The 72,089-nt window shown below is 40.9% G+C and overlaps 2 protein-coding genes across 4 annotated transcripts in view; both read right to left on the bottom strand.

Moving 5' to 3' along the window:
- Positions 1–13,119: 13,119 nt before the first annotated feature.
- VGLL1 (vestigial-like family member 1) lies at positions 13,120–45,316 on the bottom strand. 3 transcript variants are annotated; one of them, XM_011994412.1, is made up of 6 exons: positions 44,507–44,651; positions 40,625–40,863; positions 27,686–28,105; positions 25,882–25,935; positions 14,801–14,928; positions 13,120–13,228 (listed from the first exon to the last, which is right to left on the bottom strand). In XM_011994412.1, the coding sequence occupies exons 2-5, from the start codon at positions 40,836–40,838 to the stop codon at positions 14,813–14,815; spliced, it is 804 nt and encodes a 267-aa protein (XP_011849802.1). In that variant the 5' UTR covers positions 40,839–40,863; positions 44,507–44,651; the 3' UTR covers positions 13,120–13,228; positions 14,801–14,812. The 3 variants fall into 3 exon arrangements, with proteins under 3 accessions (XP_011849802.1, XP_011849804.1, XP_011849803.1); XM_011994414.1 differs by lacking the exons at positions 13,120–13,228; positions 14,801–14,928 and adding exons at positions 23,277–23,633; positions 45,306–45,316 and having other exon boundaries at positions 44,507–44,533; XM_011994413.1 differs by lacking the exons at positions 13,120–13,228; positions 14,801–14,928 and adding an exon at positions 23,277–23,633 and having other exon boundaries at positions 44,507–44,657.
- An 18,176-nt stretch (positions 45,317–63,492) lies between these two features.
- The window catches only part of HTATSF1 (HIV-1 Tat specific factor 1), a 15,157-nt gene continuing 6,560 nt past the window's right edge, over positions 63,493–72,089 (bottom strand). The window contains exons 6-9 of the mRNA XM_011994411.1: positions 71,718–71,817; positions 66,658–66,747; positions 65,615–65,752; positions 63,493–65,028 (exon numbers count right to left, since the gene is read on the bottom strand). Coding sequence (XP_011849801.1) covers positions 63,826–65,028; positions 65,615–65,752; positions 66,658–66,747; positions 71,718–71,817 — 1,531 coding nt within the window. The 3' untranslated portion in view covers positions 63,493–63,825. The remainder of the gene's footprint in view (positions 65,029–65,614; positions 65,753–66,657; positions 66,748–71,717; positions 71,818–72,089) is intronic.

Here is a 72,089-nt window from a genome sequence, read left to right as displayed (position 1 = left end):
AACATTTAGTCTATAGCAGTGTTGGGAAGTCGTTTTAGTACTGAGATATATGTAAGGAGAATACCTAATCAAGGGGCCAAGTCTGGGGCCAGACATTGGGCAGGCAGTTGGCTGGCAAAGCTGATGCCTTTCTCAGAGATGGGTTCCTGAGAGCTTGTAGGCTTGACACTTGGTGTAATTGGAAAATCCGTTGCTACCAGGTGATCAAAGTGCAGCTAAGGTGTGAGAGTCAGGTAGGCAGGCAGGTAGGTAGAGGGTTGTCAGAAAAGGTAGAGTGTACCTGGGATTCAAGGTTAAGATAGGGTGGAGAGGTGTACAACATGAAAGCCCCAGAGATCAGATGCAGCACTGGAATGGGCTCAGGGAAGGAAGGTGCTTCGATTTGCCTATACTAGAGTCCTTTATTCAAGTGCAGGCAGTGGTCTCTCTTCCCTTCGGCAGGAGTTTTCGAATTTTACAGGAAGGGTCTGCTAAGCTATCCACTTCATGTTAGGTCCTAATTTATTTCATCTTCAGTGTTTTCTAGTCAAGAGGCAACTTCTCTGGTTGAGGTCAAATTTCTGTGGCACCTGAGATTCCCCTGGCTAGGGAAGCTGTGTGCTGGTATGGTGGGGTTGGGTACACCAGGCCATTTCTTCATGATTGAGGTCCTTTTCTACTGTGGCCCAGATGCCTTCAGGGTCTGATTGTTAAGATGGTACACAACAAAATGTTGTGTTGCAACTCTTTCAAGGACATTAATTAATTCATTCACTTACCCAAAAGCTCTTACTTAGAGGGCATGATAAATTTCAGGTGCTTAACTGTGGGTGGGGGAAGGGGCAGGTCCCAGTCTTCTGGGGAAGACAAACAATTCCAATAGTGCTGAAGGAGTACACAGGACAAAAAGGATGTGAAAAAGGAAGAGTTTCTAGAGGTATTGATTCCTAAGGAATGAGTAGGAGGGAGCTCCCGAGGCAAAGAGAGCTGAGAAGGACATTCCAGGCAGAGAAGACAGGGAAGAAAAATATGTTTCTGCTGGAGGCCATGTGCAGATCAGTACAGATGGGGTATTACGTGTGATGCAGGGAGGGGTACAAGATGCAGATAAATAAGTAGGCAGGAGTCAGATGATGAAGGACCCGTGGGCTATGCTAGGGAGCTTGAACTTCATCTTATGGGCAATAGGCAGTCACTAAAGCAATGTTTCGGTTTTTGGCTACATATTGGAATCTCTTTGGGAGCTTTAACAATACTGATGCCTGGATGCCAAATCTGGATATTCTGATTTAATCAGCCTGGGGTGCAGCCCAGGCATCAGGATATTTGAAATCTGTCCAGATGATTCTACTGTGCAGGCAGGGTTGAGAGTCACTGCATTAAAGGGTTTCAAACAAGGAATTGACATTCTTTGGGGCCTGTTTTTAGAAAGCTCATGCTGGTACAGGTGGACGAGTAGCCAGAGGCAAGAACCAGCTTGAAGGCTATTACAATAGTCCAGGTGAAAGATGATGTAGAACTGACCAAGAGCAACAGTTGCAGTACTGAGAGAGGTTTAGGTTGTTAAATTGGCAAGACTTGGGTGATTGACTATCTGTGCGAACTGAGAGAGAGGGAGGAATCAAGAACGACTCCTACAGAAATTTGAAGCATCATACATTGCCGGTAGGGTTGTAAAATGGTGTGCTCACCTTGAAAAATAGTTTGGTGGTTCCTTAAAAGCTTAAACATACAGTTGCCAAATGATCCAGCAATTCTAATCTTGGGTATATACTCAGCAACTCTAAAACTAAGTAAAACATATGTCCACACAAAAACCTGTATGTGGATGTTCATAGCAGCATTATTCATAGTAGCCCAAAAGTGGAAACAACCCAAATGTCAGTTGCCTGATAAAGAAAGATAATGTGATAAATCTATGCAAAGGAATATTTTTCAGCCATATAAAGGAATGAAGCACTGATGCATGCTACAACATAGATGAACCATGAAAACCTTATGCTAAGTGAAAGAAGTCATCACAAAATAGCATATATTGTACAATAGCATTCATATGAAATATACAGAATAGGCAAATCCAAGGAGACAGAACACAGATTCGTTGTTTTCAGAGACTGGGAGAGGGGAGGATGGGGAGTGACTGTTAATGGACAAGTGGAACTTTTTCAGGTGTAATGAAATGTCCTAAAACTAGATTGTGGGGACTGGTTGAGAAACTTTGTGAATTTACTAAAAAGCACTGAACTGTACACTTTAAAAAAGCAAATACTATGGTATGTGATATCTCAATAAAAAAGAATGACTTCCAAGTGCCCACCTTGACTGGCTAGGTTAATGCTGATGTCAGAAAATAATGTAGAGAACACAAGTGAAGAAACACATTTGGCAGGGACTGGTGCCTGTGGGGCCTCTAGGTGCTGATATCTAGCATACAGGTAGATGATGAGGTTGGAGTTTGGACAGATGTCTTGGCAGGAGACAGAAATTTTGGAGTTATCAACTTGGAAATAGATGGTCATTGATGTTGTGGGAAATGATGCAGTTACTTAGAAAAAAAGTGTAGTGTGTGAGGACTGGAGGCCAAGCAAAGATCCCTGGGGAACACTAGCATTTAAGGGGTGGTAGAAGAGCTCATGGAGGAGTCAAAAGAGGAGCTGTCAGAGCGATTTGAGGAAAAGCAGCCAAGTGGGAGAAGGGGATTGTCATGGCATCCCAGAGTATTGAGATAGAAGGAAGATCCAATTTAAATGTCATTATATAATTAAGTCTCTGCTCGTATTTCTAGTACTAACCCATACTGGCCCTGTTTTAAAGATATGGATAAGATGACTTGTTCAATTATAAATCCTCTACCATAGACGCTTTTACAAATCCTGGTCCTTCTGACAGTTTTATTCTGCCCCCAACCCTACAAAGGCAGAGGTCACCTATCCAGGGAAGAATTAGTTCTTCCACTTTCTGTAGCCCCATTACTTGCGCGGGTACTCTTGGAGACAAGGAGAAGAGGGGCTGTCCCTGGAGGACTGAAAAAATGAGCTATCAGAGTGGACTCTGTATAGAGAGCTGGACAGGTTTTTCCTGTTAATCAAGCAAGAGTAACCAATCGGATGTAACTTTAGCAGCACTTAGCACCTTCCTTGAATCTACATCTCTTCTTCCCACGTCCCCCAAGTTGTTCTGCCTCACATGTTGACAGTAATATTAAGAGCTGACTGCTGGGTGCAGTGGCTAATGCCTGTAATCCCAGCACTTTGGGAGGCTGAGGTGGGAGGGTGGTTTGAGCCCAGTAGTTCAAGGCCAGCCTGGGCAGCATAGTGAGACCCCTATCTTTATAAGAATAATAATAATAAAGGAGCTGACGTTTATTGTTTATTATATGACCGACATAAGCATTTACTTATTTGGTCCTCAAAATAATCTCACAAGTTAAGTACTGTTATTCTTCTCATTTAAGAGATGGAGAAAATGAGGCACAGAGAAGCTAAGTAATTTGCCTGATGCAAGAGAGTGGTAGAGTCAGGGTGGACCCAGGCAGCCTGACTCCAGGAGCACTTAGTCTTAACCATCACCCTACTAACCTCTCAGTAAGCAGCACCAAGCAGTGTGGTGCAGCAGTAAAGAGAGTGAATTTGAAGTCCATCGAGTCCAAGCCTCTATAACCTAGCAGCTAGCTGTGTTACATTTGGCAACTCATGCAACCTCTCTGAGTCTCAGCTTTCTAATCTATATAATAGGGCTATTACTCTCTGCCCTGTAAACCTCACGGATTTGTTGTGATGATGAAATGAGATGAGACATGTACTGAGTGGAAAGCTGCAACTATAAAGCTCTGTGCTTTTTTTTCACAGAACCTCACTAGGCAGTTGACACAGAGTAGGAACTCAGTACTGCTGATTGAGGGAATGCAAGGATCTTTTCTCAAACTCTCGACACTTGCTGCATTTTATTGTAATTCTCTGAGAATCTATCTTCCCCACTAAACTGAGCTTGCCAAGGATGAGGACCAATACTTGTCATCTCTGTCTCCGTGGCACCTAACTCAGAACCTGGAACCGATAGGGCACTCAATAAATGGTACTACTTAGTGATAGTGGCAATAGTAGGAGAAACCCCAGCCGCAGCACTTTGAAGGAATCACTTGCTCGGCGACTACAGCAACAGCCTGTGGCCAGCAGAGAGCAGCAGAGCCCCCAAAGCATAGACGTGTGCATAGATAATGTAAGCCCCTGTGCCTGTGGCCTGTCTCCTTTCTTCTCTAACCTGGCACAGTAATTGGCTTGTCTCTAACAGGATGGAAATTGCGCTTGGTTTGACTAGAATGTGCTTCCCCTGACACCTAAGCAGTTTGCAAATTTTGTCCTGAAACTAGGGCAATAGGACCAGTTTTAGTCACCAAAGTCATTCCCAATGTTACACAGAGTCCATGAGGTCTGAAACTCTCTGCGGAAGGACAGTGTAAAGGGCGCTTAGTATTTCCTTCATACAGAGCTAAATGCATTTGACAAAAGATCTTATAGAATTTTGAAAGAATTCCTGGCTTTAGAAGACTGATAACTGATGACTTCTGCTTTTTTAAAAAAAAAGAAAAAAAATAATGTTTACAAAGTTCTTTCAGAGAGAACTTTTTAGCTACATAATATTTTGATGTCTTACAGGTAAAAAGAGAGCCAAATTAAAGCTCTGAGTCAGGAGTCATTAAAGTGGTTGAGTGGATGGTAATCATTTTAGCTAGTAATAGGGAGAAAGGACCAACATACTGGAAAAGTGGTCTGTTTGCTTCTGCTAACTGATGGACCAACCTTATTATTTTTTCCATTTGACATCAGAATGGGCCTGGAACTAATGGCCTTTCAACAGAAAGCAAAAGCTTTTCTATTTATTTACTTTGTACTTTGGTTTTTACATGTTTCCGTTTTAATATCTTTTAATTACAGCAGTTAGTGTACCAGTTAAGAGGATGAGCTTTTGGAGTCAGACAAAATCAGGCTTGCATCCCTGCTCTTCGACTTACCCAGCTGCATGGGCTGGGCCACTTACTAAACCACTCCAAAAATTAATTTCTTTATCTGTCAAATAGCACACTAATTCTTGCCTCCAAGGGTTATTTTGCTGACATAATGAGATGATGCATCATAAGGCACTTAGCCCAGAACCCACTACACGTTGAGTGCTCAGTAAATGGTAGCTTTTATTATTCAAACACTATTTTAAAATTCCAAATACGCATCCACACAAAATTATGAATTCACCTTGAGGATACACAATGGTAAGGATAAGATGCCAAAATGAGCTGTGATAAAGAAATGAAGCTCAGAGGGATGGAGAAACTGTCCAAAGTTAGTCACAAGTGCTGGAGATATACCTTAAGCCTTCGTCTATCTGAAGCCAAAGGCTCTATACCTTATCACCAGAAAACCAAGCCTCCCTCTGTCAACTTTGTTCAGGAGGAGCAATCTACCCTTGCCTCCAGCCTTAGGTCCCCCCTCAGAGCCCCAGTATCAGGGAATGCCCTGCACCCCCTTGAAGGTCCATCCCTGAGCCCACTACTCTAACTGAGGCTGGCTCCCAGGAAGCTGAGCTGTTTACCCAAGGTCACACAGTTGGATGAGCAAGGGCACCTGGAGAAAGAGTGGTAAATTGATTATTCCTTAGCCTCAAGCTAGTTGCTTCTGGAACATAGAGTAGAATTAGTATTTCACGCAACCAGTCATTCACAAACATAGCATTGGGGATGCAGTGATGCTCACGGCACACCTAGCTCACAGTCTAGCAAGGAAGACAGACAAAGAAACAGTCATCTGGGATAAACACAGTGTGACCTGTGCTGTGACTTGGTGTCAAGGAGATAGGTGAAGCCCAGGGAGCCATGGGAGATCAGAGGAGGTTAGCTATTCTAGTCTTGAGAAGGTCCAAAAAGAATCTGTAAAGTTTATTTGTTTTAGTTTTTGGCCAAGAGTAATATCAACTGGTCAGTGACACAATGTTATTTTCATTCATTTATTTTTGGGGAAAAAATTTACTGAACTAGGTTGCTGTGCTAGGCATGATAAAATACAGAGATGGCTCAGACATGGGCATTGTCCTTCTGAAAGCTAGTACTTTCCTTTAGGAAGTGGGTGACAATGATGCTCTTCAGTTTATTCAGAATTACCAACTCCATCAGCTTCAGGTAACAGATAATAATAACCAAGGCTGAATAATCCACTGGATGGATTTCTGCCTGGTTAAAATATCTGTTGATTATTTGTTATTATTTGTGTCACAAAGTGTGTTGGCTTATAAGCAGGAAAGCACACATGAATTTCTGAAACGTTCTGCATGATTATATGTTATGGGATTAGCTAACAGAATCTTGAAGACAGGTCGTCCTTTGGCTTTTGAGGATGAAATGAAACTTAATGTCAGTGATATGAACAGGCATGTTAATAGTGAAGTCTGCTCCACCTGCCAGGGGGCAGAGCACTTAGGTAGGACGTGCTAAATTGCATTAATGGAGAGTTGAGACATTCCCAGCTGTGCTTCTGGGAAACTAATGAGGTTCAAATGATGTGCTTATTGCACACTTCAGAATATCCCACCAGGGCACCTCTTGAATGTAATTTTCTATGCTCTTTCACTGGTTTGGGAAGGCATTGCTGCTTCTGTGCCCTCTGTTTAGTTTATCATGTTCATCTTTCGCTATTTCTGTCCAGGTGCTTCCTGAAAGTTCCATCCTGGAGCGTCCAACCCTGCATTTCCTCCTGAATCTTTGAATCTATAATAGGAGCCTGGACTTAATGAACTTGAAAGATCAGAAAACGGTCTTTGTGGGTCATTTCGGAAAAATCGACATCAATTAGCTCAAACCATAACTGTGATTCTGAATTTCCACTCTGGGTGGAGTTGACCACCCTGCTTGGTAAGTTATCTAGAAACTGTACTCGGAGGAGCTGCTCCAAGTCCTCGGGGAATTTAGCTCTTTGCTAATGAATTTAATAGGTCATTGGGATTTGCTTCTCTACCTAGGGAGAACTCTGCAAAATTTGTTCATATTTGAAGGTTTTAATCAACCCGTTGTCCAGAATGACTGCACTAAACCACAGCTTTTGGCTCTGGGCCAAGGGAGCTATCCCAATTTGAACTTCTCCCAACTGGTCTTGAATTCTCTCTGTCATTCTCTGGACAAGTTGAAGAATGTCCTTTCCAATAGGAGAACTTCAGTAATTCAGTCCCCACTGACTGAGGTCGCCTGTTTTGGCTCTCTGCAGCTACAGGACAGTGGAAAGAATGTTGACTTTGGATTCAGTTCAACAAGGGCTAAAGTCGAGACTCCACTACTTTCTAGCTGCGTGACCTTACACAGATGACTTCACCCCTCTGACCCTCCAGTCTCTCATCAGTAAAATAAAAATAATAAAATCCCTCCCTGATAAGGTTATTGTGAATGCTAATGAGATCATGAACGTAAAGTGATATAATGTGACCAACTGTCCTGGTTTGCCTGGGAATGAGGAATTTCCTGGGACATGGGACTTTTAATGCTAAAAACAGGGTAGTCCCATGCAAACCAGAATGGGTGGTCAACCTAGATGAGTATAAGTACGTTGTTACCCTACTTTGTCGTTATTACCCTACTTTGTCGTTATTACCAGAATAGCCACCATTTCCAGGTCAGGAGACCTCCACATGTACATCTGATCCACGTAATTAACGGATATAGGCAACCTGTTCCACTTACATGAAAATCAGGGATTCAGAGCTCTGAATTATAAAGTGCTGTAGGTGTTTAAACCATTACTATTACTCTCATTATCTATGGCCTCCCATTCCAATAATATCAGGTTCAATGGTGAAATATACATAGCCATTAAAGGCAATTCCACATTTATTGAGTGACTGCTCTGTGAAAGATACTATGCTAAGCCTAGTATGAAGCACTTCTGACCTAAAATTGGAGATGTTTCTATGATAGTTTTAATGATTCTAGAAGTTACTGAGATTAAGCCAGACAGAGTAGACATATCACCATCAAAACTAGATCTGAGACACAAAATCCCAGTCAAAGGGTTGGGAAATTTAAAAGACATGTATAAACTATCTTCCTGGATGTGCCTTTTCTGTCATTAGCAAGCTGGAAGCAACCTAACAGAAAATGAGAGTGTAATGCTATTTTTTCCAGGTGTTACTCCAACGTGTTATACTTTCCAATATCACAAAGAACATATTCAGAGTATTTCAAATTAAATACTCTGCCATTGCCTTCACAACGTGAGCAAATCATTACCAGAAAACTAGGTTTTTGTACCATCTAGTGGTACGGCAAAATATAGCTGACATGTAAATATTTTTTAAGTTAATAATTCTTTAAGAGAATCCTTGAGGGCTCAGGTCATTGTGGATTGTTTCACATATAGATTATAGGTGCAAAGAAATAGTCAGCTCCCTTACTCTTCGCTATAACCATGAGCTCTGTGTCTTGATTCCTCACCTTGACATAGATTTAGGTCTGAAATTTGAAGATTCTAGATCTTCATTTATTACAAGGGTAAGGGCAAGCAATAAACTTAGACTGTTAAAGTGAAGAAAATAACATGCTTATCACCTCTCTTTCTCGTTTTTCTTTTTCTTGGACATTGTTTAAAAGTTCCCAGAAATCTCTAATAGATTTTGTTTTTAATTTTAAATTGAGGTAACAAACACATAACATTTTGGCTCGTCCGAAGGTAGCAGGTTATCTCAATTGATTGTTCACAGTTACAGATCAAACTTGTTCTACTTCCTCCCACCCCTTCTCACTACTGCACTTGACTAGTCTTTAAAAAAAAAAAAAATCATGCCTGTAATTCCATCGCTATGGGAAACCAAGGTGGAGGTTCACTTGAGTCCAGGAATTTGAGACCAGTCTGGGCAACATAGTGAGACCCCATCTTTACAGAAAAATAAAAAATTAGCCAGATGTGGTAACACATGCCTGTAGTCTCAGCAACTCAGGAGGCTGAGGCAGGAAGATGGCTTGAGCCCAGGAGTTCAAGGCTGTAGTAAGCCATGATCACATCACTGCACTCTAGCCTGGGTGACAGAAAAGACCCTGTTTCTAAAAAAAAAAAAAAAAAAAATTAAAAAAATACATTTTACAATCTTAACTATTTTTAAGTGTCAAGTTGAGTAGTGTTAAGGATATTCACATGATTATGCAACAGATCTCCAGAACGTTTTCATCTTGCAAAATCGAAACTCTATATTTACTAAACAGCAGCTCCTCATTTTCCTTTCCCTACTCTGATGGTTATATCAAGGGATCACTCACAGGCATTCCTATACGGGTCAGTATTTTTACCCAAAGCAGTAATTACTACAAATATAAACAGCTTTTTCCTTTTCCCTGCCCACCACCTCAGGGACAAAAAATGATTTTGAAATAGTAATGCTCTTATCTTTTGTTAACTAAATCTCAGAGTTGAGTTTATTTTTGTAACCATCATTTTGAGATCCTCAAATGCAGGATTCTGTAATCTGTGAAATTTAAAAACTGATTTTTTTTTTTTTAAGATTGCAGGATTATATCAAGGGGATTCAAGACCCATCAGGGGAAAGTTGCAGAGATATCCCAGCAAGCTAATGGGGAGAACACTTTTCTCAGAAGAGGAAAAGCTGGGCCAGGCGCAGTGGCTCACGTCTGTAATCCCAACATTTTAGGAGGCAGAGGTAGGAGGATTGCTTGAGTCCAGGAGTTCTAGACGAGCCTGTGCAATATAGTGAGACCTTGTCTCTACAGAATTTTTTTTTTTTTTAAATAGCCGGGCATAGTAGCGTGCACCTATTGGAACCAGCTACTCGGAGGCTGAGGCAGGAGGATCACTTGAGCCCAGGAGATTGAGGCTGCAGTGAGCCGTGATTGCACCACTGCACTCCAACCTGGGGTGACAGAGCAAGAACCTGTCTTAAAAACAAACAAACAAACAAAAAAAAAACGGGGTAGGGAGTGTAGGAAAGAGCTGGCTTGGAATTCTGGCTCTGCCAAGTTTCAAGCTGTGTGACCTTGGGGGAAATTACTGAACCTCTCACAACTTCGGTTTCCTCATCAGCAAGATGGGAGCAATAACTTCTATATGCTATTAAGAGAAAATGAAGTAAGTTTTATACTTTAACTAGTATATAGTAGGTCCTAAATAAATGTTGGTTCCATCTTCTCTCCCCAGTTTAGCAGTATATACACATCTCCTTGAGGCCTGGCCCTCAGTTTCCTCATCAGCCAATTGCACAGGGTCACTGTGAGGTTTAAATTGTGACAATGTATGTGAAAAAAACTTCATAATGGACACTCAATAAATTTTTTAAATTCAAGTTTATTTCTACAAAAGTTATAACTAATCAAGAAAGAAAATAATCACTGAATACAGGTAATTAGTATTTGATTAGTATTTCCTAAAGAAAGTTATTGACATTTTCCTGATAGGCAATGACTTTTCCTGGATCATTTAAATAATTTATCTGTAGGAAGGAAGCAGCTTGGCCTAGGTAATCTCTTGAGGGTGTAGCTGCCCCCAGGAGCGTATGATTCTCTTCCAGTCTTACAAAAGGAACAGGACAGGACAAATGAAGTGGTCTGGGTTATCAGAGAAACTTGGAGAGAGCAGAGCATATTTTACTGCCTCACAATTATTACAACTACTTAGAGATGGCCACTGCTCATTTTTCTAAAAATTTTCTGAATAAGATACATATTTAAATGATTTTCTCTTCTGGGAGCAGTGGCTCCCACCTGTTAATCCTAACACTTGGGGAGGCTGAGGCGGGTAGATTGCCTGAGCTCAGGAGTTTGAGACCAGCCTGAGCAACATGACGAAAGAAACCCCGTCTCTACTAAAACTACACAAAATTAGCTGGGCGTGGTGGTGGGCGCCTGTAATCCCAACTACTGCAGAGGCTGAGATGAGAATCTCTTGAACCCAGGAGATGGAGGTTGCAGTAAGCTGAGATCGTGCCACTTCACTCCAGCCTGGGTGACAGAGCAAGACTCTGTCTCAAAAAATATCTATATCTATATCTATATATATATCTATATCTATCTATCTATATATTTTTTTTTATTTTTTCATAAAAGTGACATAGGCTTGTAAAAAAATTTAAACAGCACAGAAGGATATAATGTGAAAGTAAAATTTTCCTGACCAATACCACCACACAAACACACACATACATACACACACACAGTCTCCCCAATCACATTCCCCGAAGGAAACCACTGTGAACAGACTTTTTGGAATTAGCTATGAGTTTCCTATACACACATACTGTATACACATATGGTGTGTATGTATACACACATAAACATATGTACATGCATGCATATGCATACATACACCCTGTGTTTCATAAAGTCTTTATCACACAGACTATCATGTGATAGAATGTGAATGGTCTCCCTTGGAATTGTGCAGCATTGCACAAAACAACAACTCCACACACACACAAACACACACACATTAACATCTCCCTTTAAAAAAACACAAATGCGGTAATACTATATAGACTTTCGTAACTTGCTTTTCTCAATTAATGATATATCTTAGATGTTTTTCCATATCAGTGTATACAAATCTACCTGACTTTTTTACCTGCTCCATAGTGTTCAGTTGTATAGATGTATCATAATTTATTTAGACAATTTGTTTTTGATAAAAATTGGGGTCATTTACAGTGTTTTTTGCTACTACTAACAATGCTGTAATAAATAATTATACCTATTCAAATTATATATGTATATTTTACAATGAGCTTAAAGTGCATGTGTGTGTGCAGTATATGTGTATATAACTTTTTATACTTAATCTGCATTTTAATGAATACATATAGATCTATAGCATCATTTTTAATGGCTGCATATTATATCGAAGGGATGAAACGTAGTTTGTTTAATGAATGCCCTCCCGTTAGACATTCACGTTGTTCTTGATTTTTCACTATTATAAACACTGCAGTGTTCAGCATCTGTGTATTTAAATCTTTGTGCATTTGTCAAATTTATTTTCTTTAGATACATCCGTAGAGGTGAAGTTGTCAGCTCAAAGGGCATGTGTACTTTTAAGAGTAGTCACTTCATTTAAAGGAAAAGGTTGTCAATACATTTATGCAGATTGGCTGAACAAAGGTCTTCAGATATGATAGCCTTGGGGAGAAACATTTATATCACATAGATTGCTGGTTTCCAAACCTGATATGGTAGACAGAATAGCCCAAATGATTTCTATATCCTAATCCCCCCAAAACCTGTGAATATGTTTATGTTACATAGCAAGAGGAACCAAGAGTGCAAATGGAATTAAGGTTGCTGACTTTAAAACAGAAGGATCACCTGGGGCCCAATGTAATTACAAGGATTTTTAAAAAATGGACAAGGAAGGCAAAATAAGTGAGTCCTAGGAAGGTGTGATTATGGAAGAATGATCAAAGAGATGCACATATCTGGCTTTGAAGATGGAGGCCGGAGGCCATGAGACAAGGAATGTGGGCAGCCTCTAGAAGCTGGAAAAGGTAATGAAACAAATCCTCCCTAGAGGCTCCAGAAGAAATGCAGCCTTGAAGTCACCTTGATTTTAGCTCAGTGAGATTCATGTAGAAGGATTTCTGATCTCCAGAATTGTAAGATAATAAATATGTGTTGCTTTAAGCCACCAAGGTTGTGGTAATTTGTTACAGCAGGTTAGAAAACTGACATACCTGGTTGCACGTGTGACTAGTGGCAGGAGTAGGGGGTGGTCACAGAGATGCTGATTCAGTAGTCTAGGGAAGAACCAGGGGGCATGTATTTTCAACAAGCTCCCCAGGTGATACTGATGTGTCTAGTGGGGATTTGGGGAACCACTGATATAGACCACATAGGTCTGCAAAAGTAGCCATCTCTTGATATGGAGACAGTCACTTGCTGGCCTGGAAGATGATCTTGGTAGGTGATTAAAGATGTGTCTGGGGCTGGCCCAGGGCTCCAATCTGGCACCAGTCTTAACTCTACCTCCTAAGTGACACTGTCATTCAACCCATCAATCTGACCTTAATCTATCTTGCCAGCTTAATTTTCAACTGTTCATCAACCCAAATACTCCGCTTAAACCAGACTAATCTAATCACCATCTATTCAATAAGTCTTGGGAATTCTCCCTTTATATTTTCACTTAAAATGCTGCTATATCCTTGTATCAGTGGGTCCTCCAGAAAGCAGGAGCTGAGGAGTTAACGGTGTGAGGGATTTATGGGGCCTGGTAAGTAACACCTGCCAAAGAGAAAAGGAAGAAGAATTGAGCAGGGAGAGACTCAGACCAAGATGCAGATCTGACAAAAGTTCAGCCAACTTAGTAGGGGCTCTGGAACAAATATTGCCCCTTAGAGGAGTCTTACATTGGGGCAGAAATGGCCAGGCCCTAGTACCCGTATAATGCTCAACCATTGGCTGGGAACACCCACAAAGAGCATAGCTGAAACAGATCCTAAGGTGCTAATAGGTGGAAGTACTCAACTAACCACAATTCTTGCAACTGAATGGCAAATTCTTTCTTGAAGGGAGTTCCTGGCAGCACCCTCCATGGCTGCCACAGTTCTCTCTTCTGCTCTTCAGTTATCCAGACCCCGTCTTCTTCTTTGAGACACAATATGGCAACTGTTGATAGGTTTTGTCATAGCTACAACATTTATTTCAAAATACAGGCTCACATAGTTGAAAATGACCTTAGGGATCAACTTATTTTACACATACAGAAACTGAGACTTGGAGAAGCAGGGAAGAGGGGCTGTGACTGATTCAAGATGACACAGCTAGCTAGTGGAAGAGCCAGAGCCAGAACCCAGCTGTCCTAACTCTCAGTCCAGGTTCGCAGTAGCATTAGGAAAAGGCTTCTCATCTTTAAAGATTAGTGGAAGGTCACAGCTTTCAACTAAAAGGTAAATATAACTGCTGTAAATATAATAAATAGGCTCATTGACTTCTAAGCATACAGAATCATTAAAATGATGAATAATGTAACTAAATGTACCTGAGTAGATCTTTAAGACTTAATTTATAAATACATAAAGACATACACTGTTTGTGTATGTCTTTACCGTTTGTGGGAATGTAAATTAGGTCAGCCACTGTGGAGAGCAGTTTGGAGATTTCTCAAAGAACCAAGGGTTGAACTACCATTCGACCCAGCAATCCCAGTACTGGATACACACCCAAAGGAAAACAAATCGTTTTACCAAAAAGACACATGCACCCATATGTTCATCCAAACACTATTAACAATACCGAAGACATGAAATCAATCCAGGTACCCATCAGCAGTGGATTAGATAAAGAAAATGTGGTACATATAAACCATGGAATACTACACAGTCATAAAAAGTAATGAAATCATGTCTTATGCAGCAACATGAATGCAGCTGGAAACCATTATCCCAAGCAAATTAACTCAGGAACGGAAAACCAAATATGGCATGTTCTCACTTATAACTGGGAACTAAATATTGGCTACACACAGACACAAAGGTAGGAACAATAAAAACTGAGTATTCCAAAGAAGGGAAAGGAGGAAGAGGGACAAGGGTTGAAAAACTACCTATCAGGGGCTATGTTCACTACTTGAGCAAAATCATGCAATATACCCATGTAACAAACCTGGACATGTACCCACTGAATCTAAATAAAAACAGAAAAAAAAATAGTGATAGAGGGAGGAGGAAGATGGCTGAATAGAAGGCTCCACCAATCGTTCCTACCCCCTGCAAGGACACCAATTTAACAGCTATCTATATACACACACATGCAAATCTTCATAAGAACCGAAAATGAAGCGAGCACTCACCGTACCTGGTTTTAACTTTATATCACTGAAAAAGGCACTGGAAGACGGTAAGGAAGACAGTCTTGAATCGCTGATGCTACCCCTTCCCCATCCCCATGGAGCAGCTGTGTGGTGTGGAGAGAGAATCTGTGCACTTGAGAGAGGAAGAGCATGGGGATTGTGAGACATTGGATTGAACTCTGTGCTGCCCTGTCACAGCAGAAAGCAAAACCAGACTGAAGTCAACTGACAACTGCCCATGGAGGGTGTATTTAACCAGCCCTAGTTGGAGGACAATCACCTATCCCAGCAACTGGAACTTGAGTTCTGGCAAGCCTCGCCACCATAGGCTCAAGGGCTCTGGAACCCTAAATAAATTTGAAAGGCAGCCTAGGCCAAAAGGACTGCAACTCCTAGGCAAGTCCTAGTGCTGAACTGGGCTCAAATCCAGTGGATGTGAAGGACACATGATCTACTGAAACACCACCTGGGGTGGCTAAGGTAGTGCTGGCATTACTCCTCTCCTAACCCCAGGCTGCATAGCCCATGGCTCCATAAGAGACACGTTCCTTCCACTTGAGAGAAGAGGGAAGAGTAAAGAGAGCTTTGTCTTGCATTTTGGATACCAACTCAGCCACAGCAGGCTAGAGCACCACTCAGCGTCGTGAGGCTCTCTTTTCAGGCCCTAGCTCCCAGACAGCATTTCTAGATACACCCTGGGCCAGAAGAGAACCCACTGCCTTGAAGGGAAGGACCCAGTCCTGGCAGGACCAATCACCTGCTGACTAAAATGTCCTTGGGCCCTGAATAATCAGCAGCAATACCCAGGTAGGATGCTATGGCCTTGGGTGACACTCTGAAACTAGCTGGCCTCAGATGAGACTCAGCACATTCCAAGCTGTGGTGGCTATGTTGTAAGACTCCTTCTGCTTCAGAAAAGCAGAGGGAAAAGTATAGGAGACTTTGTCCTGAACCTTAGGTAACAGCTCAGCCACAAGGGCATAGAGCGCCAAGTGAGATCTTGGGGTCCCTAATTCTATGCCTTAGCTCTTGGGCGGCATTACAGGACCTGCCCTGGGCCAGAGGAGAGCCCATTGTCCTGAAGAATGAGTCCCAGGCCAGGAAGCATTTACCACAAGATGACTGAAGAGCCTTTGGGCCTTAAGAGGACATCGGTGGTAACCTGGCAGTATTCCCCATGGGCCTGTGCTGGTGGCAGCCATGGGGTGTGGGACCTTTGCATGTAGAAAGGGGAGGGAAGAGTGGGAAGGACTACATCTCATAGTGCAAGTACCAGCTTAGCCACAGTACAATAGAACACCAGGGAGACTTTTAAGGTTTGTGATTCAAGTTCCTGGTTCCCAGATGGCACCTCTGGACCTGCCAAGGGCCTAGGGAAACTTACTACCTTGAAGGGAAGGATACAAGCCTGGCTAGCTTCTCTACCTGCTGACTGTAGAGCCCCAGGGCTTTGAGTGAACATAGGCAGTAGCCAGGTAGTAGTTACAGCAGGCCTTGGGCAAGACCCAGTGCAGCACTGGCTACAGGTCTGAACTAGTGCCGTCCCAATGGCGGTGGCCACAGAGGTTCTTGTGTCATTCCACCTCCAGCCTCAGCCAGCTCAGAACCAGAGAGACTCCATTTGTTTGAGAGAAAGTAAGGAAAGAGAACAAGAGTCTCTGCCTGGTAATCCAGACAATTCTTCTGGATTTTATCCAAGATCATCAAGGTGATACCTCTATGAGTCTGCAAGAACCACAGTGTTACTGGTCTTGAGTTGTCCCCAATGCAGATATGGCCCAGATCACAACACCAAGATCATACATAACACAATACCAATTGTGGTATAATACCTGGAAAGCCTTCCCAAGACGGATGGATATAAACAAGTCCATACTGTTAAGACTACAATAAGTGCCTAACTCTTCAATGCCCAGACACAGATGAATATCTACAAGTACCAAGACCATCCACGAAAACATGACCTCACCAAATGAACTAAATAAGGTGCCAGGGATCAATCCTACAGAAACAGAGATATGTGACCTTTCAGACAGAGAATTCAAAATAGCTGTTTTGAGGAAGCTCGAAGAAATTAAAGATAACACAGAGAAGGAATTCAGAATTCTATCAGACAAATTAACAAAGAGATTAAAATAATTAAAAAGAATCAAGCAGAAATTTTGGAGTGGAAAAATGTAATTGGCATACTGAAGAATGCATCAGAATCTTTTAATAGCAGAACTGATCAATCAGAAGAAAGAATTAATGCACTTGAAGACAGGCTTTTTGAAAATACACAATCAGATAGAAAAAAGAATAAAAAACGATAAAGCATACTTACAAGTTCTAGGAAATTGCCCCAAAAGGGCGAATCTAAGAGTTATTGGCCTTAAAGAGGAGGTAGAAAGGGAGATGGGGTAGAAAGTTTATTTAAAGGAATAATAACAGAGAACTCCCCAAACCTCAAGAAAGGTAACAATATTCAAATACAAGAAGATTGTAGAGCACCAAGCAGATTTAACACAAAGAAGACTACCTCAAGGCATATAGTAATCAAACTCCCAAAGGTAAAGGATAAAGAGAGGATCCTAAAAGCAGCAAGAGAAAAGAAGAAAATAATATACAATGGAGCTCCAAAATATGTCTGGCAGCAGACTTTTCAGTGGAAACTTCACAGGCCTGGAGAGAGTAGTATGGCATATTTAAAGTGCTGAAGGCAAAAACCTTTACCCTAGAATAGGATATTCAGTGAAAATATCCTTCAAACACGAAGGAGAAATACTTTCCCAGGCAAACAAAACCTGAGGAATTTCATCAACACCAGACCTGTCCTACAAGAAATGCTAAAGGGAGTACTTCAACCAGAAAGTAAAAGACATTAATGAGCAATAAGAAATCTGAAGGTACAAAAGTCACTGGTAATAGTACACAGAAAAACATAGAGTATGGTAACACTGTAATTGTGGTGTGCAAACTACTCTTAGCTTAAGTAGAAAGACTAAAAAATGAACCAAACAAAAATAATAACTAAAACAATATTTCAAAACATAGACCATACAATAAGATATAAATAGAAACAACAAAATGTTTAAAGGTCGGGGGAACAGGGGGGACAAAGTTAAGGTGTAGAGTTTTTATTAGTTTTCATTTTGCTTGTTTGTGTGTTTATGCAAACAATGTTGTTATTAGCTTAAAATAAAGGGTTATAAGATACCATTTGCAAGCCTCATGGTAACCTCAAATCAAAAAACATACAAGAGATACACAAAAAATCAAAGCAAGAACTAAATCATAGCACCAGAGAAAATCACCTTTCATGGAAAGGAAGACAAGAAGGAAGGAAAGAAGGGAGAGAAAGCCACAAAACAGCCAGAAAACAAATAACAAAATGGCAAATGAGGAACTTAAGAAGGAAATTTTAAAATTCTTGAAACAAATGATGATGGAAACACAAAATAACAAAACCAATGAGATCCAGTAGAAGCACTACTAAGAGGAAAGCTTATAGCTGTAAGTGCCTACATCAAAAAAGAAGAAAAACTTCAAATAACCTAAAGGTGCATCTTAAAGAACTAGAAAAGCAAGAGCAAACCAAACCCAAATTAGTAGAAGAAAATAAACAATAAAGATCAGAGCAGAAATAAAGGAATTTGAAATGGAGAAAATAATACAAAAGACCAAAGAAACAAAAAGTCAACTTTTTGAGAAGATAAACAAAATTGATAAACCCTTAGCCAGACTAAGAAAACAAGAAGTAAGACCTAAATAAATAAAATCAGACATGAACAAGGAGACATTACAAATGATACTGCAGAAATTCAAAGGATCATTAGTGGCTACTATAAGCAACTATCTATTACTAAACAGGAAAATCTAGAAGAAATGTATAAATTCCCAGACACATACAATCTACTAAGATTGAACCAGGAAAAAATCCAAAACCTTAGCAGACCAATAGCAAGTACTGAGACTGAAGCCATAATAAAAAGTCTCCCAGCAAAGAAAAGCCTGGAACCTGATGGTTTCACTGCTAAATTTGACCAAACATTTAAAAAAGAGCTAATACCAATTATACGCAAACTATTCCAATAGAGGAGGACGGAATACTTACAAACTTATTCTGTGAGATCAGTGTTACCCTGATACCAAAACCAAACAAAGACACAACAAAAAAGAAAACTACAGGCCAATATCACTGATGAATACTGATGCAAAAATTCTAAACAAAATACTATCAAACCAAATTCAACAACACGTTAGAAAATCTTTCATCACGAGCAAGTGGGATTTATCCCAGGGATGCAAGAATGGTTCAATGCATACAAATCGATTAATGTAATATCTCATATCAACAGAATGAAGGACAAAAACCATACAATCTTTTCAAATGCTGAGAAAGCATTTGATGAAATTTAGCATCCCTTCATGGTAAAACCCTAAAAAGTTGGGTATAGAAGGAACATAACTTGACACAATAACGTCATATATGACAGATCCATAGATAGTATAATACCGAATGGGGAAAAACTGAAAGACTTTCCTTTAGGAAGGAACATGACAAGAGTGTCCACTTTCACCAGTGTTCTTCAACATGGTACTGTACGTCCTAGCTAGAGCAATCAAATAAGAGAAAGAAGTAAAGAACATCCAAATTGGAAAGAAAGAAGTCAAACTATCTTTGTTTGCAGATGGTATGATCTTATATTTGGAAAAACCTAAAGACTCCACCAAAAAACTATTAAAACTGATAAGCATATTCAGTAAAGTTGTAGGATATAATATCAACATACAAAAATCAGTAGCATTTCTATATGCCAACAGCAAACAATATGAAAAAGAAATCAAGAAAGTAATCCCATTTACAATAGGTACAAATAAAATAAAATACCTAGGAATTAACCAAAGAATTGAAAGATCTCTCCAATGAAAGCTATAAAACACTGATGCAAGAAGTTGAAGAAGACACACAAAAAATGGAAAGATATTCCATGTTTATGGATTGGAAGAATCAATATTGTTAAAATGTCCATACTACCCAAAGCAATCTACAGATTCAATGCAATCCCTATAAAAATACTAAGGACATTCTTCTCAGAAATAGAAAAGACAATCCCAAAATTTATATGGTACCACAAAAGATCCAGAATAGCCAAAGCTATCCTAAGCAAAAAGAACAAAACTGGAAAAATCACATTACCTGACTCTAAATTATACTACAGAGTTATAGTAACAAAAAAAATGGCATGATACTGAGATAAAAACAGACACATAGACCAACGGTACAGAACAGAGAACCCAGAGATCATCTCTACATCTACAGTGAACTTAGTTTTTACAAAGGTGCTAAGAACTTACACTGGGAAAAGGACAGTCTCTTCAATACATGGTGCTGGGAAAACTGGATATCCATATGCAAAAGAATGAAACTAGACCCCCCAACCCATATACAAAAATCAAATCAAAATAAAGACTTAAATCTAAGACCTCAAACTATGGAACTACTAAAGAAAACATTGGGGAAACTCTCTGAGATGTTTCTTAAGTAATACCCCATAAGCATAGCCAACCAAAGCAAAAATGGACAAATATGATCATATTAAATTTAAAAGCATCTGCATAACAAAGGAAACAATCAACAAAGTGAAGCGGCAACACACAGAATGGTAGAAAATGTTTCCAAACCACCATCTGATAAGGGATTAATAACCAGAATATATAAGGAGTTCAAACGACTGTAGAGGAAAAAATCTAATAAGCTGATTAAAAATGGGCAAAAGACCTGAATAGACATTTATCAAAAGAAGAAATACAAATGGCAAACAGGTATGTGAAAAGGTGCTCAACATTGATCATCAGAGAAATGCAAATCAAAACTACAATGAGATATCATCTCACTCCAGTTAAAATGGTTTTTATCAAAAAGTCAGGTAACAAATGCTGGTGAGGATGTGGAGAAAAGGGAACCCTCATACACTGTTGGCAGGAATGTAAATCAGTACAATTGCTATGGATAACAGTTTGGTGGTTCCTCAATAAACTAAAAATGGAGCTACCATAAAATCCAGCATTCCCACTTCTGGGTATATACCCCACAGAAAAGGAATCAGTCTATCGATGAGATATCTGCACTCCCATGTTTATTGCAGCACTAGTCACAATAGTCAATATTTGGAAGCAACCTAAGTGTCCATCAACAGATGAACGGATAAAGAAAATGTATATATATACACAATAGAGTACTATTCGGCCATAAAAAGAATGAGATCCTGTCATTTACAGCAATATGGGTGGAACTGGAGATTATTATGTTAAGTGAAATGAGCCAGGCACAGAAAGACATACGTCATATGTTCTCACTTATTTGTGGAATTTAAAAATCAAAACAATTGAACTCATGGAGTCAGAGAATAGAAGGATGGTTACCAGAGCCTGGGAAGGATAGTGGAGAGTTGGTGGTGGGTGGGAGGGAATGGGGATGGTTAATGAGTACACAAAATAGTTAGAAAGAATGAGAAAAACCCAGTATTTGCTAGCACAACAAGGTGACTATAGTCAAAAATAATTTAACATAACTAAAAGAGTGTAATAGGATTGTTTGTAACACAAAGGATAAATGCCTGAGGTAATGGATACCCCATTTACCCTAATGTTATTATTATGCATTGCATGCCTGTATCAAAATATCTCATGTAACCCATAAATATATACATCCACTATGTGCCCACAACAAATAAAAATAAAAATAGTGATAAAACTGTAATCCTTATGAGAATGCTGTAGCCTAGTTCATTTCTATAATCACTAATCCATAAAAATTCATAGTAACATGCTATTTTAAAATCTTACACATTAAAAGAATTGAAAGAAACCATTGTATACACAAATGGGTTACAAAATTATTTTCAATTAATTACGTTAAGCTAGGGAAATAATTAGGGAAAGGTCAATGTTTATTGTTTACATAGGAGAAAAATAACATATTCTAGTTAGCATTTATTTGTGGAGGAGTGATTTTATTTTCAGTGTTGTACGTGATGATTGATTTATAGAATGGAAATGTTCTTAAACACAAGTCTCAATTGGATCTGCAAACAACAGTCTTAGCTGAGATTTTTAAAAGATAATCTTTGCTAACAGAAAAAGGGAATTGCCTCCTTTTTGCTTTTTCAGAGACAGGCATCATTTGAGTATGTGAGTGTCCAGTCCATTTGAAGCAGTTTCAATTCTTCCAGATTGTAAAGTCAGGAATGCGTGCGTGTTGGGGGTGTGATAGGAGGAGGCTATGGAGGTCAGAGGCAGCTGCTAAGTCAAAGCCAATCAGGCCACTTGTAAATTTCTCAAAACGATAGAGAAAGATGTGAATGAGGTTTATGGGCTCTAGCCCTATGGGGCCCTGACTTTCCACAGTTTCAAGGCTTTGATTGACCTGGTGGAAAAAAAAAATCCCACCTCCCCTACTCTCTGCCCAAGTTAGCATCTCACAAGATTATCAACTAGCATGTAGATGAAGCCACACAGAAAACACATAGAGGTCAATTACCCCACCTTTGTGTGTAAAGGGTGGTATACACCTTGTATGCAAAAGGAGGGAGTATTTTTTTAATTGCAAGAGTAAAATGCCAAAGTGAGACAAAGAAATAATTTTCCTGTTAGCTCTTTGTAAGTAAGGTGGGAAAGGAAAAACAAGATAGATATGAAAAGCCAGAAATCTGAGTCTGTGATTAGTATCAGTTGATGTGAGCAGGAATTTACCTGCTTATATCAGAGAAGCGACCATTTGTCTCTTAGGAACAGGGAGTCTTTTCTTTCCTCTTTATTAAAGTAGAAAAATTGTTACTGCTTTCAGTTTTATTCATGAGAGAGCTTCCAGAGGTTTGCAGGGAAATGTTATCAGATCACCCAACCTACATAATATGCCAACTCTATTGGAATCATTTTTTCTTTTCCCTAAACTGTATGTTAAGAGTTCACTTCTGATGGTATTATCTTCTAACACAGATGAATCTTTCTAGAGTCAGCCAAGATAAACACACACTTCTATAATTATGTGCTACAAGTACTCTAGAATCAGCCTCCACCCTGAATTTTTCCAGCCATCACCTAAAGAAGAACATGGATTTTGAAAGTAAATAACTTTGAAAGAAAATGTACTCCTTAAGCCTTTTTTCCTCTTACTGAATCTAAGAAACATATGTAATACACTGGAAGATTTGTTCTCTTTATTTACATAGCAGATGGGAGGGGAAAATATCTAAGAGCCATCCTGATATTAACTTAATATCCTGATATTAAATATTGCAGTGGTGAGAAAAGAGCACTGAGTTCAGAGGCCTGGATTTCAGTGTTGGCTCTGCTACTGGCCATGTGATCTTAGGCAGGTCATTTAGCTTCTCTAAGCCTCAGTGTCCACGTATATTAAATGAAGATAATAATACCAATATTAGGGTTGCTGGAAAATTTGAATGAAATGACGGATGTGAAAGAAATTAGAACCCAGAATAGCACCATCCAAAAAAGTACAGTTTTATTATTATTCATCAGCTGAGCTGTTACACAGGAGCAAGCAGGGTGTGGCTGGGGAACATTGATAGCGGGGGCTTCTGGGATTTTCACAGGGCAAGTACTGAGCTCATACTAAACACGAAGCTGTTTAACAGATTGGGGAGGCAAGTGGGTTTGAGCAGCTTTCATTTTTATCTGGAACAATCTGCAGGGATGTCCTGCTGCCGTGTCTTAGACCAAGTGTTGTCTTTCTCCTCCAACTTGACTAAAGATGCTGCAGGTATCGATGTGGGTGGCCCCAGTGGTTTGGTGGTGTAAGCGAGTATTTCCCAGGTGTCTCTAACTCTGTAAGAGCTAAAGGAGAAGTTACATGGTTAATGAAAGCCAGTTAGGCCCCTATGGAAGGCTGTGAGTCTCCTCCAGGGTGCAGATGAACAACTGTGGGATGTCAGATACCAGAGTCCTCAACCTCAGAGGAAGGGAAGGCAGAAACTCATGGAACTGCATCCAAAAAATGCTCTGGATGCAGAATAAGTTCTGTTCCAGCCACAGGCCCAACTTGTGATGAGCAGTTTACATATTTTTCTTTGCTCTTTTGCTTGCTTTCTGAGCCTTCTGCATCCCCCTTCCTTTATTTTAGGATAGTACCCTTGCCCCAGATAGACAGTGAACTCATTTGTGGTAAAATAATCTCACCAGTGACTAATTTTCACTGTTGTACACTTCATTTAACTTGAAATTGTTTTTGATAATTTTATGACACTGTGAGAGCAAAGAGATAATACTGCATCTGCCACTTGCTGCTGTGACTTAAGGTAAGTCCTTTCACCTTTTTGAGATCCAGTTTCCTCATCTATAAAATGGGGATATTCATTCATTCAATCACTATTTGCTGAATATCAGTTGAGTAAAGCACCTAGGACATGTTCATATACACCTCACAAGGTCATGGTGGGGACTAAGCAAGATGGAGTATGTGGTATGTGGCTCATGGTCAACACCCAGTACATGTTGTTGTTGCTGTTAGTTTTAGTCTATGAACAATTTTAAGCATCAAGTTATCAGTAATTCTGAGACTCACAATAAATAAATGTAGAAACTATTAACAAGTACTCAAGAAACACCACAATCCTTGCCTTTCATAAGTTAGGAGGCCAGCAGAGCTCATTTCCTTGGGCAGGGACTTACGTGATGTCTGCCTTGGCCATGCTAAGGCTTTTGAACCAGCTCTAAATGAATCTCCTCACGGAGGCATGGCCAATGAATCACCAGGGTTGGTTTTTGTTTTGTTTGTTTGTCTCTTACACAAGGGCATCAAACAGAATAGTTTTTACTACGTTGGAATAATTTTTACTGCATTACTACATTTTCTTACCGTTTCCTTGTTAAATGCTCTTTTATTGTTTCCAGCATTCACTCATTCATTTATTCAACAAATTTGTATATGTCTGTGCCAGGTGCTAGGGATACAGTGGTATACCTCTCAAAGTCTCTGTCCTCATGGGGTTGGCATTCTAGTGGGGTCTATAGATTGCCCTCACCCCTACTTCACACCAGACTGTCAAATGCCTGAGATCAGGGGTTGTGGTAGTGGCTTTTCCTTTGGATCCTCTCTATTTTTATATTTTATGGAGATGGGGGTCTTGCTATGTTGCCCAGGCTGGTCTCTAACTCCTGGGCTCAAGTGGTCCTCCCGTCTTGGCCTCACAAAGTGCTGGGATTACATGTGTGAGGCACCACATCCAGCTTGAGTCCTCTCTTAAACACAGCACACAGAGCACAGCTTGGGGCACACAGGATGCCCTCCAAAAAAGACTTCTTGATGGTTTAATGTATGCCAATGCTTAGAATAATGTGCCAGCCATTATTCTAAGCATTGGTATACATTATTTCATTTACTCCTCACACCTCACCCTATGAGGTGGGCACTATTTTATGCTTATTTGACAAATGAAGCAACTGAGGCATGAAGCGGTTAAGACATGTGATCAGGTTCCTGAAGCAAGTAAATAATAAAGCTGACATTTGAACCCTGAACCCAGGTCATGAAGATCCTCATGTCATTCCACCCAGATTGTCCTCTTTTGTAAGTTCCTACTGACACCACTTTCAAATTGAGTGTGGAGCTCAGAGTCCTGCCCTCACGCCTCAGTTGACATTTTCCCTGACTGCAGAGTCCTGGGATGGCCCTGTGTACTAGGCTGACAACTGAACATCTGGGACACAGCAAGCAAATCCTCATCCTCATGAATTTCTTAATTTTTCTGAGTCACCTTGGCTACTTCAGTTAAGTCCAGCTCAGGTTAAAAAAAAAAAAAAAGAAAGAAAGAAAGAAAGAAAAGAAAAAAGAAACTAAGGGCAGTTACTTCTATAGCAAAATAAAATTTTACAAGATAAGAAGCGCATACACTCTTTTTTGAGGCTAAAATGAAACAAATTCTATCTATGAAAACACTGAGTGATAGAAATAAGGCTCCCGTCCATTACCGAAGACTCTGGGTTTTACACTATCAGTGTCTCCAGTAGTAGACAGAAGCCTTATTCCTCAAGTTCGTTCTCAGGATACAGACACACACCATCAAAGGCTGGACCAGATACCTACTTTCATTTGGAAGGCTGGTACTGGCAGATCCACGAGACACATACAGTTTCTTATCTAGAAAAGAAGAAAAAAACATTATTGGAACTGAAATTTCTAGGACTAGGTTAGAAAAGTGCCCAGTAGCATCCCAGGGGCCTCACATTGCCTGGTCCTAAGTTTATGAATATCTGGCATATTCTCTCTTATCAGATGCTACAAAAACAGAGAAGCTTCTGTTTTTAAGGTCCACCATCTTCCAAGGCAGTGTTCCTGATTAAGGGTCACTGACTTCCTCAACAGATCCTGGACTGCCAGTCACCAATTAATACAACTGATGTCAACATGAGTAGAGCATGAAGACTTTGGTGATAACCATTTGTTGGTGAACGTGTCTTGAGATTTCAGGAATAGGACAATTGCCTGCATTATAGTTTCACCATGATGTGCCTGGCTTACAGTAGATGCTCACCAAATATTTGCTGAATCGGATTTGAACTGTAAAGAGTTGCTATGTTTGGAAGGTGATGATTTCAGCCATCTGTGTTCTAACCAACTGTTGAAACAGGGCTCTGCTGTGTGTATGCACAGCATATACACAAGCACAGTTGGTCTCATTTTCCCTGTGAATCCAGTAGGAAAGGACTTTTGAAAAAGAGTAGAGGGGTAGGAAATTTCACAGGTTTCCCAAGCATGACACTTCTATGATTTACTCCTTAAGTACATTCCTAATCAAATTCTGGAAATGACAGAGTGGTATTTTAATGGGAAATTTGTTTGCCACATTAGAATAGAACACAGTGCCTGACTTAGGTAGGCTATGCTGAACAGGCCCTTTGTTTACTATATGCTTAGTTCAGTGTAAAGACAGCTTCTAGTAATTTCTTTCAGGCATGGAACACTAGTCCACACTATGTATGGACAAGGAAGCTGCAAAAGAAAATTCGTCCAGAGTACAGAATGACAGAGGTTGCAGACTTGGTTCCATGAAACTATAAAATATATATATTTATAAGTGTTTCATATGAAAGGCAAATCTTGCAACAGAGTAGGTTGATTTTTTGGTGGAAGTATAATTAATGCCAATTCTTCCCCGTTCTTTTACAAAGAAGGGAGTCTTGTTTTCTGATGGATATTTTGCATCTGGTAGGCGCTAATTAAATATTTGCTGGGTGAATGAGTGAATGAAAAAGTGAGTGAGCCTTAAGGGTGTTTTTAGTTCAGGGGAGGGGTGGTGGTCAGGGAGTAGGAACTCAAGGGATACCAAGCAGGAGGATCCCAGAGTGCAGGAGCAAGCCGAGGACAGCCAGGCACTGTTAGGTCTCCAAGCAGCAATGAGGCTGCCTCTACAGTCGCTTTGAATTTTAATGTGTGCAGCAGATGGTTGGTATAGCTTGCCCTTGTTGTTTGCCTGGAGCCTGACATCACTGCAAGTTGCCAACCTGTTTGGAGGCTACAAGGTACGTCACAGAGTTCTGTTTTGCAAATGGATTATTTAATTGCTCCCAATGAGGTAAACATAGGACCCTACGATATTAGACAGCAGCCCATCATTTTTCTAAGGTAAGGCCAAGTTGACGGGCTAGGGTGAGTACTTCGGGCCAAGTCCATCTGGCTAGCTATCTATGTAACCCTTTAGCTATTAAACTGTGAATGTCAATGAAGCCTAGTGAAGATATATGGAACATTTAAGCAGAACATTCCATCCCTCAGCAGCCCTATGTCCAGAGTGGCAGCAATTAGTCTTGGCACCTGATCTCATGCCAACTCACTCTCAACCACAACCAATCAGGGGCACCCCTCCAAGTATCTGTAGGCATTTCCTTACAGTGAACTGAGCCGGGAGGCATGTTGAAGAGCAACCCTGTGCTTCCAGCTGCCTGGCCAGGGTTGCCATTCTCCCTGGCGACAGGTTCCTGAGGACGGGCTAGGCATCTGTCTTGCTGGAGGAGACTTAGGAGAGGCTCACGTTTCCCATCAGGCTGGGGCTCTGGAACCAGGTGCCGAGCAGGGAAAGCATGAGAGTAGCCAGGCTCTAAGGAGCTGGTGCCGGCCAGGGAGGAGAAATGCCACAGCTCCCCAGGCCGAACAGGGGCCCTCCTAGCCAGGGATGGTGAGAACTGATTCACAGCCATGGGAGTAGGCACATGCAAGTTGCAGTTGGCGGCACGGTTTGTGACAGGTACTTCTGGCTGTGGCTTTGTCCACGGAGAAGAGTAACGCCACTGATTTGGAGACATGCTGTCATCTGAGAAGGAAAGATTTAGAAGACATGTTAGGTGTTTATTGTTTTCAAAATGGATGTAGATTTTTTTAAATAAATACTCTATTTATTTTTAACTTGAAGGAAATAAGAAAAGCTAAAATAAAATCATCCTAATGATAATATCCAGAAACAGCCATTGTCCTCCGTAGGTGTACTGTTTCTAGGACTGGTTTCTATTCATGTATGCATTGTTTTCTCAACATATATTGTTATTCAAGCCATTTTTGTTTCATTAAAATATCATGAAAAGCCTCCTATAGAAATGAATAGGCCAGGCATTGTGGCTCATGCCTGTAATCCCAGCTCTTTGGGAGGCTGAGGTGGGCGGATCACTTGAAGCCAGGAGTTCAAGACCAGCCTGGCCAATATGGTGAAACTACAACTCTACTAAAAATACAAAACTTAGCTGGGTGTGGTAGTGCACACCTGTAGTCCCAGCTACTTGGGAGACTAAGGCAGGAGAGTTGCTGGTGCCCAGGAGGCAGATGCTGCAGTGAGCCGAGATTGCACCACTGTACTCCAGTCTGGGCAACAGAGTGAGACTCAGTAAGAAAGAAAAAAAGAAAAAGAGAGAAAGAAAGAGAGAGAGAGAGAGAAAGAAAGAAAGAAAGAAAGAAAGAAAGAAAGAAAGAAAGAAAGAAAGAAAGAAAAGAAGGGAAAGAAGGGAAAGAAAGAAAAGAAAGGAAGAGACAGAAAGAAAGAAAGAAAAGAAAGAAAGAGAAAGAAGGGAGGGAGGGAAAGAAGGAAGGAAGGAAGGAAGGAAGGAAGGAAGGAAGAAGGGCCAAACCCCAGCTTTTTAAAGTGCTGTACAGTAAGTAGTCCATGGTAAAGCAGTAATATAACTAACAAATGTCGTGTTTGTGCACTGCTTGGTTATTTCCATTGTTTTCTATTATGTTAACAGCATTACAATGAGCATCTTTGTATAGATACCTTTGCTCCCGGATCCAATTCGCTCCTTAAGGATACTTTTCTAGAAGTAAACGTGCTTGATTTGTGTTTGGTTGCTGCTATCATCTAGCTTTATTTTATAGCTGGTGTTTTAAATACACCAAATAGGGGGACTCCACAGAACTGTGCTGGTCACTCACACAACTCTAGGAGTTAAAACCACATTTTCCAGAGTAATATGAGGCACAGGGATGTTAAGAGACTGAGCCAAGGTAGCAAAAACAGATTAGCCAAGTAGGGAAGTAAGCTGGAGCGATAAGTAATGGGGAGGGAAGTAGTTGCTTGGACCCCATTTTGCAAAAGCAGAATTCTGAGGGTCAAGAGGTGACTTAGTTTCTTCTTGCAAAGTTCATGTGGATTGGTTAAGAGGGATGGAGTGTCCTTTGGTTCCATACGCACTATTCTTATTGTGCCTATGATAGCCGCCGAATCTGAGATCTCAAATGTCCAGGATAGCTCAGGACAAGGATGAATGTTTTCCCCATTCTCAACACCTACTCAGGCAAGAAGGGAGGAGGGAAAGAGCTCTTCCAGACAGTTCTTAAACCCTGGAGCCTATCATCTATCCGAGATAATGGAGAGAGGGTGGGTGTGGAGACAAAGGAAGATTGGCCCAGCTGGAGAGGCTGTCTGGGACACTGGTCCTATTTCCCATAAAAACCTCTCCTAGCTCTCTCGAATGTTTAGCTTGACTGGATTGTGTACAAGATAAAAGATTCTGAGAGGCCTGCACGGTGTTACTGGAGTGTCGTCACTCAGTGTAACACAAACGATAGGAACAGAAGTCCAAGTCCTCACGGCACAGACATCCTCCCTAGCATCTCACACCATTCACAGTGAGTGATGGCGGATGGTTGGCCCTTCTTATGAAACCAAAGGCAAGACAATATATTAAGATTTGTTTTGGTGAGGGTGAACGCTACTTCTGAAAATCGGTATCTCCAGGCCAGAAGCAATTCAGTCCACAAAGAGAGTGATTAAGCTAATTTGGTGTAATCACAGTCTGTGTTTCATATTGAATGAGGGTACTTCATGTCCTAAGCACAAATTAGAAACAAAGCGTAGCCCCTGACAACGAGGTAGTTTCCATCTGAACAGGCCTTACGGATCTCATACATATGACTGAGGGGCTGAATGCTTGAAATGTGGAAAGCAGAGCCCCAGAATGTTTTGACTATTTCCCTTGACTGCTTCCTTTCTAGAATTCTCTGAAATGTTAAGGGAAGTGGGTTGGTGTACCACAGTCCAAAGTCCTTTATGGTCACTGGGTGCCCCAGAGCACAGTTTGGATGGGAGCTTGTGGGCATGCACCGGGTGTCTTAACCCCAAGTTCACAGTGACCCATCAGAGGGCCTTGGGCGGCCTGGGGAAACCCATCATTCCAGATTAGGCTTGGAAGTCAGTGGCCCACGGAGTGGAGACCCTGGATTTGAGTGGGCCTCTCTTTCTCGGGCCTCTTGGGCCAACTGCTCCAGCAGCCACTCCCACCTACCCTGTGGATGGGTAAAGTCCTCTGAAACTACAAACGTGCACTGACTCAAGGCTGCTGCTGCTACTAGAAGTGACCCTGGTGACTTTTTTTAATCCATGTGCTCCCTATTAGTTACCTCTAGAAGTGAGAGAGGGAGCCCCAGGGCAGAATTTGCTGCCTTCGCAAACCCCTGACCACACGAATGAGTGGAGAGCAGCTGAGCAACACCCTGACGCAGGGATACATGGGGCAGGCTAGGATTTTTCTTTCAGCAGGAATACAAATGGCTTCCACTCCACTTACTTCAACCCTGGGCATCTAGACCCTACCTCTTAGTCCCATTCATCCCTCTAGGATTCCTGCTGCTGTTGATCCTGAGACAAGACCTATCCAGAGAGAGCTGGTCTCCATTTCCTACACTGCCCTTTTTGGGTGAAACTGGCAGGCCATTCCCCCTGCCTTCCAAGCATACCCAGAGGCACCACACATTTCCACCCATATACACTTTTGGGATCTCCAGAACACTCTAGAAAACATCTTCAGGCATTTATGAATTTGCCTCCATTCCAGAGTACCTTCCCTCCACTTTGCCCTTGCATGGAGGCCCTGGCTTCCTATTCCAGATTAGTTTTTCAACATACAAACTTAAATGTCGCCCTTTCAGAAAGGCCTTCCCTCAACCTCCAATCTAAAGTTTGTGACCCTGTTACTTTCTGTGACTGCACCCTATTTCCTTCATGGCAGTAATATAGTAATTTATTTATTTCTTAATTCTTACATTCATTCATTCACTATTGGTCTTCTTTATCATTTAGTAAGCTTGGCGAGAGCTGAGATCATTTCTCTCTTGTTCACCATTATGTCCCCAAGAACTTGCACAGTGCCTAGCACATAGTGGCCCTGAAAAAGTATTATTCTAATGAGTGCACACACATGTTTACACACAAACACACATATATATGCACAATTGCAAACATGTACACACTCATAAACACAAACATGCACACACACACACCCCCCCACACACACCCCCTTCCCCACTGAACCTTTCTAAATCGAAGGGAGCAGGATGAAAGTGGTTAAAAGCACAGACTTTGAAGTCGGAGAGGCTTGGAATCCAATCCCAGATCTGCCACTTCCTAGCTGTGTGACACTGAGCAAGTCCCTTCCCACCTCTAAGACCGTTATGAGATTGAATGAGACAATCCACGTAAAAGGTTTAGCACAGTACCTGGTACACATTTGGCACTCAATAAGTGGTAGCTGTTGCTGCTGTTATTATTAATCATTTCAGTTTAGAAACCCACTCTGGGTTTCTTTACTGGTTTGCAACACTCAGCATAATCAACATGAAAAAAAGCAAGACGGTCATTATTGTATGAGGCCTGAGAATCCTCCCTGCCAACAGTCACCTAGTGCTGGAGAAGGGAGGGGCAGAAAGGACTGAGCCAAGGGGCCTATAACAGCAGCAGAGGCAGCAGCAGCACTTCAGGGCCGGTTTGGAGGCTGGAGCAGATACTGGTTATAAAAGAGGGATTTCAGAAGTCTTTGCTCAGTCTGTGGCCATTCCCAGGGAATAACACATCAGAGATGGGCAGGAACAATTTGTAAATATAGAATAGTTTTTGTTTATTGAGTATGCACTGTGGGCCAGGCACAGTGCCAGGCACTCTGCATACATGATCTCACGTGATCGCCACAGCAACCCAGATGAGAAAATCAAGACCCAGAATGGTTAAAGTGACTTGTCTAAGGCCACACAGCTAGCAAATGGTAGAGGTGTCTGATTCCAAACCTCATGCTCCTACCAACTATGCCTCCCCAATATTGCAAAGAATACTTTCACATATTCCTTGGGTTGGAGGTCTGGCAGATTGGCATAACACTTCTAGGAGGAAATTTGTCGGTATATATCAAAACCCTAAAATTTTTGTATACTCTTTGACCCAAGCATTCCACTCGTAGCAATTTATTTTAAGGATATAGTCAATGATGCATGTAAAAATGAACCTACAAGGATGTTCAAAGTGATTTGTATAATATAGCGAAAAATTAGCAACAATCTAAATATTCAAAAATTTTAATAAATTTGGTACATCTATAAAACGATACTCTTGAACCATTAAAATGATGTTGTAGTAGAACATTTAATGGCATGGAGAAGTGGATATGACATTGTTGAATTTTTTTTAAAAGCAAGTTACAACCCATTATGTGCAAAATGATGTCATGTTGTAAAAATTAGTACATGTACATGGATGCACATGTGGTTTTTGTTTCCTGAATGCTTATCTATGTTTTCTAAATTTCCAAAAATGAGTATATTTTGTATATTTTATGTTTGTAAATAGTAAAAATTATGTTTTAAGCAAAAACTTAAACCACTTGACCCATGAAGCGCCCAAAACACAAGTCACAGCTGTGAATGACTAATCCATGATTGCCTGATTTCCTTCCGTCTATCCTTTCTTCTTTCCTTCCTTCTCTTCTCCCTCTTTCTGCATCTTTTAATGCAAATTCTGCGGGTTTTTTTTTTTTTTTTTGACAGGGTCTCACTGTCTCCCAGGCTGGAGTGTACTGACAAGATCATAGCTCACTGCAGCCTCAGTTTCCCCAGGCTCAAGCGATCCTCCTGCCTTGGCCTCAGCCTCCTGAGTAGCTGGAAATACAGGTGTGAGCCACCACACCTATACAATTTTTAAATTTTTTTGTAGAGACGGGGTCTCTCTGTGTTGCCCAGGCTGGTTTTGAATGCCTGGCCCTCCCAAAGTGCTGGGATTACAGGGGTGAGCCACCACGTGTGGGCTACAAATCTCATCTTATGATGAAGTTGAAACCAAGAGTCCTCTGAACACATGCACATTTTGCACTATGAAAGTCCAACCTTTGACCTGCATGATCTGTATACATTGACTTTCCCTCTCTGCTCTCTTTGCTGGTGGCACTTGCACTTCATTCATTCACCCCCAGGCACAAAAAGCATATTGTTTGCATTAACTGAGGTCAAAATCACACCGGAGGTGGAAGGACAGCTTCAAGGAGATTGTCCTGTTCCAGGGCACCAGGGGGGCCTCTCAGTTCCTCCCCCTCTTTCAGAGCTGCCTCCCTAGGGTACCTAGTCTTTGGATGAATATCCAGGTTCCTTTTCCCAACTGAAAATAGAGATCAAATACAGAATATGAGCTAGTATTTGAAATATTGAGTGGCTAAGATCTGAAATCAATTTCATCTGCCGGCAAATACTATAGACTCCCCATATTAGCTGTGAGATCTTGGGCGAGTCACTTGACTGTCTGAGCCTCAGTTTCCTCATCAGGAAAATGGACATAGAGTTAACCAGTAGAGTTGGTGTGAAGATTCAATGAGATAATCCACGTGACAGACCCTAGCAACAGACAGTGTTCAAAAAGTGTTAGCCATTATACACATTATTAGCGATAGTCCTTATAGGTATTAAATCCTCTTGCTGGGGCATTGTCAGAGTGTACAAAGGCAAGAAAATGGGGTAGTCAAGAGACTGACTCTGGAGATCGATGGACTTGGGTTTCAATCTTTATCATTCACTGGCTGTGTGACCCATCTCTAGGCACTTACCTTCTCTGGGCTGCAGTTTCCTCCTCTGTAAAATAAGGATAATAATATCCATTGCAAAACGGATTTGTGACGCACAACCAACATGCAGAAAAATGCACAAATGGAAGTGTGCAGCTGGGGGAATTTTCATAAACTGGGTAATGAGCACCCAGCTAGAGTAACAGAACCTGACTACCACCCCAGAAGCACACTGTAGCCCCTTTCAGTCACAACACCCCCAAAAGGTAACCATATCCTGTGTTCTAACACCATAGGTTCAATTTGCTTGTCTTTGCACTTTATAAATCACAGTAGATTTTGTGGACTGAAGTAAAATGCACTAATTTTAGTGTGGTGTCTGGTATTTGCTGGGAGCTCCATGTATGTTTGTGCAGATAGATTCCTTTTCCTTACGATAATGGAAGACAGGAAACTGTCAATATTCACAAGGGCCATAAACAACTAGCATGACTATTTCTCACATAGATATTTACACTTTTTTTTTTTTTAAGCCAGCATTTCTTCCCTACCCTCACTGATTATAGCAGATGGGAGGGGAGAGAGAAGGAGGCTGGATCCTTTGAGACTGGCTATAAAAGACCTCTGAGTGCCCACGTATATACCCTCTCACCTTCTCTCAGCAGCCCTGGAGCAATGTTGCCAGGCCTGAGGCTGGCCTCAGGACTGGGGCTGGGGACAGGACAGAAAGAACACAGGGTAACATACGTACCAGGACCATGCCCCCTACAAACTATAGTTACTGAAGCTTCTCTAGTTACTGATTCTAAAATTCCCAATGTCCTTTTAATAGGGAGATAATTCAAAGATACCTTCAATTTGTGTTTTCTTTTCTGAAGTACAGCCAGTATAAATTATACATAAGTAAACAAAAACATAACATTGATTGGCGAAGAGAAGCTAGGAAATTCGACGGCATTTCCTAGCCACACGGGTCTCTGTGTTTGGGCTTTGCACATTTGGCTCAACAGACAGCCCTTAGAATGTGGGCGAGTTGGCCATGGGAGCCCATGAATGGGAGTCTGTTCTCTTTGGAATGGCCTAGCTGGGCTGGACGGCCTGGTGCTGGCCTGTAGGGGTTGAGAGGATACTAACAGTCAGTAATGAAAGGCCACTTGAAAGATTTCCCACCATTTTCAAAGCCATATGTATGTCATATAACACCTCCAGTGAGAACCTCTGTGGGACTGGAAGCCTTTCATGGGGCCCTCCCCTGAGGCAGCAGAGCTTATGAGAAACTTGACTCCTAGTGGTGATAAGAGAGGCTTTGAGGGAGGCAGTTTTTCCTTCATTTGCTCAATCAGTGGACAAATATTTGCCTAGCCCACACCACACTTTGTGAGGGAGACAACATCTCCAGTCAAGGGATTTGTGGGGTTCTTATAGGGAAAATGTAACAACCAAGAAGGAAGATGGAGAAGCAAGCCACCTCTCTATCTGGCCTGTGAAGGCTGGCTAGGGCAAGAAACAGGGCCATGCCCAACTTCCCTTAGCGGGCAGGGGCTTCACAGAAGGATACAAGGTGAAGTCAGAAGGCACAGGAAACTCTACGGCAGCCATGCAACAGAACCCCCTGAAAACCTGGAGGCTTATGGGAGAGGCCTGCTGATCTGTGAACCTGGTGTTTTGAACACAGGTCCTCATATCTATCTTAGTTGTTCAAAAACTCAACTCAAGCCTTGGACTACATTACACTTACTATGTGCCACTTGACATGCATTATCTCCTTGACTCCTTGCAAGCACTGTCCTATAATTCAATAATATTCCATTTTAGAGATGAGGAAACTGAGGCACAGAGAGGTAAAGTGATATGTCTGGAGATCACACTGTTAGTAAGTGATGGAGCTGGCTTGGGCCCACGCTGAGTGGTTCTAAAGCTGTATACCACACCATACCCCCTCTCTACGGTGACTCCCATCTGTAGGATCAACACCTTGTGATCAAAATCATAATTTCATTCGTTCAAGCCGTATGTATTGAGCGCCTCCATGTGTCAGGCATTGTACGAGGTACTTACAAAGCAGCAGTTAACAGATTGACTCCCTACTGCCACGGAGCTCAGAGGGTAAGGGGAGAGAGGAGTCGAGAAAAGAAATACAACATATAATGTGTATTTATATATATTTCTTCTTAGCATTTGTCAAGTGACAAATGCTAAGAAGAAAAATGAAGCAGGGTAAGAAGACAGACATGAGACGGTGGGGGCTTTCATTTTTTAAATAGATTGCTCAGACAAGGATTGTTTGAAGTGGTGACATCCAGGTGGAGACTTGAATGGAGAAAGGTGAAGCCATGCAGGTATCTGGGGAAAGAGCATTCCAGGGATAGGAGAGACCATGTGCAAAGGGCAGGCCTGAGGCAGGATTGTTGCTGGCATAGTTTATGAATACCAAGGAGCCTCGACTGGAGCGGGTGAGGCAGAAAGTGGTAAGATATGGGATCAGAAAGACAACGGGGGCCCAGATGAGGCAGGGCCCCATTATAGACTTTGGATATGATTCCAAGTGACATGGGAAGCTGTCAGAGGGTTTTAAACAGAAGAGTGCTAGGGTGTGACTTTCATTTTAATGCTACCATTCTGACTGCCCTCCTAAGAATAGACTGAAGGAGAGGAAAGAAAAGAAGCAGTGAGACCAATTAGGAGGGGACTGCAGCAATTCAGTGGGGGGCGATGATAGCTTCTAGGACCCAGGTGATAGCGGAGGTGAGGGGACGTGGTCAGATCTTGGATATTTTGAAGTTAGAACTTACACAATTTCCAAAAGGATTGGATGTGGGGTGTGAGACAGAGAGGTGTTAAGCATGACTTCAAGGAATTGGAAGGATGGAGCTCCCATTTATTGAGATGGGAAAGACTGTGGGCAGAGCAGGTTGAGGGGGAAATTAAGAGTTTATTCAGTTTGGAAGCTATTTTGTTTGAGTTTCCTATTAGACATGTTAAGTGAAGATCAAGTAGGCAGTTAGAGAGGCAGGTCTGAAATCTATTCTGGGTTGCAGATATGCATTTGGAATTGATCAACATATAGATGGCATTTAGGACCAAGAGAGTAAGTATAGATAGAGAAAGGAGTTGTCTGGGACCTGAGTACTGGGGCCCTGAAATGTTTAGAAGTTGGAGAGAGAAGGACATATAGCAAAGGAGACTGAGAAGAAATAGTAACCAGGGAGGCAGGAAGAAAACCAAGAAAGCATAATGTTATGGGCTGACTGTAAGCGAAGTAGGTATTTTCAGGAGGAGAGAGCAATCTTCTGCAGCAAATGTTGTGATAGGTCAAATCAGATGAGGACAGAAAGGGACCACTGGATTTGGAAAGTGGAGGTCACGGGGTAACCTTGATAAGAGCGATTTCAAGGAGTGATGAGGTTGAAAGCATGAGGGGAATGGAGTCTAGAGAGCATGGGAGGAAAGGACAGAGTACACATAAATACCACTTTTGAGTTTTGCTGCAAAATGAAGCAAAGAAATGGTGCAATAGGCCAAGAGCTGGTTTTATCCCAGCTTGGGTTTTACCAGGCAAGTAGAATAGAGGAAGTGAGACCATGGCTTGGTGGTGCTTACAAGGGAATGATTATAATGAATCCAAGCCAATGTGTTCAGAAATAAATCAGAGTCAAATAGCCAGTCAGTATACTTGCCTGTGTATTAACTGCCTGGGATTTTGATACTTTCAAGGAGCCAGTTAGATCTTCTGATTCCCACACACCACATTTCTCAGCTCTTACCACATGTCAATCCCCCATGTGAGTCAAGACCACGGTCATTCTTGCTCCTGCTGTGATTATTCAGCACACTCTTAGACATCACCTCCTCACTCCCCACCCACCCCCTCCTGCCCATTTTAACAGCAAGGTCCACATCATTTCCTTTAGTATCTGCTGCTACCTCCTGCCCTTCCACATGTTTATTTAACGCACAAGATTCTGTGAGAAAACCGCATTGATTGACTGCAAAAGTAATTTCTAAGAGAGAAGTAAATTCTGCAAAGATGAATATATCAGGTACACATCAACTCCCTCTCCAGTCCCAAAAAGCAAAGCCAGAATGATGGCATCTGGAAACAGGGGAGCTCTTTGCCTACAGGCAGAGGCCCCACTTGTCCACTTTACACAAAGGCCCTCACTTGGAGGTACATATGTCTTCCAATGGGAGCAAGTCATTCAACATGTGCAGTCAGCAACACCAATAAAGAGATCTTGAAATCCACCAGACCCTGATCTATTTGCTCACTTTTCAAAAAGGTAAAGGGATCCATTTTGAGTCGCATCCGGCTGGCAAAGGTGACTTCTCCATTAGGCACAGGAGGTACAGTGCCTAGGGCCCATTAATAGTTTTAGGGGCCCACAAAAATGTTTTAAAATTGGAAGAAAAAATGAATATGACAATGATACTGAATATATTTAAAACATGAACCCAGCTTGGATTATATTCATCTTTATACCAATGCAGTCATAAAATGTAACTTTTAATGTTTTTGAGGAGGAAGGAGGTCCATGAAGACAAAAGTGTCCAGGGCCCATGAAAGTCATACTACAGCCCCTGCTAGTGTGATGTTTAAGGCTTCCTTCAAACCTGGGTATTTTGTTATGCACATTTTGACTTAGTTCTCTTCAAGTAACTGCTTTGAGATGTACGACTGTTTATTTCTTAACAATTACCAAATAGACACACCTGGCCCTGTGAAAGGTGGGAAAGGGATGTGGCAAGATTATTCATCTGCTTCCCTCTGGCCCCTGCCCTTGCTCACCAAACCATCCACTATTAGTTGAGAAGAGGCTGGGAGTACCTACATGGGACGTGTGTTTTCTTTTCATGGATGCATTGGTGTTACTGCCGCATCAGGCCATAGTAATAATAATAGTGATAATAATACTAGCTGGGTGTGGTGGTTCACACCTGTAATACCAGCACTTTGGAAGGCTGAAGTGGGAGGATCGCTCGAGGTCAGGAATCTGAGACCTGCCTGGGCAACATAGCGAGATCCTGTCTCTACAAAAAAAAATTTAAAAAATTAGCTGGGTGTGGTGGCGCATACCTGTAATTCTAGCTATTTGCGAGGCTAAGGCGGGAAAATTTCATGAGCCCAGGCATTCATGGCTGCAGTGAGTTGTGATCACGCCACCACATTCCAGCCTGGGCAACAGAGTGAGAACCTGTCTCTAAAAAACAGAACAAGAAGAAAAATACTGATAATGATAACAGTAAATAGCTGTGGAGCTTCATTGTGTGCTGAGCAGTAAACCCAGCATTTAACATGACTGAGGAAATAATAAAATAGGTGAACTAATTTGATTAAACAGCACCCATTTTTACATTAAACTTCATTTTTTTTTTCCAGTAGCTTTAATTTTTTTTTTTCTTTTGAGACAGGGTCTTGCTTTGTCACTCAGGCTGGAGTACAGTTGTGCAATCATGGCCCACTGCAGCCTCAACCTCCCAGGCTCAAGTGATTCTCCTGCATCACCCTTCTTAGTAGCTGGAGATACAGGTATGAACCACCACACCTGAATAATTTCTTTAAATTTTTTTGTAGAGACAGGGTCTCACTATGTTGGCCAGGTTGGTCTCAAACTCCTGACCTCAAGTGATCCTCCTGCCTTGGCCTCCCAAAGTGCTGGAATTACAGGTGTGAACCATCACGCCCAGCTAGCTTTGATTTCAAAACTTTTCAAAACCACCTGTCTACAACTGGGAACACTCCATTTATAGAAATAAATTATATAAAATGCAAATATTATCAACATTTAAAAACTATCGCAACATACTTCTGTTCTAATGGCTTATTCAGCAAGATTCTAATCTATGTTTTAGTATTTTATGGAAATTTCAAGGTTCTTTGTACCTAGATAAAGTGCTCACAAATTTGCATATTTGTATGTTCATTTACTCATTCAACAAATCCTTGTTGGTTGTCCCGTATATCACAGTCACTGTTTCTAGATGCTGGAAACACAATATTGAGCAAAATCAGCAATGGTCCTTGCCCTCACAGAACTTTCATTTAATGGAGGAGTATGCAAAGTCAAATAATTATACAGGTGTGAAAACTGCAACTGTGACAAGTGCTTAAAGAATGGCAGGAGAATCTGTAATAGGATATTTGAATGCTTGGGGGTGTGGGTGGTCAGGGAAAGCTGCCCTAAAGAAGTGATCTTAGGATGAATGTGGGTTAATTAGGAGAAGGGAAGGAAGAGTTTTGCAGAAAAGGAACAGTTTGTGCAAAGGCCAGAAAGAAATCAGAGCGAACATGAAGGACAGAAGGAAGCCGGTATCTGGAGGACAGTGTTGGGGAGGTGAGGTTGGAGCAGTAGATGGCAGCCCCATTTTGACGTTAAACTTCTAGGAAGGGGTGTGGCTTCTCACTAGTCAGAGCAACTTGCCTTTTGCAAACATATATGTGTTCAAGTGTGTCAAGTACATCAAAGAACTGGTGTGTCCGTGGCAGCCTTGATAGGGAATCCCAACTTCCTCCCTCCCGACATGCTCACCGTTCTTCAGCATCACACTTTCACTCTGACTCGAGGGGGTCAGTTCCTGGGGGCTCTTGATATTGCTCAGAGCTCTGGAGAAGTGCTCATCCACAACACTGCTGATGTCCCCTTGGAAGTAGGTGAAAAGGACACACCGGGAATTCCATTCTGTCTTTATAGGCTTCTGCTTGCCTTTGGGCATCCGGATGTCAGTCTTCTTCATTTCTTCCATTGTGAGTGAGTGACACAGGTGATAGCTGTGGACCAAAGGCAAAATGTCACTGGCACTATTTTACCAAGTGGCTTGGCTGTGGTTTGGGTGAGCAGTATCCTCAGGGGCAAGCGATTTGCTCCCACCAAGTACACATGCTCACTGGGGCCTCAGGGAGCCACATAGCTTCTAAAGGTCAATGACAATGCTGTTGGGAAGCCTTGTCTAATCAGTCTTCAAGGGACAACACAACAAATCTCCATGAAGTGCTGAGAAGGAGCCTTCTCTTACAAATGAGAATGATCAGACAACCTGACTAAAGAGAGCATCAGGAAATGGGGAGGTGGGAGGACACTGAGGCCAAATAGCAGAGTAACTTGCCTCCTGGGGAAGCGCCTTTCTCCTAAACGAATGAGCCAGGGTTGGCCCAGAACTGCCTGTAGGCATGGGCTCCCATGGAAAGCTTGACCAGGCAATCCAGTGGGTGCTTGACAATTTCAATAGTAGGCATTGCTTTCCATCTTGACCACTTGCACACAAAGTAAACACATCAAATTCTCCTACTCCCCTGATGCCTTAATCTATGTAAGCCTGTGTCCTGCGCTTACCCGCATTCCATCTTAGAAACTAGCAATTACAAACAACACCATCTATAAAGCCTCCAACAGATATATTCTGAACAAAATGCAGAGGTACAAAAAAACATTTTTACACCAATGTTGTCACCATTGGTGGAAACCTCCTGAAAGGTTGTAAGGTTGTCAGCTCTGTTCCCCAGCACATCTTTTGTATCTAGAACAGGGCCTGGAATAGAGTAGATGCTCAATAGCTGTGTATTGAACTACCCTAAACTTGGGTTCCATCATTGGTATCATCATATCCTACCCTGAAAGTTCCTTGTGGGCAGAGGCTGTCTATTTGCATCCAGGTCAGGTCCTGGCATGCAGTGGGCCTTCAAGACATGCTGTGGCCTTCCTTTACTAGGGAAGTAGCTTGTCAGGATGCTTCTTTACCTTTGACCAACGAATCTGACTTGCCATGTGCTCTGGCTAAAGATGGATTTGATCTATTCATTCTTGTAAATTTAATGAAAATGACTAGAGTTTAATAGATTGTCTCTTTCTCTCTCTAGTTTATGAGACCTTGAGAACAAAATTTCATATTCATTTCTTTATTCCTAGCACCTAGCATAATATAGGTATTAAGTAACCAGTGTTTCCCCTGGTTGACAGTCATGCTAAGCATAACCAGGTACTAGCTCAAAAACGAATCCATTGCACCCTTACTTTCCAAAAACATGCGAACAAACGCTTTGAAAAACTGGTAGATTCTTATAAAGTTAAACATATTCTTATCGTGTGACCCAGCAATCTCACTTCTAGGTACACATAGCCAAGAGAAACAAAAACTATGTCCACACAAAGACATGTACATGAATGTTCACAGCAGCTTTCTTCATAGTAACCAAAAATGGAAAATACCCACATGTTTATCACCAGGAGAATATATAAACTAGCTGTGACATATTTATACAATGGAATGTTACTCAGCAAAGAACAAACTACCAATCTACACAACAGCATGTATGAATCTCAAAAACATGTTGAGTGAAAGAATCCAGACACTAAAGGTCACATATTGTACATTTTCACATACATGAAACAAGCACAAATAATCTGCGGTGATGAAATTCAGAACTGTGGTTGCCTGTGGGGTAGAGATTGAGAGATTGACTAGGAAAGGGCATGAGGGAGCCCTCAGGGGTGTTGGAAAGGTTCTGCATCTTGATGAGGGAGATGGTTACTACATGAATGGATAAATTTGTTAAAACTCATCAAATTTTACACGTAAGACATATGCATTTCACTGTAGGTAAATTATTCCTTTATTTAAAAAAAAGTACATGATCTATTCCGATACTTGAAGGGATAGAAATAAAAACCAAGGTGTTATGAATTATAAAGCAATGAGAAGCATGGAGGCAGTACTTTTTTAAAGCTACAGTTTACAGAACATCTACTCTGTGCCAGAAACTACACATCTATCTTCTCCAATCTCCATAATCCTCAAATTAGGTATTGTTATCCCCATTTTACAGATGAGCAATCTGGGGCTTAAAAAAGGTGAAATAGACTGCCTAGGCTACACAACTAGGGAGTGGCAGAGCTGGGATTTCAACCCAGGTCTTTCTGGCGTTAATGTCTGTCCTACCTTCACCATCCCTTATTGACTATCCATTAGATTTAATAATACCTTCTCCTCTATGGGCCTCAGTCTTTCCATCTATCTCCTAATCCCTAGGGGGCCTCATGCCAGAACCCTAAACCAGTCATCTGGTTTCCTTCAGATAATGCAGGCAGCAACTCCCAACTCCGTCTGCTCCCTCGGGGCTTCTCCTTGAAGCCTCTGCCTACTGCTGGAGGGGCCAGTGAGCACCTTTGGAGGATTCACCCTCTCATTCTCAGAATTTCCAGTGGCCACTGCTCAAGGTTCAGGCTTGACACAGCTTGCAATCTCTCTTTGCTAACTCCCCTTGAAGCCACATGGGAAGGAGCTGGTAGGACCCTAAGGACATTAGGGCCCTGAAGCACGTGCTTAGTCTCCTTGGGTAGAATCCACAGATGACCCGGGCCAACTGGCTACAGTCAGGAAATATTAGAGATGGAGAAAGTCAGAGGTGGTGTTTCAGCCCCTTCACCTTGGAGAGCTCAGTCCGTGGGAAATTGGGCATCCTGAATAATAAATTCAGTATTCACTGAATAAGTACTACCTATGCCCTTCTTTTCCTCCCCAACCACACCTCACACAATCAAAAGGAAAGCCATAGGCTACTTCTCTGGATCGACTCACAAGCAACTCCCTGGGCTGCGCTTGGACCACAGTGGAGAGAAACTGTATTTGAGGAATATTAAAATTTTGAGAACTGTCATTGGCATAGTCCTATGAAGAACTGCATCTCACTCTACCTCTGGAGAAACATGAGAAGCTTCATCCTCAAATGAGCCCTCCATAAGAGGTCTCTTCATTCATGAATTAATTGCTGGGGTGTGTCTTGCTTAGGAGAAAGAGATGCTGCACAGTTGGATTGAAGGGGATGTCAGTGAGGCTAAAGAAAGGGTGGCTGTCTCCCAGAGAAGGTGTTCCCATATCAATGCCTGGCTTATAGCAAAAGCCTCTCGTAGTACACAAAACCCCAAGGTCAAATTTTACCAGTGGTACTGCCAGAACAGCATAATTACTAAACAACAGGCAGTTTGCAACTTTCCCATCTCACAAGATACAAAGACAGAAAGTGCTCCCTCAAATATTGCCCACACTTCTGAAAAAAAAAGAACGAACGAAAGAAAGAAAGAAAGAAAGAAAGAAAGAAAGAAAGAAAGAAAGAAAGAAAGAAAGAAAGAAAAAAAAAAAAGATCTGTGAGCACAGAATCCCAAACCAACATTTTGGCCAGAACTCTACCATAATCTGCCTGCATGGACGGACTTACCGCACTTCTCCAAAATGGTACCTAGCACTCTGGGGTGGGGTGGGAAGTCAGAGGGGTTGGTTTGTCAAATCAATAACTTGGAACAAAATCCCCAAGGGGACCAGATTATATCTTATTGAGCAAAGTATTTGATGACTACCCCATTTCTTCCCAGTTAAGTTTCTTTCCTCCTCCCCAGAAAAAATCCCCAGATTCTCTTACCTCTTAATTCTGGACCATCACCTGATTCTATGGCTGGGAAAAGATGGCCAGAGCTGCCTGGCTCACTTCAGAGCAGCTTAGTGCTTGCGGAAGCAGGAGCTGAGAATTTGTACCCCCAGCTCCTTGTTACTTTCCGCCCCTCTAGCTGGGACTGTACAAGGCGTTTCCTGCTAGCTATCTATTAAGAATGCAGAAAATGTACTCCAACAAGTCAACCTGGTTGGGCACCTGCAGGAATGAGGAAAATGGTAGCTCTTTTTTTTTTTCTTTCTTTTTGCACTAAAAAACGCATTTTGTGGGATTGTCTCTTAAACTGGGAGGCCAGTTGTTTGTCCAAAACCATACACAGAGTCAACAACAAATCAAACATCAGTTTTGGGGTTTAGATCAAACCGATGTCACATCAGTCTCAGGAACTGAGAGTCAGTTTGGTTTATCTCTAGTTTTTCCCTCTCTCTCCATGGGAAGAAAAGGAGAGCTCAGACCCCTAGAAGTCTGGACTTGTCACAGGCTTCCATTGGCCAAAGAGGGAGAAAGGACTTCTCTCAATCCGCAATACGCAAAGCAATTCAGGGTAGGAGGTTTGGAGAAGGGGATCCCAATCCTCATTTAAAAAACCCCTCAATATTACCTCAGTAAGTGGCACCATTATTCAGGCTCCAAATCCTAGAGCCATTCTTCACTCCTCTCTTTGTCTATTTCATCAATATTAATTCAACAAATATTTATTGAATGCCAACTGTGTGCCAGGCACTATTCTGGGGGTTGTGTTTTATAGTGAACAAAACACACCAAATACCTGTCCTCATGGAATAAATACACACACATGTTATCTGTTAGTGTATATATACACATACCTACATTATGTGTACAATGCCAGATGGTGATAAGTACTATAAAGAGATATTAAGCAGGGTAGAAGAACAGGGACTGATAGGCTAGGTGCTAATTTATAGAGGGTGGCCAGAAAAAGGATTTTCTGATAAGGTGACACTTCAGCAGAACCCTGAGGGGGAAAAAAACCACATGGATACCTGCTTTCCTGATACCTGAGGGAACATCAAATTCAAAAGGTGAGATCGTGCTTAATCTGTTCACAGAAAGGCAGGCCAGTGTGACTAGAGGAGAGGGAGTGAGGGGAAAAGAAGATGAGGACCAGGTCACACGGGACCTCATTGGCCACGCTACAGCTTTTGGCTTTTCCTGTAAGTGAGAAGGAAACCCACTGGAGGGGTTGGAGGAACACATCCACAAATCCTGAGAGTTCTACCTTCCAGATGCTTTCCAATCTCTCCTTTCTCACTACCTCTCCAACATTCACGGTAGTCCAAGCCCTCATCATTTTCCCCCGGACCATCACCACCACAGCCTCCTAACTGGACTCCTGACTTCCACCTTTACCCTTTTCTAAACCATTCATCCCAAGACAGTCATAGCGACCATTTTAGAACACGGAATGCAGTCACTCCTTGTTTAAAAGATTATAATGAAAAAAGTTGACCTCATGGGGGTAGAGAATAGATACCAAACACTGGGAAGCGTGTGTGGGTGGGAGCGGGGGGAAGAACAGAAGCTCTAAACTACAGTTAAATAGAAGGTATTCTTCTGTATTCAAACAAACCTTCTACTGTTTGATAGCAGAATAGAGTGTCTATAGTTAGCAACAATGTATTATGTATTTCAAAATAGCTAGAAGAGAAGACTTGAAATGTTCCCAACACCTAAATACTCAAGGTGGAGGCTGGGTGCAGTGGTTCCCACCTATAATTCCAGCACTTTGGGAGGCTGAGGTGGGAGGATCGCATGAGCCCAGGAGCTTGAGACAAGCCTGGGCAATACAGCAAAACCTCGTCTCTACAAATAACAAAAAAAATTAGCTGGGTGTGGTGGCACATGCCTGTGGTCCCAGCTATTGGGGAGGATCGCTTGAGTTCAGGTGGTCAAGGCTGCAGTGAGCCTAGATCATGCCACTGCACTCCAGCCTGAGTGACAGAGCAAGATCCTGTCTCAAACACACACACACACACACACACCCCCCAAAGCAAACAAACAAAAATACTCAAGGTGACTGACATCCCAAATATCCTGACTTGATCATTACATAGTCTATACATGTAGCAAAATATCACATATACACCATAAATACATACAAATATTATGTATCAGTTAGAAAAAGCTTCTAGTGGCTTCTCTTCCCACAGCATGACCTACGAGGCCCTCCCTGACCCGGTCCCTGCCTCCATCTCTGTTCTTATCTCTTACCACCCTCCCCTTCACTCCACTCCCCTTCGCTGACTTCCTGGCTCCTCCTTGAACAGGCTAAACACCCTCTAGTCTTTACCCTCACTATTTGCTCTTCCCAGAATGCCCGCCCCCCAGGCATCCCTGTGATGAGTTCTCTCACTCCATTCAAATCTCTGCTCAGTCATGTCTTCCTTCTTTAATTATCCTTTCTTTTAAAACTTTTACTTTAGCTACATGTGCAGGTTTGTTATATAGGGAAGCTGTGTGTCATGGGGGTTTGGTGTATGGATTATTTCACCACTCAGGTAATCAGCAGAGTACCTGATAGGTAGTTTTTCTATCATCTCCCTCCTTCCACCCTCAAGTAGGTCCCGGTGTCTGCTGTCCCCTTTTTTTTTTGTTTGTTTTTTGTTTTTTGAGACAGTCTTGCTCTGTCACCCAGGCTGGAGTGCAGTGGTGTGATCTCGGCTCAATGCAACATCCGCCTCCTGGGTTCAAGTGATTCCTCTGCCTCAGCCTCCCGAGTAGCTGGGACTACAGGCACACGCCACCATACCCAGCTAATTTTTGTATTTTTAGTAGAGACAATGTTCCACCATATTGGCTAGGTTGGTCTCGAACTCCTGACCTCGTGATCTGCCCACCTCAGCATCCCAAAGTGCTAGGATTACAGGCATGAGCCACCACACCCGGCCTGTTGTCCCTTTCTTTGTGTCCATGTGTACTCAGTGTTTAGCTCCCCTTCTCTATCGTATCCAAAGTAGCAGCCTTTCAAAGTCTCTGGCCTGTTGCTCCATTTTGTGTTTCTTCACAGCACTTTTCACCTCTTGGTATCATATTGCACATTTATTTGTTTTCAGTTTGTCACCCCTTCCAAAATAATGCCTGGTAAGTAGTGAGGACTCAGTAAATATTTGTTGAATGGACACATGAGAAGTGGCAGGGGGAGAAAAATTATTCCAGTATTCACACAAGTAAATGTACAACTGCAATGGTGAGGACTCAATGCCTGGTAAAAGAAGAGCCTGTGATAAGGATCCCTGACTTCATCAGGGAAGACAGGGTACCCTCTCTGTGGAAGTAATGCTTGAACTCAGATCTGATAAGACGAGGAGTTAGCCAAGCAAAGAGGGGAGAGAGGAGTGTAATAGGAGGGGCGTGGCAAACCTGAGTGACAGGAGCAGAGGAAGCTATGTGATTGGAGTGTAGGCAATGAGAGGGAACCAGTGGGAGAAGAGCTGGGAAGGCAGGCAGGAGCCAGAGCAAGCAGGGCTTTGCAGGCCATGTTGAAGAATTTTGTCTTATTCCTAATAACAATATGAAGCTATTAAAGGGGTTTAAGGATATATGTACTGAGGAATGTGGGGAAGCGGTGGGAGTGGGAATGATGACATAATCAGATGTGCATTTTGAAAAACACCAGTCTGGCTGCAGTGGAGAGAAAGGATTGAAGGAGTCAGTGAATGTGAGTAGGCTGACAACATTTACTGGCCACATGGAAGTGATGAGCCAGCAAATATTAAAGATAAAGAATGGGCCAGGAGGTAGGAAGAAAACCAGAGGGATGCTAGAATCCTAAAGCCCAAAGAAGAATGTATTTGAAGATAGAGGAACTGATCACCTGTACCAAGTGCTGCTGAAAAGTAGAACAGTCTACTAAAAATGTCTGTTGGATTTAGCAGCTTGGAGGTCATAAGTGACGTTAGTGAGAAGTCTTTGCTGGAGTGTTGAGGCCAAAGGCAGATTCAAGTGGGATGAGAGAAGTGGAGAGGAAGAGCTGATACTGACAATATGGAGAGTACTTTGCAGGAGTTTGGAGGTGGAAGAGTGGAGACACAGAAGAGAATCTGGGGATGGGATTAGGAGGTGCTAAATGAGGTTTTTGTTTCTTTTTCTTAAAGGTATAGGTATTGACATCATTAAAGGCCAATGGAAAGGATCCAGTTGAGAGCAAGAGGTTGAATATACCACAGAAATAAGGTGTTATTAATAATATAAAATTCTGGAGAAAGCAGGTGGAGAGGATGGCATCAAAGTTCAGGTGGAAGGATTGGCTTTACCCTCCTTCCATAGTAGGAGGCCTCCTTCCATAGTAGGAGGCACTGTTCTAAGAGGAGAAAAGACATAGGATGCACACAGATATAATGGAGTTTCTAATCTTGGTACATGTGCTAACCATTATTTATTTACTTATTTATAAGTAAATATAAAAATATTTACTTATTTTTAGTGGTAGGGGAATTGCACTACGAGGCGAGAGATCTTGACTCTAGTCTGGGATCTTTTCCTAAATAGATTTTCAACCTTGGGGAAGTTATTTCTCATTCCTTTGCCCTTTTTTTTAAGTGAAGGTGCTCTGTTAGATGATCTCTAAGGTTTCTTAGAGCTACTCTAAGTAAATCAAGAGAGGGGCAAGTCCAAAATATTAGAAAACTAACTTAAAATGTTCATTTCATTATTTTTTCAGATACAAGTGCTTGCTTCCAGTTCAAGGAGATAAATGAAGCCACTGTATTTAGTCTCATCTTCGTTCCAAAATCTCACTAAAATGCCAAAATAAATATAAAAATAAGAAGAAAACAATCTAGAGCAGTGCCAGAAAGCCAGAAAAGGTATCACCAGCAGACCAGAAAAACACAGTGGGCTAGGTGCTACACTAAGCAATTGACATGTATTAAAGCATTTTAATCGTTCTATTATTATCCCCTTTTTAAAAATTGAGTAAACAGAGCCACAGAGAAGTAACATAGCTTGTCCAAGCCAGGCAGTCTGGCCTCTAGGGTCTGCATTATGTTATATGACCTCACTGAAACAGTAGGAAATGTTTAAAAATTATAATGTGGAACCCATGCCCTGCTAACATAGAAATAGGAGAAGCGCATTGGAGAAATGATCATATATCTTCCAAATGAAGCACCAGAAAAAGCTCAGAGTTAGCAGGGGCTAGAAGCTAGAGTGAGTCATGGAGCAGAAAGCAGAGAAGTGAGTCGAAGGTCTGCCAAGCTCCTGGGCCATGTTCCAACTCTGTGCACAGTGTCTTGCTGTAGTATTCACCCCTGACTATAGCCAGTGAGAATAGCTTTCTAAATAAAGCTCTTCTTTTGCATAGAGAGGGAGCCGAGCATGGACTTTGTGGTTGGAGAGTGAAGTGGGACTGCCCAGGTAATTTAGAGGCCATCATAAGGACATGGAGACAAAAGCCATCTAGGTCTAGCAGTTAAGTCCTCTAAAGCAGTATACATCCAATAAGATGCTTTCCCAACCTTTAAGCTACTAGCTACCCAAACTGCAACCCAAATGTGTCTATCCACATTTCATAAATAGGAGCCCTCCTGTTGGCTCACCTCCAACCATTCACCTGCACAATTCTGTCACATTCAGAGAGGAGGTCTGTCAGATGAATGGTAACCTCCATAACTGCTGAGGACCCCAAACCAGTTACCAAAATATAGCAATCTAGACCTCTGTATCAATGGCCAGTCACCAGACATTTAAGAAAAACCTACAGCATGATACAGAAACACTAAGATGACAAGGCAAAACAGTGGACTTCTGAGGGAAAAGTGAATGTGGAACACAGAAGCAAATATGTTTGAAAAATTCTAATTAGCATCTTGAGAGATGTCAAAAATAATATTGCATTCATAGGACAAAATTGGTGTGCTATGAAAAAGAAGTAATCAGAGAATAAGACAGAGTTCTTACAAATTGAAAACATAATTGCTGAAATAAAATAAGTCAGTAAAATAGATAAATAGCAATGGAAATAATTTGAAAACTGTCTTAGCAGTTTGGAAGACCAAGTCGTGGAAGACCAGTGGAACAGACTATAGAGTACAAATATATATGGGAATTTCATATTTTTAGAGGTTTCAAATTACCAAGGAACAGATAGATTAATCAACTGATGATATCGAGACAGCTGGCTATTCATTGGGGAAAAACATCAGTTTTAAGGCCTATCTTAAAACTCGATTATCCCCTTTCTCTCCTGCCTCAATTTTTCCATCTCTACTGGATCATTCCCATCTTCATTCAAATATGCCCATGTATCTCCCACTTCTTACACCCCTCCCACACCTCTATTTTTATTTCTCTGATCCCCTTTACAGTAAAACTTCTTGAACTTGTCCATGGTTGGTCACTATCTCTACTTCTCACTTCCGTTCATGCCTAATCCCACTCCATTAAACTTCCATTTTCCAGTGTATCTACTTTTGTCAAAGTCACCAATCATCTCACTGTTACTAAATCCATTCCTACTTCTTTGTCTTCCTACTCAGTCTCTTAGAGGCATTCAACAGAGTTGATCACTTTCCTTTCTTCTTCAAACATTCTCTTATTCACATTATGGCACCACCTTGTACTGTTTTTCTCTGACCTCACTAGTTCTTTCTTCTCAGTCTCCTTTGCTCAAACCCTAAATCTCAGATTAACTCAGGGATTGTTTGGTTCTGGGATCTCTCCTCTGATTCTGTAATCTCTCTTTTGACAATCCCAGCCCAAAGTTTTAAGTGTCTTCTATGTAACTATGGCTCACAAATTTACATCTCCAGCCCAGACGTCTCCTCTAATAGGCATCTCAAACTTTTTTTTACTTTGAGACGGAGTTTCGCTCTTTTTGCCCAGGCTGGAGTGCAATGGCACGATCATGGCTCACCACAGCCTCTGCCTCCCAGGTTCAAGCGATTCTCCTGCCTCAGCCTCCCGAGTAGCTGGCATTACAGGCATGCACCACCACACCCAGCTAATTTTGTATTTTTAGTAGAGACGGGGTTTCTCCATGTTGGTCAGGCTGGTCTCGAACTCCCGACCTCAGGTGATCCACCCGCCTCAGCCTCCCAAAGTGCTGGGATTACAGGCGTGAGCCACTGCTCCTGGCTCAGGCATCTCAAACTTAATATGTCTAAAACTGAGCTCTTAATTCTCCGCACCCAAATTTGTTTCTCATACTTCACATGAAAGGAAATACCATAAGGTTAAAGATGTAAACATTAAAAATTAAACAATTAAACTGCTAAAATAATATATAGAAATGTATACATGGGAAATACATTACAATAAATATAATATCGAAGTGGGGAACGTCTTTCCAACTCTGACATGAAGCTCAGGTGTCATAAAGAGAAAGATTTACCAATTGACACAAGGTGAGCTTCTGTGTACCTAAAACCAATATAAAGTTACAAGACAAAGGGCAGACTGAGAGAATCTACTTGCAGTACCTATCCATATGGTTTCTATCCATAATATAAAAAACTTCTATGAACCATTAAAAAAGGGAAATAAGCCAATAGAAAACTGAGCAAAAGATATGAACAACCAAATCAAAAAACTGAGCAAAAGATATGAACAACCAAATCAAAAAACTGAGCAAAAGATATGAACAACCAAATCAAAAAGGAAGAAATACAGAGTCAACAAACATTTAAAACAATACTTAACTACTTATCAGGAAAGTACAAATTAAAATAAGATACCATTTTCAACTATTAGATTGGCAAAAGCTTGGAAGGTCAGTAATACCTAGTATTAACAAAAATATGGGAATAGAACATTCTCATACACTTGTGAGTGTAAATTAGTTCAACATTTCTGGAAGGCAATTTGGCAAAATCTATCAAAATTTAAAATAAATTAAATTTTGTTTACGTAAATTTTACATAAATACATAAATTTTGATTTATGATGTGGCAAACCCACTTTATGAAACCTATTTTAAAGAAATACCATTTCTTTAAATATATTAAAAGATATTTTAAGAGAAACTTGCATTTAATAAAAAAAATTCTGATTTCTAATAAGATAACTACAAGTCAACTAGGATGTTTCAGCATGAACAGTGTTCATCTGTGTAAACCTCCAAAGACACTAATAATGCTACTGGTCTTTGCTTAATTTAAAAACTAAACTTAACTAAACCAAACAAAAGAATATCAGTCTATAGCAAGGGACAGTAAAACTGTGTCTTCATAGGATGGGTAGACCCTTAAGCTATTAAATAAGCAAGGGTTTTCTGGAGTAAGAAGAAGGGAACAGTGGCTATTTTTCTGAAATGTTTATTAATCATCTATTATATTTTATGGTAGGAAATGAAACACATGTGTCCCTCCCTTTTTTTTTTTTTTTTTTTTAGGCGGAGTCTCGCCTTGTTGCCCAGTGCAGTGGCGAGACCTCGGCTCACTGCAAGCTCCGCCTTCCTGGTTCACGCCATTCTCCTGCCTGAGCCTCCCGAGTAGCTGGGACTACAGGCACCCGCCACCACACCTGGTTAATTTTTTTTGTATTTTTAGTAGAGACAAGGTTTCACCGTGTTAGCCAGGATGGTCTCGATCTCCTGTCCTCGTGATCCGCCCGCCTCGGCCTCCCAAAGTGCTGGGATTACAGGTGTGAGGCACCGCTCCCGGCTGTCCCCCCTTCTTTCCTCCTTTATAAATCAATTGAGATTCACAGAATATAAATTTGCGGTACAGAATTAGCCGAGCATATTTCAAATCTTTTTACATCATAGTTAATTGGTAAAACTAACATCTCCATTAAGACTGCATTACTTAAAATCAGTATTTCATAATCTTCACTCCTCACGATAATGGGCAAATACCAAGCTGCACACTCAAGAGAGATTAAGGCAAATCTTTGGTTAAGAACACCTGAGCATTGATGATTAAAGAATAGACAATTTCAGTTATGTAAGATAAGTAAGTTCTGGAGATCTATTATACAGCGTAGTGCCCGTAGCTAATGATACTGTATTGTATACTTAAAATCTGCTAAAAGGGTAGATCTTTTTTTAAGTTGTAGTTTTGAGTTTTATTTAAAGAGGGTATTTACAACCCCGAGTTGGTAATGGCTAGGAGAAGAAGATGGAGTCCTCTGAAGTTTTGTTTCATTTTCATTTTCTAACTTAGAACATCAAATCTATTAGTTCCTTGTTCAGGGAGGACATCTCCCTTTAGTTTTTGGTATTGAGAAGTTGGTGTGACTCTTCGTGATGTCTTGAAAGTCATAGGCTATCTCTGTTAAAATAAAATTTTTTAAAAGGTGTACAACTTGGTGTTTTGTTGTTGTTGCTTTTTGTTTTTGCTTTTGGTTTTTTTGCTTTTTTTTTTTTTTAAGACGAAGTCTCGCTCTTGTCCCCCAGTCTGGAGTGCAATAGCGCCACCTCGGCTCACTGCAACCTCCGCCTCTCAGGTTCAAGCAATTCTCTTGCCTCAGCCTCCTGAGTAGCTGGGATCACAGGTGCGTACCACCACGCCCAGCTAATTTTTTGTATTTGAAGTAGAGATGGGGTTTCACCATGTTGGCCAGGCTGGTCTTGAACTCCTGACCTCAGGTGATCTGGCTGCTCCAGCCTCCCAAAGTGCTGGGATTACAGGCATGAGCCACCACACCGGGCCAACAACTTGCTGTTTTGATATAGGTAGACATGATAACCACAATCAAACTAATTAACATATCTGTTAACATCTACACAGTTACCTGTGTGTGTGTGCTGAGAAAATTTAGCTCATGTTCTATCCACTAAAAGAGTAGATGTTAAGTGTTCCTACAACAAATAATAATAATAAAGGGGACAAGAGGAAACCTTGTGAGGTCATGGTTGGTAGCACAGCAGATGTGTTCATTAGTTTTGCTAACAATCAACATTGATCACCACATGATCAACTTAGCTTAAGCTGCCACCAAAGTGAACAAATAAGAGCCTCCTCTCCTCCCGTGCTTGGCTTGTCCAACATATATGCATCTTTGCAGCGCACTTGCCTGTCTTATGAAGCTTTTCCTCACTTTCCCCATCAAGAAGGGATCAGTCCCTTCTTTGTGCCAATGGCTCTTAAAGTGTGGTCTCTGGCCCTGCAGCAGCAGCAGAACCTGGGAGCTTGTGAGAAATACAGAATCTCAGGCCCTACCTCAAACCTACTAAGTCAAAACTTCTGTGGGTGAGCCCAGTGTTTTAATATCCCCTTGGATTTTGCATGCTAAAGTTTAGGAAGCACTGACCTGAGGGTACTTCACTTTACCAGAGCCTCTGAATCTCTGGGTACAAATGAGGTCACCTCTACATCAGCATGCAAATTCCACTAGATCCCTTAATCACCTACATTTGTAAGACTTCCAAATCCTTTCAAGGTCTATTTTCTTCCTGAAAAGTATTTTTAGAAGTACCTAGGGTGTGTTCACACATGCTCCTGAATTGATGAGGGCTTCTCCTCACCTCTGCTGTGCCTAGTCTCCACTGCTGTTCAACAGGTGACTTAAGCAGACAGTTCTGCACGAATCCCCTTAAAAGTTAGTCCAGTTCTGCAACGGAACAGAAGTACAGAATGTGTGATGGCTTGATGGAGTGAGATGCAGAAACTGCTGGACACAATACAAGGTTAAACATGACGTTAGCCACCCTATTAGTTGCATTGATCAATTGAATTGCCCAACCAAAAGCAACTTGGTTGCATCTCTCCAGTGGAAACAGTCTACTCCAGGGCTCCAACCCTGTAATCGTCCTCTCCTCTCTTGCACAGCCCTTTCTCTATTCTGCAGTATCCCATCATTATGCAACCGGATTCAATAATAAGTACCCATTTTAAAAAAAACCCTTCCCATAACCTTACATTCTCTTCCAGAATCTGCCCTATTCTCTATTCTCTTTCACAACAAAACTCCTCAAAATAGGTGCCCATGGTTGCTGCCTCTACATCCTTGCCTCCCATTCTCTTCTCCACTCCTTCCATTTGGGCTGAATCCCCAGCACTCTGCTGAAATGACTTCTTTTTTTTTCTTTTTTTGAGACAGAATCACTCCGATACCTAGGATGGAGTACAGTGGTGCAAGCTTGACTCACTACAACCTTTGCCTCCCAGGTTCAAGTGATTCTCTTGCCTCAGCCTCCCGAGTAGCTGGGATTACAGGCACATGCCACCACACTTGGCTAGTTTTTCATATTTTTAGTAGAGACTGGGTTTCACCATGTTGGCCAGGCTGGTCTTGAACTCCTGACCTCAAGTGATCTGCTCGCCTTGCCCTCCCAAAGTGCTGGGATTACAAGCATGAGCCACCACGCTCAATCTGAAATGACTTTTAACAAAGATCACCAACAACCTCCCACTTGACAAAGGCAATGGCCAGCTTTCTGTCTTCAGTCTCACCTTCTAGCAGCATTTGGCACAGCTGACCCTTCCTTTTTTTTTTTTTTTTTTAACCATTCCTTCTTGAAATATTTTCTTCTCTAGCCTTCCAGAAACTCACCCTCTCCTCATTTTCTCCTGCATCACTGAGCACTCCTTCTCAATCTCTTTTTCTGGCCCTTTCTCCTATGTCTTACCTCCAAATGCTCAAGTGTGTGAGGGGTGGTGTAGTCCTCTCCTCTTCTCTCTATATATTCTCTCCTGAGGACAGCTCCTCAGTCCCTTGCTTTAAATATGAGCAACATGCTACCGTCACCAAGTTTATATCTCCAGCTCTGACTTCATCCTTGAGCTTTAGACTTGTGTGTCTGCTTGCCTATTTGGCATCTCCCTTAGATGTCATATAGACATCCCAAACTTCACATAGCCAAGACAGAAGCCTTCAGCTGCTCCACTTCTCAAACCTATTCTTTCCCCAGTCTTCTCTACCACAGTTACTAAAACCACCCGTCAGTCACTCAGTTGCCTGGGACAAAATCCTGGAAAGTCATTCTTGATCTCTTACCCTTAATCCTTTCCCTTAATCTCTCTCCCTTACTTTCTACTGTAACTCCATTAGCACATACTATCACCACTACCTCCAAAATATATCCAGAATGAATACAGTCATTTCTCACCATCTCCACTCTTAGCCTAGCCTAACCATCTATTAACCATCACCTCTCAACTGGACTACTGCAGCAACCCCTTGCGGCCACCTTTTCCCACCAGCTCTTCACTGTTTGTCCTCCTCTCAGCGGTCAGAATGATCTTTCTGAAGCACAGATCAGATCATACTACTCCTCTGCTTACCAGGTCCAAAGACTTTCTTTTTACTTAATAAGCGTTAGGGAAATAATATTGGTATAACACAGGAAGTGTTGGTTTACACATCATTTTTCTAGCACGTTAACATTTTGAGATGATCTGTGGCAAACTTTCACACCATTAAAAAGAAGGTCTTAGTAATATATGGAGACCTTGAGCAAAAAGGAAATTTACGGAGACCTTTCTTTAGTACTAGTGTGGCTAATTAAATGGTTTGAGTATTGGCTATAGTTTTTTCTATGTTAAGCTATCTGACAAGGCTGCGAGTACAGATGAAGATGCTGCAAAGCCATAAATGCTAAATGATGTTAACATTTAAAACCCCTTGTTAAACCATGAACAATGAAAGAGGCGATGTCCCAGATCACTTTCTTAACTTTGATGAAAATGGTCTCTAGTAGAAGTGAATGTCCTCTAGGACTCACATCTTGGAGAAGGAAGCTGACCCAGAGATTAAGTCTATGATGGGTTAACTGGCTGGGATGTGGGGTGCAAATGTCATCAGAGAGAAAATTTCATTTTTACAATTATTGCAATTGCTATTGTTCTTCTTAATGCTCTATTACAAATTTCCATGGGTTTTGAGGGTTTGCCCTAACCCTACATTTCCCATAAGCCCTATTATTTTTAGCACACACTTTTGCATACTATAAAGTCTTTCAGAGGTATCATTATAATAGAAACATCTGTACTTATTGTAATATCCAAACTTCTTAACATCCTCATCCCCTCATGTTATATCTACTTCTAAAATATGTCCTGAATCCAATCCCTTCTCTCTACTTTCATAGCTACCATCCTCATTGAAGCCACCATCTTTGCTTGCCTGGACTTCTGAAATAGTCTCCTTTCTAATCTCCTTCTTCTAGCTCATTCTCCACACAGCAGTTAAAAAGATCCCTTTAAAACATAAATCAGATTGCATCACTGCTTTGTTTAAAAATAGACCCTCTGTTGGCTTTCCATTACACTCCAAATAAAAACCATCCTCTTTCTGTGACTTTCAAGTCCCTCTTCTTCCCAGTCTGGCCTGCATTACCTCTTAAACCTCATCTTCCACCACTCTATCCATCACTCACTCTGCTCCAGCCACACTGGCCTGTTTTGGATCTTGGACACACCAAGCTTCTTCCTGCCTCGAGGTCTTTTCATTTGTTTTCTCTGCCTAGGATCATTCTCCCCCAGCTCTTCACCAGGCAAGTTCTTTCTCATCATTTGGGTATTGGCTTAAATGTCACCTCCTCAGCAACCTTCACTCTATCTCCCCAGCTTAAGAATTTTCTCCCCCCAAGTTGTCTCTAGTGCATCATTGTGATTGAATTTGTTCCCAGCATTTACCATCTGCATTTATCTTTTAAAAATATATGCATATTGTCTATCTTTTCTCAGTTCCCCCTTATTGATTCTGGTATGCCCAGACCTAGAACAATGCCTGGCTCACAGCCTGTATCCATTGTATCAATGAACAGTCTAACTAGCACTTCTGAAAGTTTCATAAACAAACTCCCAAGAACTCAGATATAAACAGGCTACAGTTCTAAGATTTGCAGGCCTGTTCTTGTACTCCACGGATATTCATGCGCACTCCCAGTCATTCATTGGAAGTGGCTTGTTGACTTCACCATTGTTCTTGTCATCATTCTTGGTGATTTCAATACCAAGTGGAATGGAGAATGAAGCTCAGTACCTTGGTGTTGTGAACACCAAGTTTGTCACAGAAATATTGGTAAATAAATAAGTGAAATATAGTCTTATTGCCAATTGACCCAACTCCCTACTCTCCTGCAGTAATAAAACATTTGCATTTGAATTGAGCTCCTATTTCTTCATTTTAATCAAACATGTAGATACTTTTCTAATGATTAGAGATAATAAATGTCAGGCTGTAAGGGATCTAAACAAGTTTGTAGATAGCATGATTTTGGTAAAATTTCTTGTTGTCTACAGAGCAGATAGAGAGAATAAGATGGCAGGGAAGAAGAGTGTAGGGAAATCAGAGAATCAAATCATTTTAGAAATCAAACCAAGGGGTTTTCCAAAAGAAATTTCACATAGTTCATTTAAGAAAGACATTTTTACATCTAGTAAGAGAAATGAGGAACTCCATAAGCTCCCCACTGAGAAGCCCTAGTGATTAGCTATCCAAAAGCTTAATACGTCTTGCCAAGACATTTTGCTATTATTCAAATCCAGTTCCCTATGAAGAAAAAATCTTTAATAATAGAATTTTTTGTCCTCAGTGACTAACTCTACTTGTGAGCCTCGTGTTTTCAAAATCTTATCTCATTGGTTTTATGTTAGAAATAACTGTGAATGTTCCCTTTTCCTTAACCTACTCAAAGTTCTTCACATTCTTCTGAAAACATGGAGCCCCTAAAATAATACAACACTTTCATGATGATTATTCTCAACCTTTTAAAAAAAAATGGTTGTCGATTATGTGCCAGTCACTATTCCAGGCACTGGAGTTACAGCAGAGACTGGGACAAAGCCCTGTTTGAACTGGCATGCCGCTAGGGTGGTGGAAGGAGGAGCAAGAGGAAGACAAGTGAACAAACAAGATAATCTGAGAGTGTAATAATTGCTCTGAGAAGGTTCATCAGTAATAGCATCAAGGGAGATTTGGGTGGGGAGGAGTGATGGGTTACCACAGTAAGGATTTCTGAGTAAGTAAGAATTCAGCAGTCTGAAAAATGAGAAAGACCCACCTTGGCTGGGAAAAGAGCATCCCAGGTGGAGGTATGTGCAAAGGTCCTGAGGTAGGCATGAGAGACTGAAATAATGCCTGTGTGACTGAAGAGTGGTGGACTAGGCAAAGTTTTGAGATGAGTCTGGAGAGGCAGGCAGGACCAAAATAATTCAGGGCCTTGTTGCAAGGCCATAGGAGGGAGTTTGGATTTCAAGTACTGTTAAAGCATTGTGATAGAAAAACATCAGGGCATTTGGGGCAGTGATTTTTTAAAATCTCGGTGGCTGTTGTATAAATTATTTGGAAGAGGACAAGAATATAAAGGGGGAGTCCATCTTGGAGGCTTTTTTAAGCAAGCGGGTGAGAGATGATGGTGGTTTGTACTAATGTGGTGGGAGTAGAGATGGGAAGTATTCAGATTTGGGATATATTTGGAGTTTGAGCCAACAGGAAATGAATGTGGGATGGGGAGGTGAAAGAGAGAAAAAAATCAAAGACGATTCCTAGATTTCTGGTTTGAAGAGTTGGGCTGCTGAGGTGGAAAGACTAGTGGAAGAATAGAATCAACTACCTTGATATTGAAATCAACAATAATGACAAGGTGGTAGTGATGAACCTCGTCAAATGAATGAGTGTGTAAGTCTATCCATGGGATAAATTAATTCATTTAACAAATATTTATGGAGCCTCTACTATGTGCCAGGTACTGTTCTAGGCTCTAGAAGCACTATTGCTGGATTGATGGCTTTTGTTTTTTGGGGTTTTTTTTTGGGGGGGGGCTGTCTTGTCTCAATCTAGACATTACAACTGCCAGTTGAGGAGGGCCCATGTCTAATGCTGTCTTTCTTCTTCACTGCCTCATTTCATCTAGCATATTATTGGGTACATACTAACCAAATACATAACTTGCTAATTGAACCACATTAAATAGATTCTATAGTAAGTGTAAATCAGTAGCCTAAATCAGTAGCCTAACACTACTAGTATTTCAATATGATAATCAATATATTCCCAGTGAAATGTGACATTAAAAGCATCCAAGTGCTGTACACATTTTTATTAACCTATTCTCTAATTTCTTAAGAATCGCCTAAAAAACAAAGTTTATGCTGTTTACTTAAAAGGTATTGTAAAAATACGAAAAAAGAAAGAAGGGGTCAAGAGAATCACATTTTCAAACTGTAAAGTCACATAGTTGAGTCTAGAAATGTTTACATGAAGATGTTGTAGGTTTATCATTATTTAAGCCTAATTTCTATTATAAACCTGGAATCAAAAGGTCTTTTGTTCTTAGAGCTTGACTCTTCTAATACTATCACTACTATTTAACATTAAGAAGTGGTGCAAAAAGTAGAACATTGGAAGCAAAAAAAGCCACCTTTGTGCTCCACTGCTGGCCTAGCTTTCTTTATTTAGCCTGGGACGACCAGCGCATCTTAATAGCACAGACTTGAAGTTTCATAGATAACTCAAATATGTTTCTAAGCCAACCTGTTTGTGATATTTGAGTGTAATACATCTGGCATACCATAAGAGCAGTATCTTCTTGGTTTCAAATGGAAAGTAAAACAGACCTGTGGGGCTCTGAATAGCTAAAAGTCAACTTTATACTATGAAGTCTTTTTCTCAAGCAATCGTCCCCTGTAATAACTGGCATCCACGAATTTAGGCTATCTGCAGTATCAATTTGTGATTTTAGAAGGGAATAATTTTAACATGTTTTTCTTCCATCAGGGAAGTACTAGGAAGATATACACAAAGCCCATCATGTAAATGAGGTGTGGTAAGAGGCAAAAATCATTTGAGCAAACTCATTTTAAATGAAGTTACCATCCAAAGAAAGGCATACAGCTTGTATCTGAAAGAGATTCAATAAGGAAAAATCTATAAGAAAATTGACAAATATTCACAAAGGGCAAATTTATAAGCCTTCTACTGTTCTCCAGGCCATGGCTTTGTTCAAACTAATTAAGAGCACTTCTCTGCATTACATAGAAATACTTGGTTTACTTTTCAAAAAATCACTCACGTGATTGAGAAAGGCATAATCAGAATATTAGCTAATCCCTACCTTCTTGCCAAGCCTCAGAAATGACCAAATAATTTACATCAAGAAAACAGATTATACTCTGAAAAGGAAGTAGTGGCTTCCAAATGAACTGGATTTGGCTCCTCAGGGCTTCACAAAGAGCCCAGAGCTATTACTACTTGAGAAGGAAGTACTTGAGTTACTCCAATGTTGCCCTTATTACATTTCTTTTATAGAAAGCAGTAATAATTTCAGTATTTCATTAATATTGCAAAGACCAGAAATAGTTTTTTCTAACATGAAGTTTCATGTTTGTTCTTGTACAAGGTACTTGTGGACTCAAGACAGCAGGGCATTCAAGCCATTCAAAGTTACGCCTGAAGCCACTTCTGGTTTATGCATTTAGGACAGAATGTACCAATAGTTTGTGTAAATTATAGCTGTAAGGAGCATTAAACTTAGTAGTTGTCAGGTGATTGTGGAGCATTGCTGGGCTTAAAATCCACCCCGCTCCCATTTTTCTTTTGATAATAGGATGTATTCTTGCCTCACATTAAATTCAGTTTTCAGGACTAATACAATCTGATTACTTAGTAAACAGGTAGCTATGTGTGCTTTATGACTCTAATTTCTGTTGTTTATATCACCTTATAAATTATTTACCATTTTACATCTGTTTGTGATTTTCACTTCCAGTGTGTTTATATGGAAAGAACCTGTGTATGCGGTATCAACCAAATTGAAGTCAAAATATTCAGGACAGTATCGCATAACTGAAATCCATTAACACACACTTGTGAACACACACACACACACTTGAGTTCACACAGAAGACGGTTAACCTGCCAGGGGTGGCAATGACTTTAGACAAAACCCACCAAATAGTGAAAGTTTGCTCTATTTTTAATGTATTTCCCATCCCAAAATTGTGGCAGGGAGTCTTTACTAAGCAATGGTTAGTATCTAAAACAACAGACTAGATGGATAGTATATTCTTTTGAGAGATTCTGGATTTCCAAAATTATAAATTTTAACGTGAAGAATGAAATAAATTCTCCTAATGGTCTCAGAGCTAATTTATGTTGTAGGGTAATCCGTTCTAACCACTGTATATGCAAGGTAAAGCATTCTTTTCCTTTCATTTAGAAAACCAATTTTCCAATAAATTCAAGTTTAAATGCTTCTGGCTTATCTTTAAAGGAAATACTATTTTGGTTTGCAATTTTTCTATACTTAACTTTCTTCACCCCATTTACTGACTTATCCCTGGTGAAAATCCTGAAGATTTTACGAAATCCCAGACATCAACTAAACAATTCTCAAAATAAAAACAGACTTGAAGTATAGGAACTCTTCTCTATCTAGAGGGTTACACTTACAGATACTGTAATGAAAGAGCACCAATGCAGTTTATTTTAATGCTTCTAATTTCTGAGAGCAGCTTCTTAATGCTACATCAAAAGTAAATTCATCAATACTGAATTTGGAAAGCATAATCAAGAAAGACCCACAATTTTATTGGGACTACACAACTTTGCACAGTGCTAGGCACTAAGATTCTAAAAAAACGAACAACTGAAGCATGCATGAAGTTCTTCAACTTCAGGGCATCTACGAACCTCCCCATTTTTTTCTGGGAAGAGGTCCTCTAACTTGAATTAACTTCTAAAGGGGCCCAAGGAGGCTAACAGTACAAGGCAGAATTCTAATCTGGTTCTCTAGATTTTTAATAATAATGGGAGCTGTAGACCACAGGAAATTCACTTTTGCACATCTGAGAGTCAATTTTAATGGAAAGAGGGTAGAAAACAAACAAGAGTTAATTTGCAAGGGCTGCGCAGAAAAAGCAAATCCAGAGGGTTGTTTTCTGAGTTTAGGAACATGTTCTGGTTTATAGAGAGGAAATGGAGACATATGTGCTACTACCAGCGGGAAGCAAGGAGACTACAAAGGGATTCTTCAAGTCCTCAGAAAAGCCAGCCGTCAGTATAAATAAAGCGGTATCAAGAATTTACAATGCAATTTACCTCAAGTCCAATTTTCAGTTTCTGCGTATTATCAACTTATTTTTATTGATGAATATCACAAACTTCAATCAATGCTTTTAAAAATATTATTCTGCATGCATTTAACAAATCTGACAAAAGAACAAGTATCCAGTTTACTTGCATTGTAACTATGACATTTTAACTAAACAATCAATTAACATATATTTAAAACCATTAGGTACAGGTAACAATGAAAAACTTCAATGCTTTAATCTGATGGCATCCTACCACTATGCACATGTTCATGTAACACTACTAGTAATTACCCTGAAGCACAGGCAAATGTAGATGGAGGACTCTCCCTAAAAAGCAAGTTTAAGGGATTAAATATCATCATCATCATCGCTACTGAGAATAAAGCTGCTGCCAGTGGATAGGGGCCCTTCCTCAACACTCCCAAAACCACCCAAAGTCCCCCTCTCATCAGAATCATCAAACAACTTCTCATTGGAATCTTCCTCCTCATCAAACAACTTCTCATTGGAATCATCATCTTCGAACAACTTTTCGTCAGCATCTTCACCTTCCTTTCCGTCTGCATCTTCATCTTCCTTTTCATCTGACTCTTCAAACAGCTTTTCATCTGCATCACCTTCTTCCTCCTTTTTACCAGCAGCTTCAAGCCCCTTTTCATCTGCATATTCTTCATCCTCTTTCTCATCGGACTCATCATCAAATACTTTTTCATATGTATCCTCCTCCTCTTCCTTTTCATCTGAATCTTCGTCAAACTCTCTCTCAGAGCCTTCCTCATCTAACACTTTTTCAGAGCCGTCATCTTCAAATTCAGAGTTTTCGGAGTCATTTTCCTCTAACTCGTTGTCAAGAACATTTTCATGAAGCTCTTTTTCAGAGCCTTCCTCGTCCAAATCTTTCTCGAGACCATTTTCTTCAAATTCTCTTTCGGAGCCATCTTCAGACTGTTTTTCAGAGCAGTCTTCGTCAGACTCTTTCTCTGAGTCATCTTCTTCGGACTCTTTTGTGGGGCCAGCCTCCTCTTCAGATTCCTTGTTGGGGTCATCTTCAGATTCCTTTGCGAGGCCATTCTCTTCACAATCAATTTTGAGTGCCTTCTTTTTAGACTCTTTTTTAGGACTACCCTCTTCAGATCCTCTTACGGGATTGCCTTCTTCAGACTCTTTTTGGGGGCAGCCACCTTCGAACCCTCTTTTGGGGCAGCCCTCTTCAGATTCTTTTGCAGGGACGCCTTCTTCGGCTTCTTTTTCGGGGCTACTTTCTTTAGCATTGTTTTCAAAAGCACCTTCTTCAAATTCTCCCCCGTCTTCTGTCTTTTCAAACTTCTTCTCATCTATAGGTTCTTCAAACGCCATTCCAGTTGCAGTTTCTTGAGCATTCATTTTAGATGTGCTGGGGTGCTCTGAAAAATGCCTTGCTCTAGAAGGCCCTGCCCTTTCGGAAGCAGAGACAGAATCTGAACGCCTAAGGCCTCTGTTGGCCTCCGGAGCATTGAGGAAAGCCTCCCATCCTCTCAGCCTTTCCTCCCTTTCTCTTGAGGTTTCCTCCACCTGTGGATAAATGGAGACTGCCATTAAAATAAGTTTTAGGCAAAAGGTTACTTTTCTAAACATATCTAATATTGATGAAACAACCTTAATTTTATAAAGCATCTCTTCTTAGGAAAGCAATTCCCTGTCTTCAGTTTTCAAAACTTTACATCTTGATTTACTAGAGTTGACCTTAAATAAGATCACTTGAATAAAGGCCAAATATCACAGTACTGCAGAAATGTCTCATCTCTTTAAAAAGTTAGTATTTGAGCTCTGTCCATACTTCACAGCATACAAAGGAAGAGTAACATTTGGTTGAATGTGTTCTTTTCTTATCACTATTCTGAACAAGCCTCAAACTTTCAGACTTATAAACTGAAAAACTCAAATAGTTCTTTATCTTCTGAATGCAAAATATTATTTAAAAGAAGCATTGTAAATAATAAAGAGGAAGAGTAAAAAATTAAAACATATAAATAAATAAAAAGAAAAGAAGCATTGTTACATTAAATAGGTTAAACCAAACCCAAAATTTAGATCTGAAGGATCAGTATTTGTTGGTAATGAAACAATGTGTGTGTCCCTGACAAGCTGCAGAGTTTACCTGATAATCTGTAGTCCCATCCCATGCCTGGGCAGTGATCTGACGGCCACCAAACCATCTTCCATCCAGAGTTTGAATACAATAATCAGCTTCCTCTGGATCCCGAAAGGACACAGAGGCCACACCATCTGGGTGCCTCTAGAAAGACAAGAAAGAAAAAAAAGGAATGAACGGTAAGATTAAAAATAAAACACATACATTTCACAAAGTAGGTAAGTAGTAGTGTTCTCTCTGATACTCTGAAGTAAAAGACTTTATGTATGAAGTCTTTCTTCCCTTTTATCCCAGCCAGTCACATGCAGTCAGCTGCTTCTTTACCTTAACCTTACCTAGCAAGAACCAAGCACAATGTCCTTGGAAATGTTTCTGCTGACATCCCTGTCTAATGAGAAGCAGGACAGTATAATTGTTAAGAGTGTAAACTCTGAAGTCATATTGCCCTGGGATTAAATCCTGGCTCTGTCAGTTACCAGATGAACAACCTTGGGCCAGGTGCTCAATTTCTAAAGTGTTAGCTTCCCCATCTGTAAAATGGGTATAATAGTGCTAACCTGCCTCAAAGGGTTTTGAGAATTAAGTAAGATAACATGTAAAGTAGCTTGTAATACACAAGCAATAAATGGTGACTCTTAATGACTGGGTGTCAATTTTGGAAGTAAAAAGAGGGTGAGAAGAGGAAATACACAGGAGAATATTTTCCCTGATTGTTCCAAATATGGAGGATGAGAACAATTCACAAAGAGGAGAAAATGTGACTAATAGGGAACCAGAGATCTCAAACATTTTTCTTGTACCCTCTTTCACCTGATCATGTACTTTAGGGTAATGATGACGGAAAATAAGCAAGGCATACCAAATCCATCAAATCCTTGGCTTGTAATCCATGTTCATCTCATTATTGCTAATAGATGATTATCACAAGATAGTGGACTACTCTATAAAAACATTAATCTAAAATCCAGGGGTATACTAACATCTGGGAAGAACTTATAAGGTGGAGGAATGACTGCTTCAGGATCCGTATGTCCAAGCCATGAACTTACATCAAAGAGAAGGAGCTTCCTAATTTGTCCAAACTTCGAACACTCTACTCGAAGGTCTTCTCTGATCTCATTCAGCACCAACGGATCATCCTGAAAAATACGCATGATGAAAATGGGTGTGCTCCCTTCTTTAACTATAAATCCTGAGAATCCAATCTCTTGTTCTGATAAATCAACAGACACAAAAAGGTTTCGCTTAAGGTGAGCTGTGTTTTTCAGTCTATAAAATTTTTTTAAAACTCAAAATCAAATAAAATTAGACTACTAAATCGACTGCTACTCCTATAGGTTTGCCCTGCTTTAAACAAAGGAAATGGACAAGTATGGCAGGCAGCAGAAGGGGCCTACAGTGGCAGAGCAGGAGAAGAAGGCGGAAGTCCTGTGGTGCATATTCAGTCAGACTGCTAATTCCTATGTTCTGCATGGGCATCAACATCACGCTGATGAGAACCCTTTGCTTTGTGTTTTGGATACATTCCTACTTACAGAAATGTTGTAATGGAGAGAGAGAGTAATACATCCCTTTTATTGACTAAGTGTCCTAAGATTGATTTTTGTGCTTCCAAGATGCTATTTTAACTCACAGAGTAAACATTATAAGGATTACTGTTTGTCTTGTCTCCTACCACACTGTAACAGAACCATACAAATAAGGAGCTGTTATTAAGCATGCAATAAAATACATTCTTAGCTGTTGCTTTCTTGTAACTATGACCCTATTAAGAACATTCAAGTACTGCTGTTTCTAGTAGCCTAGAGTTCAGGTGGAAATCTCCCTATAACAACAAAATGATTTAAGATTCCCTCTGGGAATTAACAACTCTCTCTCAAAGCACCAATGCATAAAAGGGGCTCAGGAAAAGCTACATTATCAGCTTGAATTTCAACTACATACAAATATAAATGAAAATATCCTATCTATAAATTTCTATTGAAGGTGACTTATACTTTCTAGGAAACATTTAAGTGCATCTATCTTTCTTACACGCTTTCATTTTTCTCATCAGCTAGAGGAACTATAGAGAATTGTGGCTTTCCTCCCATAAGGTTCTTCAAAAAGCAAAAATAAGCTGGCAGGGAGTTACTGAAATCTGATTTAAAATAAAAAATATAAAATCGTACTCATTTGCATAAATCTGAGGCTTCTAAAACTACAGTTGGCAGAACTCTGGATTTCCCCACTTATAAATCCCAGTTTTGGAGAAGCAGCCAATCTGCTGTATACAAAATTATCAGACCTGAGAAGAATAGGAGTAGAGACTAAAAGTTATGGCTTTTGGTGTGTGTGTGTGTGTGTGTGTGTGTGTGTGTGTGTGTGTGTGTGTGTGTGTGTGTGTGTGTGTGTGTGTTTAACTCCTATTAGAGTGAGTGCTTTCAGAAGGCAGGAACTTTGTTTTATTGAGTTTCAGATACCTCACAGAAAATAGCACAGACTTTTGTACAAAGCCAATATTCAAGAAAATCTTTTTAAGAATTTGACAAACTGTTTCTAATACCTCTCTTTTATTCACCAAGGAAAATCAGGATTATATTTTAAAAAAACTGTTTCAACATGTTTAACAACTTTTAAATTGAAGTGTGATTCCATGGTGGGGGTAGGCATCACCTTTATTTCTATACCAATGTCTCACTGCTTTGCTTTTTTTTTTTTTTTAATTTTGAAGACAGAGTCTTACTCTGTCGCCCAGGCTGGAGGGGCAGTGGCGCGATCTTGGCTCACTGCAGCCTCTGCCTCCCGGATTCAAGTGATCCTCGTGCCTCAGCCTCCTGAGTAGCTGGGATTACAGGTGCGTGCTACCACGCCCGGCTAATGCATCTGAGTTTTGACTCTTCATGTCTTGGTATTCAAATTTGCCAGGCAATGCATTTTAAAATACGGATTTGAATTAAATACTGAAGACCCTCTGAAGTTACATTAAAAATGTTAGCTAGCCTTCACTATTTACCCTGATATCAGACAGTATTCTTAGGTATGTTGCTTCTAACTGTTTGGAATCAAAATATACCCCTCCACCCAAAATCTGACTCCTTTCAGATACTTCAGGATAACCTGACAATTCAGTTTTTGTTTTCCAGTAAAAAGCTCAACGCTGCTGTGTGTTCTTTAGGCTCATATGGAGTCTTCAGTCAAATCAAACACCCCCCCCCCAAAAAAAAAAACATGCAATAAAAGCAGGTTTTCCTGTTGGACACTTCTGTCAAAAGTTATACAATGTCTATACCAGTGTTGTCCAATAGAAGGTTCTGTGATGATGAAAATGTTGTATATCTGCATTATCCAACATGGTAGCTACTAGCTACATGTGCCTAGTACAAGTGATGAACTGAATTTTATTTCATTTTAATTAATTTACATTTAACCACACAAGGCTACCATATCTGACAGCACAGGTCTACACTGAGGTTCAGGCGCTCAGAGACAGTGAACAAAAGCAAGATTGTCACTCTTCTTGCTGACACGCTTTCAGCAAGCTAGTTGGACCATGTGAGACCATGAAGGTGGGCAAACAAGGATAGCATCACCAAGCATTTCTTTGTGAACTAATTCCACCACTGCCAAACCAATGTCCTACCATCCTTTGTGGCATAAGCATCTAAAAAGAAAATTTGCTTTCATTTGCAAAGATGTTGAAGAGAAAATGTTTTATCCACCGGATGAATGAAAAGACTCTGGCTTGTAAATAACAAGGGTTTCATTTAATAATTCTTTCAATTCTTCGTCACATAAATATTAAGGGCCAACTGTGTGCCAGGCACAATTCTATGTACTGAGAATACAGCAGCAAACAAGGTAGACAAAATACTGGGTGTCATGGAGCTCACATTCTAGTAGACGAGTCAAAATTACTTCAGATAATAATAAATGCTATGAAGGCAACAAAATAGGGTAGCATAAAGGCTCTGTAACTCCAAAGTAATGTTTATACTAAACCAAGAAGATTAAAAAAAATCAGGAATTTGCAAGCATGAAACTTCTATCTTTAAGAATATTCACTGGAGGGAATACATAGGGGTCAAGGTAGAGTAAATGTGGTCTTGGGGAAAGAATATTTGTTAAGCTAGGAAAAGCTAAGTCTGCCCAGGGTGATCCTTAGACTCAAATAAGGTATTTCAATGAGCAAGGCAGGAGGCAGAAACAAGAATAGATAAAATTACACAACAGATTTCTACTTGCAGAGGTTCCAGATACTTTGAATTAGGTTTGCATTTACATTCACACTCGAGTGGCAGGAGTATGAAATGTGTGAATCAAAGACCTCAAGTCACAGAAATAAATATGTCACCTAATAAATCACTTATTTTTTTTATTATTATTATACTTTATGTTCTAGCGTACATGTGCACAACGTGCAGGTTTGTTACATATGTATACATGTGCCACGTTGCTGTGCTGCACCCATTAACTCGTCGTTTACATTAGGTATATCTCCTAATGTTATCCCTCCCCCTTCCCCCGACCCCACAACAGGCCCCGGTGTGTGATGTTCCCCTTCCTGTGTCCAAGTGTTCTCATTGTTCAATTCCCACCGATGAGTGAGAACATGCGGTGTTTGATTTTCTGTTCAACAAATCACTTATTTAGCAGGGGGATAAAATGTAATAAATAATAGAAATCTCGGAGTTGTATTTAGCAGACTAACTATTGTGACCAATCTATGCATTTATTTTATATGCTGCTTTAATGACTATGATCTGGTTTTGTTTTGTTTTGTTTTGTTTTTGGTTCTTTTTTTTTGAGATGGAGTCTCGCTCTGTTGCCCAGGCTGGAGTGCAGTGGCGCAATTTTACCGTAACCTCCGCCTACCAGGTTCAAGTGGTTCTCCTGAATCAGCCTTCTGAGTAGCTGGGATTATAGGCATGCGCCACCATGCCCAGCTAATGGTTTTGTAATTCTATGCGTTTATTTTAAAGTTATTGCCGGCAAAAACAGTATTTCAAAATGCAACTGGTGTGCATGTGTTTTTAAACCATATTTCATTATCACTGCAACTGTAAAACTGTAAACTGTTATATTTCAAAATTCTTCCAGATTTCTGGTCAGAAGAGACATCAATCAATCAATCTCATAAATAAACCACACGTATCTTTCCAATGACCTCAAAAGATGCCCAAACTCCATAGGTACACAGTAATCACAACACTATTCATTGAGATAGAGCTGAACTGTCCGTTGTGGAGCCCTCGCTAAGGGAGCTACAATTATATTATCATTTTGACTGCTTAAATGCACAAAAGGGTCAGGAATGGGCACTGATGACAACTAGATCATTTGTAAACCTGGAAGTTTACATTATGAACATTTTTCTCTGTATAATTTGCTATCTGTATAATCTGCTTTCTGTATAACTTGCTATCACTAATTTCAGAACCAGGGAGAGAATAAAGAGTTGTTTCTCCACTAACAATAAAATCAGTCTACACCAGTAGACAGAGATAAGAATAGAGGCAGAAAGTAACACAAGGTACTTTGATGACAATATTCCTTAGAACTCCTTGTTCTTTGCTCCTCCTTTATTCACTTTTTTGAGGGGAGGAAGGACAGTTCCATTCACTTTATTTTTTTTAAATCATTTTAAAAAGTTGATATATAACAGATGTACTTATTCACTTTTACTTGCTGTTCTTGGACTTCTCCACGGACATTAAGCATTGTAACTTTTAGTACCAAGCTGAAGTTTGCATTTACAATTGTGAAGCTGGTACTCCCCACCAAAATCAGCCCATACTTGTTGGCCTGCACTCAAAATCCACAAGCAGTTCCCATAAATCTTTTAATGATGATAAGTTTCAATGGTTTCTCATACCAAGTAGCTGCTGTTTGGGGCGCAGTATGGTTATTAAACAGTCTTATCTGAGATATACTTTAAAACAATACTGGGCTAAACAAAGGGAAGGGAAATCAAAAGACTTAAGTAGCTTCTTGGCTCCATCTTCCTTTACTAGTCACCGCACAAACACGTAGGAGGTGACATAACAAAGATGGGGCAAGCAAGCTCCAGGCTCCCTTGAGAGAAAGAAAGCCTATCAGCATTTATATCAGTAAGCACACCACTTCCTACCTCAAAATCCATAGGATGAAACATATTCTTGATGATGACAACTCGCTCATGGCGCATCCGGGATGGTCCGGCTCGCCTCTCAGGTCTCCAATCCAACTGCCTGAGGCAATGAAGCAGTAACAACAAACTGTAAATTTTGCTTCAGACTTGGAGAGAGAAAAAAATGAGTTGTTCATACAGTACTTTATTGAATATTTAGGAATTACTGGATTTTACAACAACAAACTGTATTTCAGTCACAGTTCCAGTCCGAAAACTTTCTGAAATAAAAATAATGGGCAGGGGGCCATGTGCGGTGGCTCACACCTATAATCCCAGCACTTTGGGAGGCTGAGGCGGGTAGATCACTTGAGGTCAGGAGTTCAAGACCAG

This window comes from Mandrillus leucophaeus, unplaced genomic scaffold (genome assembly GCF_000951045.1).
Source record: "Mandrillus leucophaeus isolate KB7577 unplaced genomic scaffold, Mleu.le_1.0 Scaffold456, whole genome shotgun sequence".
NCBI lineage: Eukaryota > Metazoa > Chordata > Mammalia > Primates > Cercopithecidae > Mandrillus > Mandrillus leucophaeus.
Note: the sequence above shows the minus strand (reverse complement) of the source record. Positions and strands in the feature narration are given on the sequence as shown.

Coding starts and splice junctions, on each gene's coding strand:
- VGLL1 (XM_011994412.1), bottom strand. CDS start 40,838: ATGGAAGAAATGAAGAAGACTGACATCCGGATGCCCAAAGGCAAGCAG. Junction 28,106..40,624: donor AAGTGTGATGCTGAAGAACG/GTGAGCATGTCG, acceptor TTTCCTTCTCAG/ATGACAGCATGTCTCCAAAT. Junction 14,929..25,881: donor TACCAGCCTTCCAAATGAAA/GTAGGTATCTGG, acceptor TCCTCTCTCAAG/TGCACAGATTCTCTCTCCAC.